This window comes from Oncorhynchus masou, chromosome 18, assembly GCF_036934945.1.
Source record: "Oncorhynchus masou masou isolate Uvic2021 chromosome 18, UVic_Omas_1.1, whole genome shotgun sequence".
NCBI lineage: Eukaryota > Metazoa > Chordata > Actinopteri > Salmoniformes > Salmonidae > Oncorhynchus > Oncorhynchus masou.
The window spans coordinates 61,400,147-61,470,751 of NC_088229.1; the positions used below are offsets into that span (position 1 = coordinate 61,400,147).

At 42.9% G+C, this 70,605-nt stretch overlaps 5 protein-coding genes across 7 annotated transcripts; 1 reads left to right on the forward strand and 4 right to left on the reverse strand.

The window, feature by feature from the left end:
• Positions 1-11,048: 11,048 nt before the first annotated feature.
• LOC135505056 (ADP-ribosylation factor 1-like) lies at positions 11,049-16,062 on the reverse strand. The gene is made up of 5 exons (XM_064924093.1): positions 15,979-16,062; positions 13,398-13,555; positions 13,189-13,299; positions 12,942-13,066; positions 11,049-12,732 (listed from the first exon to the last, which is right to left on the reverse strand). The coding sequence occupies exons 2-5, from the start codon at positions 13,543-13,545 to the stop codon at positions 12,571-12,573; spliced, it is 546 nt and encodes a 181-aa protein (XP_064780165.1). The 5' UTR covers positions 13,546-13,555; positions 15,979-16,062; the 3' UTR covers positions 11,049-12,570.
• Positions 16,063-16,563: 501 nt separating this feature from the next.
• On the reverse strand, positions 16,564-20,896 carry LOC135559403 (uncharacterized). The gene is made up of 11 exons (XM_064993560.1): positions 20,883-20,896; positions 19,763-20,720; positions 19,521-19,655; positions 19,094-19,352; positions 18,693-18,797; positions 18,423-18,589; positions 18,186-18,336; positions 17,489-18,010; positions 17,140-17,376; positions 16,943-17,043; positions 16,564-16,846 (listed from the first exon to the last, which is right to left on the reverse strand). Exons 1-11 carry the CDS (start codon positions 20,894-20,896, stop codon positions 16,682-16,684), a joined length of 2,814 nt encoding a protein of 937 aa, XP_064849632.1. The 3' UTR covers positions 16,564-16,681.
• Positions 20,897-25,221: 4,325 nt separating this feature from the next.
• Positions 25,222-37,222, reverse strand: LOC135505058 (progranulin-like). 2 transcript variants are annotated; one of them, XM_064924095.1, is made up of 15 exons: positions 37,025-37,222; positions 36,766-36,825; positions 35,757-35,897; positions 35,471-35,608; positions 35,176-35,289; positions 32,791-32,926; positions 32,465-32,574; positions 31,819-31,948; positions 30,147-30,244; positions 29,630-29,881; positions 29,081-29,317; positions 28,501-28,770; positions 27,457-27,690; positions 27,078-27,335; positions 25,222-26,699 (listed from the first exon to the last, which is right to left on the reverse strand). In XM_064924095.1, the coding sequence occupies exons 2-15, from the start codon at positions 36,766-36,768 to the stop codon at positions 26,550-26,552; spliced, it is 2,271 nt and encodes a 756-aa protein (XP_064780167.1). In that variant the 5' UTR covers positions 36,769-36,825; positions 37,025-37,222; the 3' UTR covers positions 25,222-26,549. The 2 variants fall into 2 exon arrangements, with proteins under 2 accessions (XP_064780167.1, XP_064780166.1); XM_064924094.1 differs by having other exon boundaries at positions 32,465-32,577.
• Positions 37,223-49,261: 12,039 nt separating this feature from the next.
• LOC135505061 (delta-1-pyrroline-5-carboxylate synthase-like) lies at positions 49,262-64,001 on the forward strand. 2 transcript variants are annotated; one of them, XM_064924099.1, is made up of 18 exons: positions 49,262-49,326; positions 49,513-49,647; positions 50,897-51,048; positions 51,220-51,369; positions 51,537-51,641; positions 51,747-51,899; positions 52,493-52,583; positions 53,149-53,273; positions 54,750-54,894; positions 55,697-55,770; positions 56,831-56,930; positions 57,175-57,395; positions 59,085-59,222; positions 59,556-59,751; positions 60,594-60,715; positions 61,696-61,882; positions 62,522-62,617; positions 62,710-64,001. In XM_064924099.1, the coding sequence occupies exons 1-18, from the start codon at positions 49,308-49,310 to the stop codon at positions 62,913-62,915; spliced, it is 2,415 nt and encodes an 804-aa protein (XP_064780171.1). In that variant the 5' UTR covers positions 49,262-49,307; the 3' UTR covers positions 62,916-64,001. The 2 variants fall into 2 exon arrangements, with proteins under 2 accessions (XP_064780171.1, XP_064780172.1); XM_064924100.1 differs by lacking the exons at positions 49,262-49,326; positions 49,513-49,647 and having other exon boundaries at positions 50,872-51,048; positions 51,747-51,905.
• Positions 64,002-65,678: 1,677 nt separating this feature from the next.
• Positions 65,679-66,908, reverse strand: LOC135505060 (gamma-crystallin M2-like). Its single transcript, XM_064924097.1, has 2 exons — positions 66,599-66,908; positions 65,679-66,267 (listed from the first exon to the last, which is right to left on the reverse strand). Exons 1-2 carry the CDS (start codon positions 66,773-66,775, stop codon positions 65,992-65,994), a joined length of 453 nt encoding a protein of 150 aa, XP_064780169.1. The 5' UTR covers positions 66,776-66,908; the 3' UTR covers positions 65,679-65,991.
• Between the last annotated feature and the right edge of the window lie 3,697 nt (positions 66,909-70,605).

Here is a 70,605-nt window from a genome sequence, read left to right on the forward strand (position 1 = left end):
AATGCATTGGCGAGGTCGAGGAAGACTACATGGAGGTCCCTTTTCTCCACCTTTGCCATTTGGATCTGGTGCCAGATCATGCTGGAATGTTCCAAGCAGCCAGAGAACCCTGATATTCCTGCCTTCTGTACAGACGTATCGACGTACGCATTCCTTTGCAGGTACTCGGCCATCCTCTGGGCAATGACCCTAAAGAAGATTTTACCCTCAACATTCAATAAGGAGATTGGGCGGAATTGGCTGATGTTCACTGCATCCTTCTCCTTAGGGATCAGGACCCCGCCTGCCCCACGCCACACTTTGGGTATTATCTTCTTCTGCCAAGCTGTTCTCATAAGCCTCCAGAGGAACCTCAGGACGTCTGGTGCGTTCTTATACACTTTGTACGGGACTCCATTTGGCCCCGGGGCTGATGCTGTTCTTGCCCGTCGAACTGTGTTTTCCACCTCTTTCCATGTCGGAGGGCTGATCTCAATATGATGTTCCGGGGGTTCAATGGGTGGGATATCTGATGGGATGGCCAGATGTTCATGTTGCTTTGAGTCAAAGTTTGTTGTTCTCAGGTGCTCCTCTAGGTCTTTCTTTGTTGTTTTTAAGAGCTCCACTTTTTTCCTTTGTGAAGAGACTTTTAAGGAACTTGAAGGGATCTTTGTAGAATCGAGTTCTAGTTTGTTCTTTCTTCCTTCTGCATTTCCGTAGGTTCTCTGCTCTACGGAGGGATGCCAACCGGGATTTGATGTCAGCCTGAAGTGCCTCTATGCCCTCCTTTTCCACTTCCGAGGCCTTCTTCCACTGTTTCTTAAGCTGCCGCCTTTCTTGAACGAGGCGCTTGATTTCTTGTTGCCTCCTGGAAACTGGTGGGGTTGGAACCTTTCTCCCACCTTTTGCCTCTTCCACTCCAAATCTTTCTGTCCCGTACTCATAGATGATGTCCCCCATCCTCTCCAACTTCTTCTCCACTGTGCCTCGAAGTCTCTCGAGGGTCAAGGTAAGGTCAGTATTCACTGTTTCCCACAACTTCTTGTCACTGGCGCCAGGCCACTTCACATACGGTCTGTGCCCTGGTAGTCTCCTCTCGACTTCAGGTCTGGGAGGCTGGGTGAGTTCCACTCCTGTTGTTGGTTCCACCTCAGTTGCTACTTCGGTGCTTGAGTTTACGTCCTCCATGACAGTGGTACTGATGCACTGCAAACTATGGTTTGCGTCCAGTTGCTGTGCTTCATTCGACTGATTTGATCGCTTTCGCAGAAAGTAATCAATGCGAGTTCTCTGTCTCTCTTTACCCAAACACCCCTTTTTCCCCTGGTGGATCCTCAGCCCATGGTGTGATGTAACTTTCCTCCAACCACAGACACATACCTGCATCTGTTTGTGGCCCACTGTTGCAGCAGAACTTGTGACAGTTGCTGTGGTGTTTTCTTGTGCTGTGCTCTCATTACTCGTAGTCGTTTCCAGTCCAGTCGTTACCATGTTGTCAGCCAATGAGTCATCTTCCGCCCCCGCTCTCGCAGACTCTAGGGGTATTCTCGTATGTTGACTTTCTGTAGCTAAAGCGGGTGTTTCCAACATACTGCGAAGCATGGGAAGCTACCCCATGACTGTCCCAGTGGGGTCTATTCCCTCAGGTCAGCCGTCTCTCCGTGCCGCCACAAGGGCTTTCCCCTGTTGTCAGCTGATCTTTCTCAGCAGTCACTGGACAAGTCCAGATATTCAGATTCCAAGAACACAGGATGAGATGTTACTATCCTTTGTGCAAGCACTTCCAAGAGTTAATGAACAGTGAGCGTGGTGAAATTTGGGGAGCGCATCGTCAGTAGTGTACCTTTGGTTCCTAGGGTGTTTCGGCCTTTCACACTATACACCCTCCCCAAAGGCGGCCAGCGACAGGGTGAGCAATCCTACGCTTGCGTCCCATTCCCAATTAGTCATAGGAGTTGCCTTGTTGTTGATAGCCAACATCCCATGGGACTATGCATGGCAGGGGCGTCCTCCTCCCTGAGTCATTGACCGCATACCTCCTGGCCCTCTCACTTCGGGGCCCAGCTGGGGTCTTTCCTCTTCATCCAGAGCCACTGACTGCTGCCTTCTGCCGCCTCTGATACAGCTTTGATTGCCGAACGCTGGCTCTGGCCCTTAATTCCCAGGTCTCTAAGCAGTCTGGTTGTAGATGTTGCCACAAAACTTCTGCAGCCCACCTCCACTGGTCGGACTTCTGTGTTCCAGCCATGATGCCGTGCTTCGGCAGCTAGATCAGCATAGCGCAGATGTTTTCGCTCATAAGCCTCATCTACTGAGTTTTCCCAGGGTACTGTGAGCTCAATGATGAAGACCTTATTGAGTGAACGGGACCAGAGCACCATGTCAGGTCTTAGGGTGGTGGTTGCGATCTCCGGAGGAAACACAAGTTGCCGGCCAATGTCAGCTAGCATTTTCCAGTCGCGGGCCAAGCGCAGCTGGTCTCGCTCTAATGGTGTAGAGCCGCTCTTCGGTGGTTTAACCCCTTCGCGGACAAAGTTTGTAGAGTACCTTACTATATTGAGTAGCAGAGTACCTTACTACATTGAGTAGCAGAGTACCTTACTACATTGAGTAGCAGAGTACCTTACTACATTGAGTAGCAGAGTACATTACTACATTGAGTAGCAGAGTACATTACTACACTGAGTAGCAGAGTAGTTTACGACATTGAGTAGCAGAGTACATTACTACGTTGAGTAGCAGAGGGCATTAGTACATTGAGTAGCATAGTACATTACTAGATTGAGTAGCAGAGTACCTTACAACATTGAGTAGCAGAGTGCATTAGTACATTGAGTAGCAGAGTACATTACTACATTGAGTAGCAGAGTGCATTACTACATTGAGTAGCAGAGATATTGCTACATTGAGTAGAAGAGTACCTTACTACATTGAGTAGCAGAGTGCATTAGTACATTGAGTAGCAGAGTACATTACTACATTGAGTAGCAGAGTACATTACTACATTGAGTAGCAGAGTACATTACTACATTGAGTAGCAGAGTGCTTTACGACATTGAGTAGCAGAGATATTACTACATTGAGTAGCAGAGTACCTTACTACATTGAGTAGCAGAGTGCATTAGTACATTGAGTAGCAGAGTACATTACAACATTGAGTAGCATAGTACATTACTAGATTCAGTAGCAGAGTACCTTACTACATTGAGTAGCAGAGTGCATTAGTACATTGAGTAGCAGAGTACATTACTACATTGAGTAGTAGAGTGCATTACTACATTGAGAAGCAGAGATATTACTACATTGAGTAGCAGAGTACATTACTACATTGAGTAGCAGAGTGCATTAGTACATTGAGGAGCAGAGTACATTACTACATTGAGTAGCAGAGTACATTACTATATTGAGTAGCAGAGTGCATTAGTACATTGAGTAGCAGAGTACATAACTACATTGAGTAGCAGAGAATATTACTACAGTGAGTAGCAGAGTACCTCACTACCTCACTATGTTGAGTAGCAGAGAACATTACTACATTGAGTAGCATAGTACATTACTACTTTGAGTAGCAGAGTACCTCACTACATTGAGTAGCAGAGTACATAACTACATTGAGTAGCAGAGAATATTACTACCTTGAGTAGCAGAGTACCTTACTACATTGAGTATAAGAGTTCCTTACTACGTTGAGTAGCAGAGTATATTACAACATTGAGTAGCAAAGTAGATTACTACACTGAGTAGCAGAGTACATGACTACATTGAGTAGCAGAGTATATTACAACATTGAGTAGCAAAGTAGATTACTACACTGAGTAGCAGAGTACATGACTACATTGAGTAGCAGAGTACCTTACTACATTGAGTAGCATAGTACCTTACTATATTGAGTAGCAGAGTGCATTAGTACATTGATAGCAGAGTAAATTACAACATTGAGTAGCAGAGTGCAATAGTACATTGAGTAGCAGAGTACATTACTACATTGAGTAGCAGAGTACATTACTACATTGAGTAGCAGAGTACATTACTACACTGAGTAGCAGAGTACCTTACGACATTGAGTAGCAGAGTACCTTACTACATTGAGTAGCAGAGTACATTACTACATTGTGTAGCAGAGTACCTTACTACACTGAGTAGCAGAGTACCTTACGACATTGAGTAGCAGAGTACATTACTACATTGAGTAGAATAGTACATTACTAGATTGAGTAGCAGAGTACCTTACAACATTGAGTAGCAGAGTGCAATAGTACATTGAGTAGCAGAGTACATTACTACATTGAGTAGCAGCGTACATTACTACATTGAGTAGCAGAGTACATTACTACACTGAGTAGCAGAGTACCTTACGACATTGAGTAGCAGAGTACCTTACTACATTGAGTAGCAGAGTGCATTACTACATTGAGTAGCAGAGTGCTTTACTACATTGAGTAGCAGAGTGCATTAGTACATTGAGTAGCAGAGTACATTACTACATTGAGTAGCAGAGTACATTACTACATTGAGTAGCATAGTACATTACTAGATTGAGTAGCAGAGTACCTTACTACATTGAGTAGCAGAGTGCATTACTACATTGAGTAGCAGAGTGCATTACTACATTGAGTAGCAGAGTACCTCACTATGTTGAGTAGCAGAGTATATTACTACATTGAGTAGCATGGTGCATTCGTACATTGAAATATCAGAGTACATTACTACATTGAGTAGCAGAGTACATTACTACATTGAGAAGCAGAGTACCTTACTACATTGAGTAGCAGAGTACCTTACTACATTGAGTAGCAGAGTACCCTACTATATTAAGTAGCAGAGTACATTACTACATTGAGCATCAGAGTACATTACTACATTGAGTAGCAGGGTAGATTATTACATTGAGTAGTAGCAGGGTAGATTATTACATTGAGTAGCAGAGTATATTACTAGCTTGAAATATACTTATTGTTACCATATGTAACGTTTTTCTATAGGTGAAGGAGAGTCGGACCAAAATGCGGCGTGGCTATTGAGATTCATGTTTAATGAAGAAACAAAGGAAACACGAATCAATACAAAACAATAAACGTAACGTGAAAACCGAAACAGCCTAAACTGGTGCAAACTAACACACAATAGGAACAGGAACAATCACCCACAAACACACCGTGAAACCCAGGCTACCTAAGTATGATTCTCAATCAGAGACAACTAATGACACCTGCCTCTGAGAACCATACTAGGCCGAAACATAGAAATACCCAACTCATAGAAAAACAAACATAGACTGCCCACCCCAACTCACGCCCTGACCATACTAAATAAAGACAAAACAAAGGAAATAAAGGTCAGAACGTGACACCATACCAGAGCTTATTGATTACTTTATATGCATAAGAAATGTATATGTTAGGGGTCAAGGAAGGGTCAAGAGAAACTTGGTGTGTGTGAAGTTACTGAGTGATATATAAAGTTACTGAGTGAGTAAAGGGGAAGCGCAGAAAGTTGACATTCTGTTCAAATATATTATTGTTGAATATAAATGTTCCTGAGGAGGAAGGCAAAGGCAACAGTCTAATTTCAATTCTTGATAAGGCAGGCCAGTTGGTGCGGAACAAGGACCATGAGGGATGTAGAACTCAACCCGAGACAAGGTCAACAGTTGACGAGAGAAGATACTGCCAGTGGGAGAGCCTGGGTATCTGCTGCCAAGAGTCAGTTAACAGATTTAGTGACAGACAAAATAATACTTTATTTATCTCCCTTGACACTTTACCCTCCCCTTGATCTTATCTGGTTCACTCTCTCTTTCCCCCTTTTATTCACAATATCTCTACCTTCCTCTGTCCCTACACCTACCTCCTTCCAGACAGGTCTGATGGGACTGGAACATGGCCTAGCCTGGGCTCCCAAGGCCGAAGAGGAGATCCAGGTTCAGGCTAAATTGAGGCCGATTGATGACTTGTGACACCCCCGACACACTGTCTCAGCCTACTCCAAAACCTGATAGAAAACTTAAACTGTTAATCAGCAAACACACAGACTTGTTCCGTAAGGGACAACAACAGGCCAGATGATGGATAAATGGATAAAGAGGCCAGATTATGGATAAATGGATAAAGAGGCCAGATTATGGATAAATGGATAAAGAGGCCAGATTATGGATAAATGGATAAAGAGGCCAGATTATGGATAAATGCTTGGAGCCTCGTGGGGGAAGTCTGCAAATTATTTCAGAGCAATGTATCAATATCCGCTAAATTCACCCGGTCAGCAAAAATAGTTCAGTGAAAGGTTGAAAATAAATTCCCTGATGTTTGCAGTAGGCAAAGGGCAATCTTAACAGACAATAGGTATGGAGATCAAAGGTAATTTCTGTGCTGTTTTCAAAAACTTGCTGGAGTGGAGCGAGGTGCATAGCTGCAGGAAGTAGTGGTGCTGAGGGTGCTGCAGCACCTGATGAAAATGTTGAATAATATATATATATATATATGTTTGGACACACCTACTCATTCACTTTATTTTACTATTTTCTACATTGTAGAATAATAGTGAAGACAAACTATGAAATAACACACATGAAATCATGTCGTAACCCAAAAAGTGTTTAATAAATCAAAATGTATTTTATATTTTAAATTCTTCAGCTTTGCACACTTTTAGCATGATCTCAACCTGCTTCACACTGAATGCTTTTCCAACAGATACACATGGGAAATATTGTCCATACAATGGCTCTTTGTATCCACTTAATGGGAACCCTACAACTCTGCCTCCTTGTCTAGTCTGCCTGCCTGATCCAGGCAATTTGTCCCTTTCGAAATGCTTGCAGCTTGCCAGCATTCTTCTGATCCTCGCAAGCCCTATGTCCTGCATAGCAACGCTAAGCAAAGGATATAGCTTGTGAATTTGTTGGAACACAATACAGTACTATGAATGAGAGAGCCCTTTTTATGAACAATTCCACATTTCCAGGGGTATTTGTTGTACCAGCATTGTGGTTGAGGATTCCATGGAGTTGGTAGCAGGTGTGATGTTTCCATTCTCAGCGGATGGTTCTGTGACCGGTACTGTGTCATGACACCGAAACCAAACAAGAAAGTGTTAGGACATCAATAATACATGTTGTGAAATGTGCCATGTACTCTGGAAATACTTGTTTCCTTGTTTTTCTAGGCACATGGCCCATTGGCTGTATCGCTGACGTAAAAATCTATTTTTAGTCACACGTCTGACTGAACTCCTTATGCATTTAAAATACTGCATGTGATTACTAAGATTCTTTCTTTCCTTCATAATTTTACTGAGCCAGATCATTTAATGGAGGACCAAGGGCAATGGCCGGAGGTCTTCGAGGGCTTTGACAGACAAGAGAACTCTGGTGTGGAGGATGATCTGCTGGGTAGCTCCACACTCACCTTGGCTCCTCTTGTGGCCAGCCCCTTCTCCCCCTGCCGTTCACCACTCCCAGCCCCTCATCATCCACAGAAGCAGGTAGCTGACATGATTTACACAAAGGCCTTGACTCAATAGCAATTGACACACGTTTTACGCTTGCCACCGGCTCAGCAGTCACTGAGTCATGTTCTGATATTGAGTCATGTCACATGTTGTTTTTGTAACCTTCATAAATAGACTTTATCCTAAAAAGAGAAACTTTTTTAATGGAAATGTATTGTGTAATTTATTGGTTATATTGTGTGAGAGAAAAAAAAAACGTTTTCCTTTGATATTTTGAAACATTGTATCCAGGCCTCATTTGCGACGCACGTTCCATTTTCTGTTATTTTATTTAGCAACATTTTCCAGAATGAAAAGCTGGAACTGTCCTCCTTTGTTCCTCTATGCCCAATCCCTTTCCAGAGATGTGCAGCTCCTCTCAATCCCCAATCGGCTCTCTTTCACCTCTAAAAAGTGCCACAAGTTTAAATTCAAGGGCTCAATTCAGTCAAGCCTTCATGATAATGTTATTATAATGTGATTGGCTGTGCAGTCTTCGGGGATATGGTTCTGAATTCATTTGATTGGGTGTCATATTGATATCAATAGCTAAATGACCATCCAATTTGGAAAGACTTTCATGCAAATGTTATATAATCTGCTAAATAAATTAAATTGTGTTTCCATCATACTGACTTTGTTGCTGGTAAAAGGCTGTGCGTGATTACGTTTGGCACAAACAAATGTGTGGTTTTGTTTTCATGTGTCGAATAAAAACAACTTTTGCGATAAATGGCAAATTTGCCCAATCAGATTTTCGCGTATGGTCTCCAGACAACATTTATCTGATAAAGTGGACACTGGACAAGTGTGGTTATGAAATTAGATGGAGAGGCGCAATATCATTTCTATTTGTTAATTGGCAGCTAAGCACGGATCATCATGTCCCTAGCGAAAGGCGCATCAAGCTCATCACTGTGCACTTTCGAGACTGCGTAGTCTCAACCGTGCACGCTTTTCCAAGTCGCGGTGGGAGGACCACACAACATAGCATTGTGTGACGGCATATTGACCTCGAAATGGTTATATATATAAATAATTGCGCAAGAATTATTTTCCACCTCAATTTGTCACATTATTCATTTTAACAACACAAAAAGTAGTCCACCATGTTGAACGAACAGATTGTCTGTCGACTTTTATAAAATTGTGCCGACACGTTCGTGTTACCAACACACTTGTCCTGTTTAAAAAAAAAAAAAAATTATATATGGAATGACTTGACTCGCATAAAAACTGTGGATGGGAAACGTGGTTACTGGAATACAGTGGAAGCTTGGGTCTGCAGAGGCCTCCAGAGGGGATATTACGGATTAATAATGTTATTGACTGTGACTGGCAGGGGTTAATTTGATAGGCAGAGGCCCATGAGTATGCTTGTGTGTATTTAATGCTAGGCAACAGACTGTCCCAATGCCATAGATGCTCCGTGGAAACAGACTGTGTCACATTGCCATATATGCTCCGTGGCATGACAACACTCACTCACAACATATAAGAGTGCAACACACATTTTGATACACATAAAAACACACTTTTTTCTCCAATATCTACAGTATCTTTACTTGGGGTACAGTAGCACAGACTAACTCCATAACATTGTGACACCATCCATCACCGTCTGTATTAATATAGCTGTATTCGTTTTGAAGGTCAGTAGCAGGGTATGTGAGCGGAGCTGAGCGGTCATTGCTCATGGAGGGCTCCACATCCTTTCCAACCACTCCGTTAAAAACCACTCGGCGCTTAAAGGATTAAAACAAACTGCAATCACAATTTAATCAACAACCATCTATTTTTCTGACTACCTGGACCTACCATTCTTTAAGTATTGAAACCAAACCTGATTTTTAGTTTAGAAATACTTTGATACAATGACACAGTTAGCTACCCACCTCGTTCCTATATTTTATCAAGTGCACGTTGTAAATACTCCATCATGCTTTCTGGTGTATTTTGAAATTCTACAATGATTCTTTAGTCGTGCACTCCATCTCTTGGTCCTCATCTTTGTAAGTCAAACCGTTTTTTCTTTAAGAAAATATTTAGCGAACTCCTTGACAGTAGCTAAAGCACTCCAGTCAAATTGGGCACGCTCGGCTCCTCGCCATAGCCGCAGGAAGTAGTTTGTGGGTGCTATGATTTTTTAAATTGTGCACACACTAGATGGCTATATAGGTCCGCTAATACAGGACTATTAAAGGCCCAGTGCACAAATTTGTTGACATCCCCATTAGTAAGCATTTCTCCTTTGCCAAGATAATCCACCCACCTGACAGGTGTTGCATATCAAGAAGCTGATTAAACAGCATGATCATTTCACAGGTGCACCTTGTGCGGGGGACAATAAAAGGCCACAAAAATGTGCAGTTTTGTCACACAACACAATGCCACGTCTCACGTGTTGAGGGAGCGTGCACTTGTCATGCTGACTGCAGGCATGTCCACCAGAACTGTTGCCAGAGAATTGAATGTTAATTTCTCTACCATAAGCCGCCTCCAACGTCATTTTAGAGATTTTGGCAGTACGTTCAACCGGACTCACATCCGCAGACCACATGTAACCACACCAGCCCAAGACCTCAACATCTGGCTTCTTCACCTGCAGGATCGTCTGAGACCAGCCACCTGGACAGCTAAGGAAATTCTGCACAAACTCTCAGTAACCGTCTCAGGCAGGCTAATCCGCATGCTCGTTGTCCTCACCTGGGTCTTGACCTTACTGCAGTTTGGCATCGTAACTGATTTCAGTGGCCAAATGCTCACCGGCATGCTGGAGAAGTGTGCTCTTCACGGCTGAATCTGGATTTCAACTGTACTGGGCAGATGGCAGACAGTGTACATGGCGATGTGTGAGCGAGCAGTTTGCTGATGTCAACGTTGTGAAGAGTGCCCCATGGTGGCGGTGGGGATATAGTATGGGCAGGCATAAGCTACAGACAACGAACACAATTGCAATTCATCTATCGCAATTTGAATGCAGATACCGTGATTAGATCCTGAGGCCCATTATTGTGCCATTCATCTGCCACCATCACCTCATGTTTCAGCATAATACATGGCCCCATGTCACAAGCATTTGCACAAAATTCCCATAAGCTGTAAATGTCCCAGTTCTTCCATGGCCCGAATACTCACCAGACATGTTACCCATGGTTGGGATTCTCTGGATCGGGGTGTACAGCAGGCTACATTCAACAGCCTGATCAACTATAAGAAGAGATGTGTCACGGTCACACCAGATAGTAACTGTTTCTGATCCACGCCCCTACTTTTTTTATTTAAAGGCATCTGTGACCAAGAGATGCATATCTGCATTCCCAGTCATGCAAAATTCATAGATGAGGGTATAATGAATGGATTTCAATTGACTGATTTCCTTACATGAACTGTAACTCCGTAGAATCGTTGAAATTGTTGCATTTCTATTTTTTGGTCAGTGTAGTATGATCCCTTACTCTAAACAGAATGGCACAACAAAAGCAGTTTGTGCATGAGAAGCTATCCATAAATGTTTAACAGCTAAATTATACCTTTGTTTGTTTACACTTTCAAATAGATCTCATTGAAAACACCAGATATTATGATTAAATCATATCATTTAATATGTTCAGGAAAACCCCACAGAAACAGTAGCGGGGAAAACGTACAGATTTCCAATCATTCTTAACAGATGTGTCAGCATAACATCCCTATGACCAGGTAGCCCCCTCCTGCCCTTACAGATCTGACAATAAAGGTACTAGTACTGACATCAATACCTTTTGTGTTAACTCAAGTATGTAGTTCAACATTGCTAAATGTAGCCAATGTTAGCGCTCATACCCTAGGCTTATTTCCTTCATTAGCCATAGCGTTACAGTTAAGAGCATTCATATTATTTGGTGCTTTTCCTTCGTCCAGGAAATTAGCAAGCAGCTGGGGTACAGCATGCCGAGGCCCTGCCAACCTCTGAGACAAGAATAATATTGTGAACATTTCCAGGTAGAAAACAAAAATGTAGAGTGTTGGCACCCTTGAGGGAACACTACATTTACTATACAAGATTTGTCATACTGCTCAATTGCATTTGGTTTAGCAGTTGTACAAAGATAAATGCTAGAACTAGAGAAAACAGACATGTAACATTTCTAGGAATAAAGTTTGAAGCTTCTGAATGTCCACCTTCGACCAGCCCAATGCAGCCCCTCAAAATAACCATGTATTGAAATGCCCAGTTGAATAAATAGGTGACATAAGATGAAAATTAAGGAGGAACTTTTACCATTAGAACATTTGCTTTCAATTCATTCAGTCAAAATGTCAAGTTTTCACAATTCGAAAAGTGACCAAGAAGAATAAATGTAACTAGTTTTTAAATTCAAAAGTTAATTTTAACATTTGAATATTTCCTTATGGTTATTAGGTTGTGCTTCATGGTTTCTCTTTCTCGCAGGAAAAAGGTAGTGTTCGCTGGAGAACCATTAAAAATGTGTTGGTAATATAATTCTACAAAAATAAAGAAAAGCATGGTTTTCAAATAACGAAGAATGTCCAACGGTGGAACGGGATCTTTTTCCATTTACTTCAACCTGATACAGGTTACAATGCAGTTTTATCACAGGTGGGGCTAGGTAAGGTTTCATAATGCACATCCTATCTTACAATCTCAACACTGGTAGTACAAATAAAGATATATATATCTACCAAGGAGAGAGAGGAGGACCGTTTACACCATTGCTCTTTATTTGCCTTGTGAAAACCATGCTTGGTGTGGGGAGGAGGGGATCGTGCATGACAGAGTGGGGCTGGGTGGGATGGCACTCGAGGAGCCAGACCACTATTTCCACAGCAGGTGTGTTAAAGGCACACCGGGGTTACTCCTAATCCCAGCTAGACACTTCACACCCGCACAACGCACGCGCTCACCTGACTGCAAACACACAGTACACACAGAAGCAGCACAAGTTACAGCCCCAGGAGTAAGGTTCGATACAGAAAAAGAGAGGTGGAGGATGAGGTTTTTGGAGAAAGACTGGGAGGGAGGAGTTCCAGGGGGTAAGGGGCTTGGAACCGGTGCTGCCATTGTGTTAGACAGAGGGAAAACTAAAATGGTGAAATAAATCATTTCTGGTTCTTGAGTTGGTTGGAGAGCCAGTCAAGGCCCTCGTAGAGGCCGTCCCCACTGGTAGCACAAGTGGCCTGGATGTACCAGCTGCGCTGGCGGAGAGCGTGGAGCCCCAGCTTGTCTGTGATCTCTGCAGCATTCATTGCATTGGGAAGGTCCTAAGAAACATCCAGGTTCAAATGATTAATTCTCTAACACACTGCAAGATCTTACTCAAGCCCAGTGATAGTGAAAGGGGTTGGCAATTCAAAAAATGATTAAGTATGCATGGTCAATGAGTATGGTCCACTCACAATTTTTAGCAGGATAAAAGAGCACTACAAGGAGTCAAGGCCATCAGAATTCAGATATGAGTACCCATGCGCACCTGTTTGTTTGCAAAAACGAGCAGCACAGCATCTCTTAGCTCATCCTCTGCGAGCATTCTCTGCAACTCCTCCCTCGCCTCGTTCACTCGCTCCCGGTCGTTGCTGTCCACCACAAAGATAAGACCTGCAAAGAAGTACATAGTTAGAAGACAATATGACACTAGTTCTCCGATAAGCAACTCTGATTCATGTAACCATCTATGGACCACCATTGCCAACGATCCTCAAAGCTCCTTTGGATCTTACCTTGAGTGTTCTGGAAGTAGTGGCGCCACAGCGGCCTGATTTTGTCTTGACCGCCAACGTCCCACACTGTGAAGCTGATGTTCTTGTATTCTACCGTTTCTACATTAAAACCTGGACAGAGAATGATGAAGGCACATATTCCATAAGTAGCCTAATTTAGAGAAGAAAATTAGGTATAGGCTAATGCATTCAAGGAAAATTGTCCTTACCAATTGTTGGAATGGTGGTAACAATCTCTCCTAGTTTGAGTTTGTACAGGATAGTCGTTTTTCCAGCCGCATCGAGTCCAACCATGAGAATCCTCATCTCCTTCTTGCCAAATAGGCCCTTGAACAGGCTTCCAAACATATTCCCCATGGTCACTTATCTGAAAAAGAGGAATGCAAGGTGAAGAAAAATCAGTAATGGTACACATTTAGACTTCTACAGGGATCATACACATTTTGACCAATTGAATTTCATGACTTTTCATCAAATTTCCATGACCAAACGAAAATGGCGTCTACGTAAGTATAAAAAAAGTGTTGTGGTATTGACACTGGGGGCTGCTCTCTGATCCCATGTTACATCTCCTGTCTTTGTGCAGGGCACTTAAACCCCACCAAGTAGAATACCTGTTAGGCAACTGTATAAATCACATGTGGTCAACCTTCAGTCTGGAGAGCTACTGGGTTAGCAGGCTTTTGATACAGCTCTGCTCAAACAGAGACAATTAATCAAGGTCCGGTTGAGCAGCTAATTCCTAAAAATGTGGTTTGTTAGAGGGGGACTGGAATAAAAGCCTGCGCACCCATTCGCTCTCCTGGAGGATGGTTGCCCACCCTCGATGTAAAATATATTGCAACATTACAACCAAACGCCTTTTAAATAATTCATTAATTTAATATACCAAAGATCAAATGGATACAAATATTTTTATTCAGCTGAAGCATCCCCACAAATTTTCTTCAGGAAACATACATGTTAGTTTAGTAATTTATCTTACAGTTTATTTTGCAGGTTGACTAGCATCTCATGTCCCATACATTGGATGCCCAAATCAACTTCTTAAAACCATATAATCCAAAAGTCTACAGCTAATATTTTTTCTTATAATTACTGTCCACGATTCAAATAATTATTTTGCTTCATATGCAATTCATCACAATTTAACCAATTCCCAACTAATAAAATGGCAAAGTAAATCATTTGTTCATTCAAAAAGAATTGTTTAAATTAATTAACCTACTTTGTATGGCCTTATTAGTGAGTGTGTGTTTTGGGGGACATGACATAATGGAAACAAACATTTTTCTAGGTAAGTGAGTTAACAACAAATTATTATTTACAATGACGGACTACCCCGCCAAACCCTAACCCGTATGACGCTGGGTCAATTGTGCGCCGCCCTATGGGACTCCCAATCACGACCGGTTGTGATACGGCCTGTAATCGAACCAGGGTCTGCAGTGACGCCTCTAGCACTGAGATGCAGTGCCTTAGACCGCTGCGCCACACCACTCGGGAGCCCAACACATGCTAATAAAAGCTACACAATTAACTACAGGGTACAATATAGATGTTTTGAGCGGACAACCTAGTTAGTCTGTTCTCTATCATATTTTATAGGCTATATGGGCCTACCTGCTGCTGGAATGTCCGAATGTCTGTCTTTCCTTTGAGTAATGGCCCACTCGTCTCGCACAATTGCAGGTTATGCGCGTAAACAGACGTGCTAAACTGCCATTCCGATCCTGGCTGATATGTTGACTTAACTGTGCCTAAATAAATTATTTTATCAGAAATTCAAATGAATTTCCATGACTTTTCCTGAACTTCCGGATTTAAATCACCCCAAAAACTTTTCCGGGCCGTAATGCCGGAATGGTATTAGCTAGCTATAGTATGTACATTCAAAGAGACATACGTTTGCAGGAATTAACCCCAAGCTACCATTATATTCCCCAAACCCAACGTCAGCATACTGCTATAGTTAGCTAGTTGTATGGCTGTGGATATATTCCGTTGCTTTAACGTCAGAAACGACTTAAAAAATGACAACAATTAATGCGATCCTGTCAGCTGACTCGCCACAGGTAGCTGCTTTTAGCATGTCAGGTTTATGATTTCGGTAGCGGGTGTTCTGTGACAAAAAAAATAAAACATAATATAGTATTTATTCAGCCAAGGTGGTGCTTGCTCCTAAGTCCTAACTTATAAACACTATGCAATTGTGAATAAATCTCCGTTCAAGTTAGCTAGGCCTGCCTTAACAGTGGCAAGGCTAACTAAGCAAGCCTGAATGTTTCCCCATCAGGATCTAGAAACTAAAATAAATCTCCGAATTTAATTGGCAACATGCGTACCCGGTAGATAGTGAACTTGAGGGCCGACAACATTCTTCAAACTAACGTTAGCTACGTACTATATCGTTAAAGCGAAAAGAAAAAGCTCTAACTAGTTAGCTAACCAGCTTGGGCGGATGCTTAGCATCATGCTCTTATTAACTAGCTCGTTAAGTTAGCGAACAAACTGGGGATCTCAGGCATTTAAAAGGTTTACCGAACATATCGTTTTACACGCATTTGCTACTCATCTTATGACAAAACTAGTCAGCCTGAAGGAAGAGACTGTGTTCGCTAACTTAGCATCACTAGCTAGCCATATATATGCCGCAACGTCAGATGTAGAGGAAATTGTGACGTCATTTGAAGAACGGGCAACGGGAAAACTGAGCGTTTTTGTCAGATTCTTGTTCACTCGAACATACATTATTATATGTTAAACATACGTGATGTATGATATATTCACCTTAGAAAGACTGCTTCTGGATCTTGCTTCTCTTTCAGTTACTCCAAAATGGCGTTTGCGCAACTCAGTAGACACCGGTGTGTGGACAGACACTTCCCACGGTTAATCTTATCCAATCATATCACCTATTGTACTTAAAGACCCCGCCTGTAATACCATTTCATCCAATCACGTGGCCGATATGATTTGACGACAACGAGGAAGTGAACGTACACATTTTAGCCAATTACTTTTGAATCACATTATTAATGCAACTCAAGCTATCAATGCAAGTGGCAGATAGTAGATTCGGATCAATGCAGTCAGTAGCAGAATATTCTGTGATTCAACTCATTGTGCACTGACTCTCTAGTGAGGTGATCAGGGTGTCTTCTTTCCCAAGCCCACAGAGCTTGTTGATTGAATCTTGGTTTTAACACAAGCTTTTCAGAACTATTCCAACTCAATAAACCAGATGTTGGTTTGTTCACGTGATTCATTTATTCTCAACATGGTGGATTGTTTAAAAAACAAACATGAATTTTAGGCCTATGCATCATCACACTGATATAAGCTAGAATTGTTGAGTAGCTATAATGAGTAGCGAGAGACCTACTATCATAGGCTAATAATTACAGAAAGAGAAAAATCATCACAATGTGAAAATGTTGTGCCTGAGTCTCAATTTAGAAAATAGCTGCATGTATACACCTTCAAAGTTGTTTCATTCCCGAATCTCAAGCTTTCCCTCTTTGATCCTCCAACTCCATCGTGGACAACAGTCTGGGGAAGGAATACAGCAAAGCCACAAGCCTGACTCCTGGATTTCCTGTTGGAAGGACACGGGCTTCCTGTCCAGAGTCTCCAAACTGAAGGCCTTCACTGTGATCTAAATGAGACACAGCACACTCTCATGTTATCTGTACATCAATTAGACAGGCTAATGGTATGTTCAACCTTACTCAGATCTACAGTGATCTCTTACCTGCTCGCTTATCCCTATGGCAACATGACCCACTTTGACCTGACGCTGTTCACGGATCCTCAAACACTCACCGCCAATGTTTTCAATCCATATCTCAACGCCTAGACCAGCAATGCACAGAGAACAGTGAGTTCATCCACAATCATACCCTTCTCCCCTAATGGTTACAGACAAGTCTATCCAGAGCCTTTTCTCACCTTCAAAGCAGTAAGATGGTGGCTGGTTGGTGGATACCACCAGCCATTCCAAGTTGAAGCTCTGTCCGTCTGTCTGGCTGTTGTAGGAGAAGACTCCAGAGCTGAGGTCATCAGACGAGCAATCAGAATCTTTGTCTGTATCCTCCTTCTGGGATGAACCAGTGCTGCTCATACAGGAGGGAGGGTGGTCCCTTGGCTCAGGGGAGGGGGTCTGGGCCAAAATGCCCACGGTAACACCTGGAGAGAGACAGATCGCCTTACTTTCCTGTCTCAAGAATATACACCTCACTGCATCTTTTAGATGTGCATAAAGCCTGACTGTCTGTGCAGCAGTAGCCACTTAACTCACCATCTCTTAAGTATTCCAATTCAGGCTCTGACCCCCAGGATTGCTCAATCTCCGGCTGGCCTTTCCGCAGGACGGGGAAGTGGGTGTGGAGAGCTTGGTAAAGTTCTGTGGAAGACTCCTCTTCCTCCCAATCGCCTTCATATTCCCAGTCACTTTTCCTCTCCAGATCTCCATCCTCCCCCAAGTAAATATCCACCTCGGAATCTGTCTCAGGTTCCCAATCTTCCACCACATGGCTCTCCTCCAAGGCATTTTGATAAGATTCCCAGTCCCTATCCTCCAGAGAGTATGTCACTGATTCAGAATCTCTCTCCAATTCCGATCCGCCCTCCTCAGAATCACTACTGTCCGCGCCAGCGGCCAACGCTCTCCAGGGGCTCACCCAATGCATTTTGGGTGCTGACTGTGTGGCTGCTGGCTTTGCAGGGGCAGAGGGAATGTAGGGTTTTTTATGATTCCCAGTCTTGCTGTTCACCAGTTTTTGACAATCACCTTGACCAGAACTGTGACAAAGTCCACCCACTGAAGAGAAAAAAGGGGCACTCTCATTATTCTAAAACATACACTCGCTCCATCTCACACACCAACACCCATGTACTGAGGGAACATCTTCACAAAATCACAATGATTGAATTCCGGCCATAGATACACACTTGTAAAAAGCTAATTCAAGTTTGTCAAATCATAGATAGATTACCTGCTCTTAGGGCCTTGGTTGTCATCTGCCTTAGCGCTGTGGCCGAGGCTCTACTGGTGGGGTCCTTCTGTAGTCCAGCTCTCAAGACCTCAGCAGTGTAGGGGTTACAGTTGGGGGGCACCTCCCTCAGAGGAGGTGGCTCATTGACAATCTGACCAGTGAAAGGAAATGTTTTAAACTACATGTTTGTAGCAAGGACTTTTCTCTGATCTTGGATAACATGGGTTGTTTTTTTACCTTGAAGCACAGCGGGTGGTTGTAGTAGCGGATCCAGGGGTGGCATCCGTTAAGCATGTGCAGTAGCATGCAGCAGCTACTCCACACGTCTGCCTTGGCACAGCGGAGGTCCCCTCGTGCCACCTCGGGCGCCATGTGGGTCTCTGTGCCAGCGGGCCACCCAGATTCTGAAATGTTAGGAAATAGTTGTGTGGGCATCGTTTTGTTTTTGTTTATCCCATTGAATACTAACTCAAAGATGTTTCATTGTATTCACACATATACACTGACGTCTAAAGGCTTTGGTGCTCTGTCCATTTGGGTCCAGCGTCTCAGAGAGACCAAAGTCACAGAGGAACGTGTCCCTCCCATCCTCAGACAGCAACACATTGTCAACTGCAACAAGAAAGGAAGAAAAGTGTAAACAAAATGTACAATTAGAAGGCTATCTGAGGAATAAGGAGTTAGAGACGAATAGGAAACTGCTTTCTGCCAGACATAACAGTACTATACATCCTGAAACTACAGGATGTGCTTTCTTATCTTCTGACACTAGAGGGAGTGCAACAACCACAAATAACTTTGCTTTTACAAAGTATCACTCTAGTAAACTACACTCAAGTTTACCTATGCTATTCTTTCAGATCTTACACATGTCTGGGGGGGAAGGGCAAAAGGGGTTGTTAACATGCCTTTAACATCCAGATGCAGGACGTGTCTGTGATGCAGGTGTTCCAATGCTCCCAGGAGCTGACAGAGGTAGCGCAAGGCCAGTTCCTCTGGTAAACTTCCCCTCTCCCTCAGTAGCTGGGCCAAACAACCTGTCTTCAGGTCCATGAAGAGTGTGACGTATGGACCCTCCCTCACAGCCCCAAAGAGCTTCACAATGCCAGGGGCGTTCAAAGCACTCCACGTGCTCACCTCCTCATAGTTGAAATGACTCAGTGGGATCTGGAATGCGTAAAACAAATTATTTTATGAGATTATAGACCAGGTTTACTAGGCGCTTGCATCAAGTGAAATGTTTGGGCCTATTGTTCTACAGAGGGAATTCAACTTTGAAGCTGCTGCTTACAGTAAATATGATCATCAGACAATTCTGTTGTACTTGGGACATACTTTTTTGGCAGCACACTCGAACCCGGTACTTCTGTCCTGAACACTGAACACATCACCGTACGATCCATTCTGAATGTGGTATAGAATGTGATATTCCTTTCCCTCCCTGTATTCAAACTTATTGGGCTGGAGTTGCTGAAAGATACACAGTACACATAAATGCACATTCGGGTTATTCATGCATTCTTTATAAAACAAGGACACTGAATATTGATGAGGAAATAAATTAACAGGATCCCTACCTTGTGGAATATGAGGCCTTCGTTGATCTGTGCGGTGACCTCTTTCATCTCATCCGAGACATCTTTGACCAGTGCTTTGAAAAAAGGTGAGACGAATCGCTGATGCTTCTGGGTAACTCTGCTGCGCAGTTCCTCCAACATTACCTCAGAGTTAGACAGTCCCCCAACGCTACACAACAATCCAGACACATCCCCTGGGATTTTAGACACACCCACCAGACTACAGAAGGAGTTGGACGTACTCTCCACACTGGAGGAGGATCCGGATTCCCATCCTCGGCTGCAGGTGGAGTCTGAGTCAGACACGCCCATCAGACTGCAAGCCGAGTCAGAGTCGGACACACTCTCTGGCGCCAGGACGTTGTCCGACACGCACATCACACTGGAGAGACAGTCCGACACGTCCACCAGGCTGCAGACTGAGTCCGACAGACCCCCATCCCCAAAACTAGAAGAGGCGTCTGACTCGCTCTCACGAGTATGAATGGATTCAGAATCAGATGTACTCTTCAGACTGGATGGAGACTCAGACATTCCTCCTATTTCACTAGAAATGTCGGACACACCTATGAGTTCATACGTGTCTGACAGGCCATCTGTACATTTTGACACACCTTCCAAGCTGCAGTGGGATACAATTTCAAACAAACCCTCCAAAATGCAGCCTCCGTGGCTATGAGGTACCCAGATAGAGTCTGTGTGTTTGTGGAGGTCCACAGGAAGTTGGTTTACCTCTGAGGCCCAGCTCATGTCCTTGTTGGTTGATTTAGACCAGTCGATCTCTTGCACCCATAAACCTTGGATGACTGGTGGCTCTTGTCCTTCCTCCCTCTGTCTTCCGTCCTGAGGCTTTTGCCGAAGCTTCCTTCGAATGTGGTGGTGTGGGACTGTGCGGGTAGTACCCACATAGTTCCCTTCGTCAGTATCACTCTCAGTTGTAGCTTTCTTGGCTAGGGACCTGCAAATTAAGTGACATTGAGTGAGTTGACGAGACTGCTAGGGGCGTCTGGGGGCATGTAACCCCTGAATAATATTTTTGGGGAAATGAACAGCTAATTGTAATGAGCCTAAAATGTACTAACTTTATTACGAACAATTTATTGTGCCTTGTTAAGGATACAGTGCAAACGCCATCTCACTGCAGTACAGTTTTCTAGTCCCAATTCAATTTAAAATTTGAGATTAAAGATGGTCATGCTCTGGTAAGTACCTGTGGCTTTTGAGCAGGTGAGATCTGGAGTAGACACATTCTGTGCTTGTAGGGCTGAACTCTTGGGAGCCTTCACCTGGGACACACAGATTTACTCTGGATCTAAGATGGCTCACTAAATGACATGGGCTTGTTGTTTCCTCCTTTATGCCCTAAACAATAGGGCAAATAAGGCCAGAACAGAGGGAACAACTTTCTAGAATATAACCTCCATCCCTCCTCCTGGCTGCATGCAGATGCAAAACTATTTCAGTGCTATTTAGCCATTTAGCAGCATACAACCCTACATCCCACTGCTGGCGTGCCTCAGAAGCTAAGCAGGGTTGGTCCCTGAAGTGGAGATGCTGATGGAAGTGGTGTTGGAGGGCCAGGAGGAGGAACTCTTTTCTCTGGTCTAAAAATAATATCCCAATCCCCCAGGGCAGTGATTGGGGACTTTTCCCTGTGTAGGGTGCCCTCTTTCGGACGCGAAGTTAAACGGGTGCTGACTCTCTGTGGTCACTAACATATCCCATGGCACTTATTGTAAGTGTAGGGGTGATAACCCCCGTGTCCTGGCTAAATTCAAAATCTGGCCTTCATACCATCATGGTGACCAAATCATCCCCAGCTTACAATTGGCTAATTCATTCAAAATGTTTCCCAAAAAATGTGTCACTGTGTAACTACTATGCATTTTGGAAAATAAGAGTTCTCCATTAGTTACTGGCTTACCCTCTGCCTGGGCGATGATGGAGACACATGGGACTTGGTAACTGTCATCATGCCCCCCTGTGCCCACCTGCTTGGCAGTGCCCTGCTCCATCACCAGACTCAGGGTTGGAAGGACGGTCCGCACCAACGGATCCTTGTTCTCTTCACCCTCCATGATGTTTTCCTTCCCCAAAGAGAACAACAGTGATGCCCCCTTCACATCAATGAATGGCGGGTTTGAGTTGAACATCCTGGGTATGGCCATTCCTCTTGCACTTGGCACCAGAGAAACTGAGATAAAATCAAAGACATGATAAATAAAAAGTAAAATGAGTGCTAACATGCTACTGGAGAGAAATGGGGTAAGTTTGCTTTTGGGAATAGTGAGAATGGTGACAAACTCTCTCCTCAAGGTCTTCTTCAATGAGATCTTTGTGGCAATAAGCACTGATGCTCAAGAGCTAAGGCTATATGGTAGTTAGTAGTAGAATTTCATTTGGAGAGCTCTAGGAAATGTAAAGGGATACCAAACACCGAACAAGAAGCATTATGTAAATTAACCAAATTGTCTTATAATATACGGCAAAATAATTCTCACCATGTCATAAGAGAGTTCTTGACCCCTAAGGGAAGGAAAATGTACATAACTCAACAGGCTTATTCACTGTGCGGATATGCTGGCGTTAGCTATGCATTTGGCAGGTATTTTAATGTGATGGCATTTGGTATGGTCGGTGTGAATGAACTGAGATGGCTAGTGATCCAGGCAAACATGTATAAATAGCATGCAGAGTTTCAGCACGCTCTGAACTAGTTACATGCCTTCCACTGGGCTGCTCAGCTGTCAAAGTCTCTCTTTCTTAGCGCCCACCATATTGACAGGGAAGCCGGGGATCAAAACAATCCTCTGTCAACTTACACACAGACAATGCTACACAGGTTATGTCTCCTTGTCCTCTCATAACTGCATTTGCAACTTGGACTAACTTATCCACTAACTTAACTTAGTTCAAGTATTTCCTATGTTTCTTAGTCCAAGTGTTTCCTATGTTTCATAGTCCATGTTTTGGGAAACAATAATAAGTAGTATTTCTAAAGGTTCTTCATTACATCTTTGTTCATTGTTATGTGTGTGTGTGTGTGTGTGTGTGTGGTTCCACTGCAAAGTTGTCGGAAATTTAGATCGCAATCCAGATCCTTGAACATGCACCACTGTAAAGTTCCCATTCCCTGTGAAGTTGGCATTCAACTAACACCCTCAACCCTCAAATCTTACTGTATGAGAACCTTTATATCTAAGTCTTCTGTTCACCTCAGGGAAAATAATGGCCCATCTTTCCCATTACTTCCTGTTATCTTCGTTGTCTGCCAACACCTACACTCACATCCCCTTCCTAGCCCTAGTAGAAATAAAACATTCAAACCAAGAAAATACATTGGTTTGAATGACAATAAAACATCAATAGGTAGTAATCCAACATACCGTAAAGGCGAAACAGTTGCTCCTTTTCTGTGAGAAGTTATCTTTGTATTAGTAGAAGTAGAGACAGAGTACTTCAGCCAGTTGGACTAAGCTACTTGCTTCAGTTCTGTCAATGTGTGTGGGTGTCTGTGTACGTCTGTATGTGCTGTCTCCAAGTGTAACCCACCGGCTTTCTGCTGACAGGCCGTGCTGATTGGTGGGCCATATGTGAGAGTTATGAGACATCTTTCACCCCCGACCCCCGGCACACATTACTGTTACTGAATCGAGACTCGGGTACTGTCTTGAGGCTATCCATTTTTTCCCCTTTCAATGTGTCTTTTGACTAACGATGTAGTCATTGTTAATTAAATAAACAAACACATACATCCACCTCCCCCCATGAAAATGTGCTCCCAGTCTCTGTCCTCATCTCATTCTTTTGTACAATCACCTTCAAACATATGTTCAAGTTTGTATTGATAGCCATGGCAGTCCTAGAGAATGAAATGCATTGGTATAACATGGATATCATGTCACTGAATAAGCAACAAAAGAAAGGTAAGAACCACAAGTACAAAGAAGTGTAACTCAATGTATGTAGAATATCAGTATTGAGACTGATTGACAAAAAAAGTGGAATTTAGTAACAGATTTAATCAAAGTGACGCTGGTAAAAGTTATTGTATGGCGTCAAGTCAAACTTTTCATACAAGTCTGGTAGTTGGCACTGGTTCAGTTATTCCTTCCCATTCAACACCTGTGTGCTGCCCTGTCCCAAATTCGGATCGGCAGAATTTGCACATTCCCATGGGAATTAGCAACATGCCAGAGGAGGGGGTGTCAGCAAAAAACACATACAACCCATGAGACATTTTCCCTGGCAACATCTGAATGGCGAAGGGACAAACCAATGGTGAGGCACTCAGCAGAAGTACACATAGGCAGGTCAGCGAGTTCCCTCCGTGTACTGGTCGGGTGCCCTGGGATCTATCTATACATAGTCTTGGAAAAGGTCCATTATCAGAACTCCGTCTCAGAGTGGTGCTCAAATTCAATTCTGTTTCTAACCATTCATGACAAAGTGGTACAGTTGTACTTTATCTAATTACGGTACAAAATGTATGAATCGTATTCTTCAATCATGAATTGCAATGACTGGAAACCTTGGACCCTTTTACAATCGTGTCCATTGGGCAAATACAACAGGGTTGTAAAAGCCAAAGGGGCCATGGGACAGAGCATTATAGTGCAGACGTGCCTCATTGGAGTTAAACCTCGTTCTCTCTTCCCGTGCTCTCCACTGAGGCTGATTAGTCCATGGCTCTTAGCTGCCAGCAGAGAGCACCAGAGCCAAGCCTGGCTGTGTCCACTGGTAACTGGGACACATCTCACCAGCTGTGATATGCCGGGGCAGGGTCAAGGCTTCTGTTACTCTTCATGCCTCTGCTTGCTACTCACACCTCTTGTTTTCATTGGTCGTCATAACAACTTCTAAGGGGAAAAGGGTAAGGGGGGAAGCAAATAAACATAATGCGTTTCTATGGGCTTATTTTGGACCTAAGCTTGTCACCTGCCTTTTCGCCTTCGGGACGATTCCCATTGTTAGAGGAGACATGAGCATCTTGTCATTATATACAGATCTCTGTGTAAAGGGAGAGGGGAGAAGTGCATAGGAAGTGAGGTGTCCTTGGGAATCTCTATGAACCGTACCCTCCAAGGTTCAAGCAAAAATATGACTCATACATTGAGTGTAGGTAGCCTCGCGGTTAAGTGCGTTGGGCCAGTAGCGAAAGGTCGATGTTTAAAATCCTTGAGCTGACTAGGTGAAAAATCATTTGATGTGCCCTTGAGCAAGGCACTTAACCCTAATTGCTCCTGTAAGTCACTCTGGATAAAGGCATCTGCTAAAGGACTAAAATGCAATTGTCCTACAGTACAGCTCAGGAAATATGACATGTCTAAATTCAAGCACACAAATGTAAAGAATGTCATATAATCCATTCACATATGACTGGAAAAGGACTAGTCCCCAATGGAGTTGTATATAGTACAAAATCACAATAATAAAAAAACACAAATAAACTAGGCATGTCAGTTAAGAACAAATTTTTATTTACAATGACGGCCTACACTGGCCAACGCTGGGCCAAATGTGCACCGCCCTACAATGCCACAAATACACCCAAAATTGTTGTTTTTTAAATGAAAATGATGAAATATATTCAAAGATATTTCACCTCAGTTTGCATACACTTATCAGTGATGTAAATTCACCCTCTCTTCAATGTCTTTTAGAAGGAATTTCTTTTTTTTATTAAAAAGAAATAACAGAATGTTTGGTGTAGATTTGTGTACATTTTGATATCAACTAACATTGTGCAAAACAATCATACATAATTCCTATGAACTAGACATACTATGAAATAGGGACGTCTATCACTTTTTAAAAGCACCACAAATTTCATGAGGAAATCATTTAACTAGGGTTTACCAGTAATTCCTATACTGAAAATCAAAAAAGGCACAACCAACAATAAGTATTATGACATCAAGATAAAATGACTGATTCAAAAGTTTTGCTTTAAATACATTGTATGCAACTGATTGTAATGTATTCCAACTATATGATTATAAAGATGTATATAGATCGATCGATGGAAATTACACATTTAAGAAAATGTCTATGACTTCATGGGTTTGAGTGACAGCATTCGAATTTTAAAATGACAGAAAACTGTCAGAGGTTGGACCATCCATCTCGATCCTCACTTCACAGAAAGTAAAGAACCAGCAGCCAAAACATACACAAAAATCGCAAAAAAATGTTTAAATTACATTAACACTGTCGGCTGATCAATGGCTATATAAGTACTTCCAGGCGATAAACTAACAGCCACTTACTAATGCTAGGTTGTGCCCTGCATCAACGAAACATAAAAATCAGCTTCCTTATACTATGTAGCTGTGTTCTTAAAAGAGTTTGTTATGCAAATTAATGTTTGATGCGTCTCAAAGCAGGCTTATTCTGGAGAGCGATAGTTCCAACAAGAGGCTACAATACATTCATGTTTCTCATATGCATAGAGAAAATGTCATGATCTGGGGCAGTAGTAACTAAAATGTAAATCTAAAAGACATTAAGGATAAACGGAGAAGCGAGCTGCATAAAAAAATAAAACACTTCTGGATGGACATTGGGTGGAGATGCTGAATTTTCAAAACATTTCTATTTCCTGGTTCTACCCCAATTGAAAACCAAATAAAAATCAGGTAAAAAAAAGAAAGAAAAGAAGATGGATAGAAAAATACAAAATCTTCAGTCCCTCGTCCATAAGGTCGTGTTCCTCCTATGGCATGTTCTGCAGGTAGGTAAGTGTGCTGGAGGGAGGAACATCAGATCAGTGCTGCTCCTGATTGGCTCAGAGTCCAAAAGGAACAAAGTCTCTCTTTTTGTTGTGAGTGAAGAAAATATCCCAGGTCAACTCAGCCTGCTGGGAGCAGCCTCCCTGCCCTAGGTTGCATGTGTATCCCATGGGGCAGCAGTGCTTGGCGTCTGCGCAGCATACTGCCTGTGAAGAGAAAGCGAGTTTAAAGGAGTAGTTCAAGATTTTTCAACTTGATGTTAGATGGTTCCTCACCCTGAAAGTAGTCTATGGGTCGGGAGAAACTGTAATCCATGGTAGGTTCTCTTTAAACAACCACCACAAACGTCAGCATACTTTATCCACAACAAGCTAACAATCAATGGAAGTGATGGGGGCATGTAAGCATGTAGTTTTTTTATGCATTTACCACCCACATATTGGAGGCCTATTCACTTGAATTGACGGGCATGTTACCGCCTAAATGGGCAGAACGTTGTATGAAAAGTTGAATGGCACTTTACGGTCAAAATCCAAAGTTACATATGTCAAGTTAATATTCAAAGACGCCATGTCGCTCGCTACCTTTGGTTCGGGGCAGCAGGACCATTCTGTGGGGGAGGTCTTGCAGCATGTCTGCAGTTTGGGACAGCTGTACTCTCCAGCACCGTCACACTTCACATCTATCCCCGTCTCCGCTGCTCTCTGCTGGGACTCTGCCACCTTTGTCTGGGGAATCGTATGGGGGAGAACACCCTCTACCGGTTTCTCACAGGTCCCAGTCTGCATGTTGCAGCTGTAGCCCTGTGGGCAGCAGTGCTCGTGGTCTGTACAGCAAACAGCCTGTGGATAGAGGGAAATAAAGAGAGAGAAAAAGAAAGAGAGAAGGAAAGTGTCCCAATTATACAAAGTGTGTGCACTATATAAATCCAACCATTATCACAGAAAGTCAATGGAGACGCACCTTGACCAGAGGACAGCAGCCCCATTCTTCTGTGGGCAGCTTGCAGCAGGTGGTCCCAGAGGCACAGCTGCTCTTGTTGTCACACTTGACGTCTTTCAACATGGCTTCCACAGTCAGGGCCTTCTCCTTGCGATACCAGGGGATGGTCAGGCGGCCCTTAGTGCAGCAGGTCTTTTGGTCGTCACAGCTGTAGCCGCTGGGGCAGCAGTGGTCTCCGTCGGCACAGCACACCGCCTGGGGAGGAGAAGAACCTTACACTGAGGTTATACAGAGATTATACAGAATCACCATTTTACCACATTATTTCAAATCAAACTTTGTCACATGTGCCGAATACAAGTGTAGACCTTAGCACGAAATGTTTACTTACAAGCCCGTAACCAACAGTGCAGTTCAAAAAAAGAGTTAAGAAAACATTTACCAAATAAACAAAAGTTTAAAATGATAAAAAGTAACAATAAAATAACAACGAGGCTATTTATAGGGGGTAGCGGTACAGAGTCAATGGGTACAGGTTAGTTGAGGTCATTTCTACATGTAGGTAGGGGTGAAGTGACGATGCATAGATAATAAAGTGAGTAGCAGCAGTGTAAAAACAAATGGGTGGCGGGGTCAATGTAAATAGTCCAGTGATCATTTGATTAATTGTTCAGCAGTCTTATGGCTTGGTAGTAAAAGCTGTTAAGGAGCATTTTGGTCCTAGACTTGATGCTCCGGTACCGCTTGCCATGCGGTAGCAGAGAAAACAGGTCATGACTTGGGTGACTGGAGTCTGACAATTTTGAGCTTTCCTCCTTTCCTCTAATATATAGGTCCTGGATGGCAGGAAGCTTGGCCCCAGTGATGTACTGGGCCGTACGCTCCACAAGAAGTAAAGATGAGTAAGTAACCCCAAATACTATTTTCATAACTTCAACTATGTGGTAATTTTCTGTTATGTAAAATAGCGACAACTTCCAACTGCCTTGTTCATCATAAAATAATAATATTTTGAAAAGGTTGCCGAGGTTGTCACAGGTAAAGGATCCATAGTAAACTCCTTACCTTGGGTAAGGGGCAGCACCCCCACTTGCCAGCCTTTTTCACAAAGCAGCAGGTGGTATCTTTGGGGCAGCTGGTGTGGGGGTCACACATGTTCTTGACTGGGTGGACGCAGGGGGCACTGGCCTGGGGAAGCCCTCTGTGCAGTGGCAGGCCTGGCAGCTTGGGGACCCAGGGCAGGCTGAGGAGCCCGGGCTTGTCACAGGTCTGTTCGGCCACGTTACATGTGTAGCCTTTAGGGCAGCAGTGCTCGTGGTCATCGCAGCACACCGCCTAAGGGGCAACAATAACATTATTGCAATGCGGAACTTCTACTTAAGAGCACCTTGTTTTGTAACCACAACAAATCTGCGCCGGTATTCATAAAGAATAGGCATGTTGAGACACTATGAATATTGGCCCTAATCTACAGTATCTTGTATCTTAAAGTGAGAAAACATAAGATATGGCAGCTTAGGACACTTCTGTAACACACACCCTGGGCCCGAAGTCGAAAAACAACGTTTCTCCAGAATTATACACAAGTCTTCAATTCATCTCAGTCTCTATGAAGGGAGTCAATGAATGGGAAAGTTAAACTCACACGAGGTAGAGGACAGCATGCCGACTGTCCTGAGTTCTGCCTGCAGCAGGTGGTGCCCCTGGGGCACATGGTCTGTTCGTCACACTTCTCAGTGGCCAGTGGTGTCTGGGTGGCGAGGGCTGGCACCTTGGCGACCCACGGCATGGTGAAGCCTGAGGGATCATCACAGGTACTGGCCTCCAGGTTACACACGGTGCCGTGGGGGCAGCAGTGGAGGTGGTCGTTGCAACACATCGCCTGAAGGACACAGAACGCACAGGCTTGTTATCACTGAGATAAGTTAGGCTAAAACGCGATGCTTATTTGCCTCTAATTTAATGAAATAACTTACTGAGAGGTCTGGAATAAAAAGAATACTCATGTACAGGGACAGTTGTGGTTTTCAATTAGAGTCGAGAAAATTCAACTTCATGTCTAGTTACTTCCAGAGTAGAATTTAACATTGACATCATTCAAATCAGATTCAACCTAAGGTAAAGTTGCCTAAAGGTTAGACCCTTAACTTAGCAAGGAACAAGTCAATGGGGGTATATGTGGAAATGGCCGTACATTGGGCAGGGGGCAGCAGGCCCAGTTTCCCGTGGTGGTCTTGCAGCACGTGGATTGGCCTGGACACGATGTGGACTCGTCACATTTGCTGTTGGGCAGCGGCTTCTCCTCCGACACGTAGCTGAAGGCGGGCACCTTGTCCAGCATGGGAACCAGGGCAGAGCCCGAGGAGGGGTCATCACATGTACTCTCTGCCAGGTTACAGATGGTCCCGTGGGGGCAGCAGTGGAGATGGTCATCACAACACACAGCCTATGGGGGAGCTCAAAGGAATCAGTGTGGGGTTCGCTGGTTCAGAAGAGTCCACAGTTTATATAGTGTTTGTTTGCATATCTTTAACGTTACAAGACAAATTTAACACCACCGACCGTAAAAGAATGGCAACACTTGCAACATGAATAAAGGGAATTACGCAAGATTTCATAATCACGTGAGTCTCAAGGGCTGAGCTCTACTGTCAAGTGTGATAGGAATTATAACGGAATGACTCTCTCACACACATATACACACACAGTACCTTGGGCAGGGGGCAGCAGACCCATTCTCCATCTAGTGATTTACAGCACGTACTCCCATCAGCACAGGCCACAGAGTCGTTGCAGGGCACAGCATTGACTGGAGGACACAGACCTTCACATGTTAACGTATGGATTTGACACCTCTGGCGAGACGCAGAATAGCAACAGATCTGCCCAAATATAAACTTTCCTTCCATTGGTCACTATGCAGCCGTCTATCTTGAATAGCCCGACTTTGATAGTCGGTTGCAAATTGATGTTAACATCACGTGCTAATGTTTGATTGATTGTGTTACGTTACAGCCTGTTGGATCGTTGTCCTGTTGGAAGGTGAACCTTTGCCCCAGTCTGAGGTCCTGAGCAGGTTTCCAGCAAGGATATCTCTGTACTTTGCTCCGTTCATCTTTCCCTCGATCCTGACTAATCTCCCAGTCCCTGCCACTGAAAAACATCCCCACAGCATGATGCTGCCACCACCACCATGCCTCACCGTAGGGATGGTGCCAGGTTTCCTCCAGACGTGACGCTTGGCTTTCAGGCAAACGAGTTCAATCTTGATTTCATCAGTCCAGAGAATCTTGTCTCTCATGGTCTGCGTCCTTTAAACTCCAACCGGGCTGTCATGTGCCTTTTACTTAGGAGTGGCTTCCGTCCGGCCACTCTACCATAAAGTCCTGATTGGTGGAGTGCTGCGGAGATGGTTGTCCTTTTGGAAGGTTCTCCCATCTGAACAGAGCAACTCTGAAGCTCTGTCAGTGTGACTATCAGGTTCTTAGTCACCTCCCTGACCAAGGCCGTTCTCCCCAGATTGCTCAGTTTGGCCGGGCGGCCGGCTCTAGGAAGAGTCTTGGTGGTTCCAAACTTCTTCCTTTTAAAAAATGATGCCACTGTGTTCTTGGGGACCTTCAACGCTGCATAAATGTTTTGAGTACCCTTCCCCAGATCTGTGCCGACACAATCCTGTCTCGGAGCTCTACGGACAATTCCTTCGCCCTCATGGCTTCATTTTTGCTCTGACATGCACTGTCAACAGTTAGACCTGTTGCCTGTGTGCCTTTCAAAATCATGTCCAATCAATTGAATTTACCACAGGTGGACTTCAATCAAGTTGTAGAAACATCAAGGACGATCAATGGAAACAGGATGCACCTGAGCTCAATTTCGAGTCTCATAAATGTTTTTATTTTACCTTTATTTATCTAGGCAAGTCAGTTAACAACAAATTCTTAGTTTCAATGACGGCCTAAGAACAGTGGGTTAACTGCCTGTTCAGGGGCAGAACGACAGATTTGAACTTGCAACCTTTCGGTTGCTAGTCCAACGCTCTAACCACTAGGCTACCCTGCCGCCCCTAACAAAGGGCCTGAATAATTATGTAAATAACGTATTTCTGTTTGTAATTTGTATTAAATTTGCCCCCAAAAAATTAAAAACCTATTTTCGCTTTTTCATTATGGGTTATTATTGTGTGTAGATTGACGAGGATTTTTTATTCAATCAATTTTAGAATGCTGTAACGTAACAAAATGTGGAAAAAGTGAAGGGGTCTGAATATTTTCCAAATGCACTGTAACCCCTCATTCCACTGGAAAGTTACACGCTTACACTACAAACTCAATTAGTAACATCTCAGGAGCCAGGGATTAGGGTGAGAAGTGGTTGGTGCCTCACCATCGTTGGGGATTGCAGGGATCTTCTTGGCCAATGGAGTCTGTGTATTGGGGGAAGTGCACATCTCATGCTCCAGGTCACAGGTTGTGTTGCCAGGGCAACAGTGGAGTTTGTCAAAACAGCACACAGCCTGTACAGAACACATGATTTAAGACAGTACATCAGTTTTGAAAAGTTCAATCTCTACATCTCCCTTTAGCTTCACTTTCCTCACATTGAAACACTTTTTCTTAGACTAAGACATATGTGACTGACAGTTACTACACATCCGCCTGTGTTTAACACACATTGTGCAACACACAGCTGAACAAAATGGCTTAAGATTGTGTGACCCAGGATCTACTATGAATTATAAACTGGGTGGTTTGAGCCCTGAATGCTGATTGGCTGACAGCCATCGTATATCAGAAAATTTATTTCTACTGCTCTAATTACATTGGTAACCAGTTTATACTAGCATTACGGCACTTTGGGGGTTTGTGGTATATCGCCAATATACCATGGCTAAGGGCTGTATCCAGGCACTCAGCGTTGCGTCGTGCGTAAGAACGAGCCTTAGCTGTGGTATATTACCATATTACCATATTCCACACCTCCTCATGCCTTATTGTTTAAATGACCCAGCACCAGCTCCAGCTCCACTCACCTCAGGGTAGGGGCAGCAGCCGAAGTCTCCACTGGCCAGCAGGCAACATGTGGTTCCGTCTGGGCACAAGCTCTTACCACCTGGGCAGGTCACTGTTCGTCCAACCACAGCTACTGAGACACCAGGAAGAGAACTGTGTTGTGTTCATTGGGCACCAAATTGAAGAAAACAGAAAAAGGAAGGGACTGTGGACTTTTCCCATTAAGAAACAAAATATAGATTTTTACATTTTCCTTTGTGTGCCCTAATGAACACAACCCTGGAACATAATTCAAAAACAACTTCCAGGTGATCTTGTAGTTTATTTCTGTCTGTCCCTTCAGTACCTGACTGCCTCTTTCTTGCAGGTACTTTCTCTCTCATTGGGAACGTGTCCAGGTTGGGCGACACACACTTGGAGTGGGCTAGGTCACATTTGGTGCTCTCTGGGCAGCAGTGCATCTTGTCCTCACAGCACACCGCCTTGTTTGAGAAGACAAGGTTTAGAATTTGTTCAGGTGGGCATTCACGCTTCAGCAAACAAAGGAAAGGAGCTTAACAATTACAAAAAGGGCTTGCCCTCACATCAAATTACTTCCAATAGGCTGGCAGTTTCCACCAACAGATTCGGGGTACAACGATGTGAATGTATTATGGTACACTGGAACGAGACCATATATATATATATTTTTTATTTTTTAAATTTTTAACCCTTTTTCTCCCCAATTTCGTGGTATCCAATTGTTGTAGTAGCTACTATCTTGTCTCAACGCTACAACTCCCGTACGGGCTTGGGAGAGACGAAGGTTGAAAGTCATGCGTCCTCCGATACACAACCCAACCAAGCCGCACTGCTTCTTAACACAGCGCGCATCCAACCCGGAAGCCAGCTGCACCAATGTGTCGGAGGAAACACTGTGCACCTGGCAACCTTGGTTAGCGCGCACTGCGCCCAGCCCGCCACAGGAGTCACTGGTGCGCGATGAGACAAGGATATCCCTACCGACCAAGCCCTCCCTAACCCGGACGACGCTAGGCCAATTGTGCGTCGCCCCACGGACCTCCCGGTTGCGGCCGGTTACGACAACGAGACCTTAACTTAACCCATATTTTCAGAACGTCGCCCTTTGGAAAAGATACATAGACGACATCCTACTGGTATGGAGCAGTACTGACGTTCTCCTTAATTTCTTATATCAACTTACCTGACCTCAACTTTAAATTTACAGCAGAGAGAAGAAGTCGGTAGAAAATAGACTTCTTGGATCTTACAATTCACAAAAATAAAGAAAACAAGTTGGAGTTTGCTTCTTGGGGGAGATGGTAGAGTAGGAATAAACTTTACATGCAACCAGTAACCATCCGGTACACCTTAAGTGGAACATAACGGTGGGTCAATTCCTAAGACTCCTACATAACTGTAGTAAAGACATAGATTTCGAGCACAAAGCTAATGTTATGCGCACCAAGTTCCTGCAACGCGTGTATGATAAGAGTGTCGTTGAAAAGACAAATACCCATGCTAGAGAGACTGAAAGTCAAAGCCCATTGACTGGCACTAATTGAAACAAGAACAAAACAGCCCCACATGTGGGTATGGAGTACAGACTATGTGCGGGTCACATCAAACCCATTGTATTGAAACACTGGAACATCCACAAAAAGTGATCCAGGGCTTGGGCCCCTCTCTCAGGCGAACCCATTCCAGGGCGCCCTGCCTCTGAAACGTGGGGGCAAGTTGACATAGGGTCACAAAACTGTGAACCGCTATATAAAAATTCTAAATAAAATGGGAGGAAAGTATTTTGAAATACAAAACACCATTCTCTGAAGCATCTTGTTCCAAATTACATGATGATTTTTTTTACAAGACCTTCAACTACATATGACTAAATACTCAAAAGTAATTCAAATACCTATTTCAAATACACGAAGCTAAAAGAAATAGGCCGACTGCCCATCTCTGTGTATATGCACACCCAAGTCAACTCAAATACACTTGCCAACTGGCACAAGCACGGTTTCAAAGTATTAATACCCTAGGCTGAAGTAGCATTTTGCCCCCTATTCTGGAGTGTTAACCATTACAATCAAATATTTACCAGCAAAATTCAGAGACCAAGGGAGTATTTCACAAGGCAAGGGTCAGTGTGCGCACGTTTGCAAATACTATATAAAAAGGAAGTAAAAAAACATATTCAATTTTCACGTATTGTAACCAGCTCCTTGCTTCTGATTAGTGAAAAACCCCTCCAGCCGTCAAGGGGACTAGCTTCATTAACTATGGCTAATCTGCTGCCTAGAAGTCAGGTCAAGTCACTTTCTAAACAAAGGCTTACTCTGTTAATAGCTGAAGCCAAGCTTACCATTTTTTATTATCATGCTCAAGAAGACCAGAGGAACTTAGAATGTGCGGATGAATCAATTATTTAAATAATGGTCCCTATGGTATTTTAGTGTGCAGTGTTGACAGTTGCAGAATCAACTGAAACATTGTTTCAACACATTAGTGGTTGTTCCAGGTGTATATTGTATGAACACAGGAAGAAAGAATGGTCCTGAGGCAGCAGTTAAACGCAAGGGACCTCATTTTGACAGCACTCAAATATGCAAAACACTACGGTATTATTCACCTACAGATTTTTGATCAATGCAATTTTATACTCTCAAAATGTCACCCAATGAGAACGTCCAAATATGGAATAGGCCTTATGGAAAAGTATGTAACGTACCTTGGCCAGGGGACAGCAGCCCCAGGAACCGCCTGGGAGTTCACAGCAGGTAGTGTCGTCTGGACACTCGGCCTCACCGTCGGGACAAATAACTGCCTTCACTCCCTCCAGCATCTAAAGGAGTGAAAGGCAACGCATATCAACGAGCGAGTTTGAAACATGTGTTACATTTATTCAGGCAACAAAGTTAATTACCATGAATGAATAGGCTTGATAAAATGAAGACAAAACAGACACAATAGATTATAATAGACAGAGATAAACAGATATATGGATATGGTTGTATTTCCTTTACCAGGGGGCCGATTAGGCGTTTGGCAGGAACTCTTCTGACCCACGGCAGAGAGACGGTTTTATTAAGGCACTTGGAGCGCACTAAATCACACACTGTCCCCTCATAACAGCAATGCAGGTGGTCCGAGCAGCACTCCGCCTGGAGACGGGATTTAAAACAGCGTCATGTTTCACACTATGGATACGATTCAAAGCGGGGTCTGCTGGACCGTCAATATGTCCTGCAGTGACCTCATTTCATCAAGCAATCACACAAACAAACTTTAGACCAGAGACTAGTCACTTACATTCGGTAGTGGACAGCAGCCATATCCACCGCTGGGTGTCTTGCAGCAGGTGTTCCCCTCTGCACACATCCCACCGTCAGGACAAATCAGGGCTGAGGTCAGGCCTAGCAGAGCCAGACACACCACCCCTATCTGCACAGTCTGAGGAGAGATTAAGAAAACCTGAGACTGTGTGCTTGTGTGTGTTTGAGACATGTTTCTTCATTTGTTTGATGATGCTATGTCAATAGGTGGGCGGGGTGAATAACGTTGAGCACAGGGTGATCAATGTTTCAGCTGTAAGCCTACTGGGTTCACCCACATTAGGAATGCAGAAGTCTGTGTTTAACTCCATACATTTGCTCTGAGGTTCATGTCCTTTCTAGGCAAATATTCGTGTGTGCTGGATCACACTAGAACATTTAAACTACAATATTTAAGTCTTTATCTACACAAAACCGCAATAGCTAGTATGTCATCTGGGGACTTATGAACCAGAAATGGACTACTTCACTCACTGTAGCCTAGTCAGCCATTTCGAGAAACATGATTGCTAAAATGTTATCAGAATGGACTTTTAGCACATCCAACTCATTCCAAATAAGTACTGTAGCTTGCTAACTAACTAAGCTACAATACTTATTTAATACTATGGTGCCCAGAGCGGGGTCTGCTGGACCGTCAATATGTCCTGCAGTAACCTCATTTAATCAAGAAATCACACATATGACATATTACCTCGACTAACCGGTGCCCCCCGCACATTGTCTCAGTACCGGTAATCCCCCCCCCCCCCCGTATATAGTCTCGCTATTGTTATTTTACTGCAGCTATTTAATTACTTGTTAAATTGATTTATTATTATTTTTTCATTTAAACTTAATTGTTGGTTAGGGGCTCGTAAGTAAGCATGTCACTAAGCATTTCACCTGTTGTATTCGGCGCACGTGAATAATAAAACGTTTGATTTTAATACTACTACAATGCTTTTAATTTAGTCTCAACAAAGTGTTAGAGGGGAATATCTTACCATTGCCAGAGAGTCTGAGAAGAGGGCTTATGAGGGAATATCGTCATATAAGTTAGCCTTCTAAAAGATGAAAGAAAACAAGAGTAACATTACGCCATTATCAGACGATCACAACAACAATGAATGACAGCGCTGACAGTTGTCGCTAGCGAACGTTAGATAGCTGGCAGTGTCTAGTAGCATATTAGCTAGCAAGTTATGCAAACTCAATTGGTCAGGCGTGACACCCGACAAAAAATGTATGAAATGTGTTATCTACCTTCGTGTGCGATGTACAAGTTCAGACTTGTTAAATTATTATTCATTCGAAGCGACGTTGGGAGTATTTTGCGATCTGGGGTGACTTCGGCTTTTTTCTGAAAACAAGATACGCGCACCGTGTGACCATGGGCCTGGTTCCAAACCGTTATCCGTCGCTCTGCTGGGGAGCGAGGCGACGCAGCAACCAACGTTGACTGTGTCATCGACTGACAAATGGCTACGACATATGATGTGGTTAGCTGATAGTTAAAATACCTATCCAGGCGTTGTAAGATCTGTTAGGCGTCAGCAACGTCAAAGCATCGGAACCGCCCATTAACTGTCATATTTTTCTCTCAAAGTTGGAGAATATGTAGCACTGACTTCTCAGCAAAGGAACTACATCAATATAATACATTATTGTTAAATGTATTGGTCAATACTGTAACTAACCAAGCGTTGATAAAACCCTACCACATTGGTACAGGAATAACACAGATAGAACAAAGAGACACGTTTCACCACATGTATAAATCAGAAGCATCAGTTTGGGATGTCCATTCCCCTCCAAATATAGTGAGGAGAGGAAGCCCAGTGACTGGCGGTGGGAGAGTTTGGAGCAAGATGGAACTGGGCCGACATTCTACAGATTTAATGTGACTTTTTAACCTCTGTCATATCATGGATTCAGAGCTATCTATCTAATAGAAAACAGAAGGTTTTATTTTATGGAAGCTTCTCTAATGTTAAACATGTAAAGTGTGGTGTATCGCAAGACAGCTCTCTTGGCCCTCTACTCTTTTCTATTTACCAATGACCTGCCACTGGCATTAAACAAGCCTGTGTGTCAAGGTATGCTGATGATTCAACCCTATACGTGCCAGCAACCACAGATTCAGATCAATTTTATTATTCCACCAGGGGGAAATTCATTGGGTAATGTGCTCAAAAAGACAGCACATAAACCATGAAAACACAGTAACTACACAACAGAATCCAATCAAAGTGCCACAGCTACACACTTAAAGTGAACGTGCATTATGGTGTATACACAAGGGACCAACAGACTATGTATTATACAGCCTAATGGCTGTTGAAATAAAAGAGTCCCCATATCTATCTGTTTTAATTGTCTTTTGAAGAAGTCTCTTTCCCCTTGTCCGGCTGCTGCTGTGACTGAGTTTTGAGTGCAGGGGTTGAGTACTGTCCTGTAAAATGCTTTAAGTTTTAGGAGGATGAGTTTTGTGTACATGTTGGTGTCTGATTCTTGATCTATACCAATTATCCTTCCAGTCGTCTTAATCAAGCGCTGAAGCTTGACTTGGTCTTGCACTCGCATGCTTCCAAACACGCATATCAGACCAAAGGACAGCACAATGGATAAATAAAAAATAAAATAAAAAGGAGCGCAAGGGCGAAATGAGCTATTGTGCAAGTGCACATCACAGAGGTGTTCCTTAACGGAAAAATAAATGCTAGAATGTGCCAATAGGATCTCCCTAGCTCATGCTTTGCTCTTCCCACCGCTTTTCTGCCCACTATGCTTCATTTGCTCCCATTGAAAACAAAATAGATTAACTATTTTGGGTTAGTTATGTGACAATCTTTCAAAACAGGGCTAAAATGAAGATGACCTGGAACGCGCCCAGTCTTTGCCTACAGCTGATTTCTGACCAATCACTGGTTAGGTGTATGGTTCGCTACTTCCGTTTCCGCTCCGCTATCGAAGCCCTCCTCTTTACCGGCAGAAAGAGAATCGAGAACACCTAAAATAGTTTTAAAAAGCTTCTAACAGCTCGCATTTCAATAAAATAAACCACTGAGCGTAACGTGTGTGTGTTGAGGCAGGCGGAATTTGCAAGAATTTGTTACGAATTCAGGTGATGAGTAAACGCACCTGTCTAGCCAATAGCTAGCTGGCTCGGTACAGTAGCTAGCTGCCGGCACAGAGACGTGACCCTTTGCCAAAGTTTCTTAAAATGGCGTTTACAAGGAGTGCAAGGGCGAAATGAGCTATTGCGCAAGTGCACTTCACAGAGAAGGCATTCCCTAGCGGAAATATACATGCTCGAATGCGCTAATAGGATTTCGCTAGCTCATGCTTGGCTCCGCCCACCTCCTTGCTTGTTCTACCCACCATGCTTTATTTTCATTTGCTTTCATTGAAAACGACATGGATTAACTATTTGGGGTCATGTATTTACTTGGTGATAACCTTTCGTGACAGGGCTAAATGAAGATGACCTGGAACGCGCCCATTCTTCGCCTACAGCTGATTTCCGTTTCCGCTCCGCTATTGAAGCCCTTCCCCCGTGCCGGCCAGAAAGAGAACCCAAAATAGTTTTACAAAGCTTCTAACAGCTGTTTAAACCGAGAATCCCCCAACACACAATGTCATGGTTTAATTCTCACTAGTCCCCGAGGTAACCCATACAAATGAATCGAAGAATGGAGGTAGTTTTGTGCCAACGAAAATAAAGAGTTAAATAATAAACCACACCTATTTATTGCTATTTGGTATTTCATTAGGATCCCGGTAGCTGTTGCAAAAGCAGCAGCTACTCTTCCTGGGATCCACACAAAACCTGAAACATGACATAATACAGAACATTAACAGACAAGAACAGCTCAAGGACAGAACTACATGCATTTTTTTAAAGGCACACATAGCCTCCATATAAATACATACACACAAACTGGTGAAAAAAGTAACCAATTGTCATACTTGAGTAAAAGTGGAGATACCGTAATAGAAAATTACTCAAGTAAAAGTGAAAGTCACTCAGTAAAATACTACTTGAGTAAAAGTATACAAGTATTTGGTTTTAAATATACTTTGAAATATAATAAATGTAATTGAAAAAATATACGTATGTAGTAGTGGTTAGAGCGTTGGGCCAGTAACCGAAAGGTTGCTGGATTGAATCCTGGAACTGACAAGGTAAACATCTGCCGTTCAGCCCCTGAATAAGACAAGTAACCCACTGTTCTCCTGTCATTGTAAATAAGAATTTGTTCTTAACTGACTTGCCTAGTTAAATAAAGGTTACGTATAAAAAATGTTGAAGTATAAATCATTTAAAATTCTTAATATTAAGCAAACCATTTTCTTGCCAGGGGCACACTTCAACACTCAAACATCATTTACAAAAGAAAGCATTTATGTTTAGTGACTCCGCCAGATTAGAGGCAGTAGGCATGACCAGGCATGTTGTTTTGACAAGTGTGTGAATCGAACCATTTTCCTGTCTTGCTAAACATTCAAAATGTAACGAGTACTTTCTGGTTGTCGGGAAAATGTAAAAAGTACATTATTTTCTTTAAGAATGTACTGAAGTAAAAGTAAACGTTGTGAAAAATATAAATAGTTGAAGTACAGATACCCCAAAAAACGACTTAAGTAGTACTTTACACCACTGCACACAAACTATCTAGGTCAATTAGGGGAGAGGTGCTGTGCCGTGAGGTGTTGCTTTATCTGTTTTTTGAAACAGGTTTGCTGTTTATTTGAGCAATATGAGATGGAACGGAGTTCCATGCAACAATAGCTCTATATACAGTGCCTTGCGAAAGTATTCGGCCCCCTTGAACTTTGCGACCCTTTGCCACATTTCAGGCTTCAAACATAAATATATAAACTGTATTTTTTTGTGAAGAATCAACAACAAGTGGGACACAATCATGAAGTGGAACGACATTTATTGGATATTTCAAACTTTTTTAACAAATCAAAAACTGAAAAATTGGGCGTGCAAAATTATTCAGCCCCCTTAAGTTAATACTTTGTAGCGCCACCTTTTGCTGCAATTACAGCTGTAAGTCGCTTGGGGTATGTCTCTATCAGTTTTGCACATCAAGAGACTGACATTTTTTCCCATTCCTCCTTGCAAAACAGCTCGAGCTCAGTGAGGTTGGATGGAGAGCATTTGTGAACAGCAGTTTTCAGTTCTTTCCACAGATTCTCGATTGGATTCAGGTCTGGACTTTGACTTGGCCATTCTAACACCTGGATATGTTTATTTTTGAACCATTCCATTGTAGATTTTGCTTTATGTTTTGGATCATTGTCTTGTTGGAAGACAAATCTCAGTCCCAGGTCTTTTGCAGACTCCATCAGGTTTTCTTCCAGAATGGTCCTGTATTTGGCTCCATCCATCTTCCCATCAATTTTAACCATCTTCCCTGTCCCTGCTGAAGAAAAGCAGGCCCAAACCATGATGCTGCCACCACCATGTTTGACAGTGGGTATGGTGTGGATAGGAATACCTAGGATAGGATAAGTAATCCTTCTCACCCCCCCCCCCCTTAATGATTTAGATGCACTATTGTAAAGTGGCTGTTCCACTGGATGTCAGAAGGTGAATTCACCAATTTGTAAGTCGCTCTGGATAAGAGCGTCTGCTAAATGACTTAAATGTAAATGTTAAATGTGTGTTCAGGGTGATGTGCTGTGTTGCTTTTACGCCAAACATAACGTTTTGCATTGTTGCCAAAAAGTTCAATTTTGGTTTCATCTGACCAGAGCACCTTCTTCCACATGTTTGGTGTGTCTCCCAGGTGGCTTTTGGCAAACTTTAAACGACACTTTTTATGGATATCTTTAAGAAATGGCTTTCTTCTTGCCACTCTTCCATAAAGGCCAGAGTTGTGCAATATACCGCTGATTGTTGTCCTATGGACAGAGTCTCCCACCTCAGCTGTAGATCTCTGCAGTTCATCCAGAGTGATCATGGGCCTCTTGGCTGCATCTCTGATCAGTCTTCTCCTTGTATGAGCTGAAAGTTTAGAGGGACGGCCAGGTCTTGGTAGATTTGCAGTGGTCTGATACTCCTTCCATTTAAATATTATCGCTTGCACAGTGCTCCTTGGGATGTTTAAAGCTTGGGAAATCTTTTTGTATCCAAATCCGGCTTTAAACTTCTTCACAACAGTATCTCGGACCTGCCTGGTGTGTTCCTTGTTCTTCATGATGCTCTCTGCGCTTTTAACGGACCTCTGAGACTATCACAGTGCAGGTGCATTTATACGGAGACTTGATTACACACAGGTGGATTGTATTTATCATCATTAGTCATTTAGGTCAACATTGGATCATTCAGAGATCCTCACTGAACTTCTGGAGAGAGTTTGCTGCACTGAAAGTATAGGGGCTGAATCATTTTGCACGCCCAATTTTTCAGTTTTTGATTTGTTAAAAAGTTTGAAATATCCAATAAATGTCGTTCCACTTCATGATTGTGTCCCACTTGTTGTTGATTCTTCACAAAAAAATACAGTTTTATATCTTTATGTTTGAAGCCTGAAATATGTCAAAAGGTCGCAAAGTTCAAGGGGGCCGAATACTTTCGCAAGGCACTGTAATACTGTACACTTTCTTGAATTTGGGGACTGTGAAAAGACCCCTGGTGGCATGTCTGGTGGGGTAAGTGTGTGTGTCAGAGCTGTGTGTAAGTTGACTATGCAAACAATTTGGGAATATTTCTTATAAAAAGAACAAGTGATGTAGTTAGTCTCTCCTCAACTCTTAGCCAAGAGAGACTGGCATACATAGTATTTCTATCAGCCATCTGATTACAATGAAGAGCAAGACATGTCTCTCTGTTCTGGGCCAGCTGAAGCTTAACTAGGTCTTTCCTTGCAGCACTCGACCACACGACTGGATAATAATCAAGATAAGACAAAACTAGAGCCTCTCAGAACTTGCTTTTTTGATTGTGGGGTCAAAAATCAGAACATCTCTTTATTACGGACAGACCTCTACCCATCTTTACAACCATTGAATCTAGATGTTTTGACCATGAGCGTTCTTAACCACTGCTCAAAAAAATAAAGATACACTAAAATAACACATCCTAGATCTGAATTAATGAAATATTCTTATTAAATACTTTTTTCTTTACATAGTTGAATGTGCTAACAACAAAATCACACAAAAATTATCAATGGAAATCAAATTTATCAACCCACGGAGGTCTGGATTTGGAGTCACACTCAAAATTAAAGTGGAAAACCATACTACAGGCTGATCCAACTTTGATGTAATGTCCTTAAAACAAGTCAAAATGAGGCTCAGTAGTGTGTGTGGCCTCCACGTGCCTGTATGACCTCCCTACAACGCCTGGGCATGCTCCTGATGAGGTGGCGGATGGTCTCCTTAGGGATCTCCTCCCAGACCTGGACTAAAGCATCCGCCAACTCCTGGAAAGTCTGTGGTGCAACGTGGCGTTGGTGGATGGAGCGAGACATGATGTCCCAGATGTGCTCAATTGGATTCAGGTCTGGGGAACGGGCGGGCCAGTCCATAGCATCAATGCCTTCCTCTTGCAGGAACTGATGACACACTTCAGCCACATGAGGTCTAGCATTGTCTTGCATTAGGAGGAACCCAGGGCCAACCGCACCAGCATATGGTCTCACAAGGGGTCTGAGGATCTCATCTCGGTACCTAATGGCAGTCAGGCTACCTCTGGCGAGCACATTGAGGGCTGTGCGGGCCCCAAAGAAATGCCACCCCACACCATGACTGACCCACCGCCAAACCGGTCATGCTGGAGGATGTTGCAGGCAGCAGAACGTTCTCCACGGCGTCTCCAGACTCTGTCACGTCTGTCACATGTGCTTAGTGTGAACCTGCTTTCATCTGTGAAGAGCACAGGGCGCCAGTGGCGAATTTGCCGATCTTGGTGTTCTCTGGCAAATGCCAAATGTCCTGCACGGTGTTAGGCTGAAAGCACAACCCCCACCTGTGGACGTCGGGCCCTCATACCACCCTCATGGAGTCTGTTTCTGACCGTTTGAGCAGACACATGCACATTTGTGGCCTGCTGGAGGTCATTTTGCAGGGCTCTGGCTGTGCTCCTCCTGCTCCTCCTTGCACAAAGGCGGAGGTAGCGATCCTGCTCTGGGCTGTTGCCCTCCTACGACCTCCTCCACGTCTCCTGATGTACTGGCCTGTCTCCTGGTAGTGCCTCCATGCTCTGGACACTACGCTGACAGACACAGCAAACCTTCTTGCCACAGCACGCATTGATGTGCCATCCTGGATGAGCTGCACTACCTGAGCCACTTGTGTGGGTTGTAGACTCCGTCTCATACTACCACTTGAGTGAAAGCACCGCCAGCATTCAAAAGTGACCAAAACATCAGCCAGGAAGCATAGGAACTGAGAAGTGGTCTGTGGTCACCACCTGCAGAACCACTCCTTTATTGGGGGTGTCTTGCTAATTGCCTATAATTTCCACCTGATGTCTAATCCATTTGCATAACAGCATGTGAAATTTATTGTCAATCAGTGTTGCTTCCTAAGTGGACAGTTTGATTTCACAGAAGTGTGATTGACTTGGAGTTACATTGTGTTGTTTAAGTGTTCCCTTTATTTTTTTGAGCAGTGTATATCCTAGATATAACACAGACAATTCAAAACCTTTTTCATTTTGATTGTCTTTTTTTCTCCATTATGAATGGGTTATTCAATGCGTTTCTATGGGCTAAATTGAAATATTATCCCAAAAAATGTATATACCTAAAGGAGTCCTACAATTCAAAATCAAATAGCTAAATGATCCAACCATCTTAAAATAATTTCATATGTTAGCTACACTCTAAAAATTAGGGGTTCAACTGGAGTTTTTCTAAGATCCTCAAAGATCCCCGAAGAACCTTAGGGTTCTTGGCAATGAAAAACAGACCCAAAAGGTTCTTCAAAGAACTTCTTAGGAGGTGGGGTTCACAGGTGGGGGCCTGTGCCAGGCCTTGGAATTGCAAGGCCTGGCACACTTCAGAATCATTTTGGTAGCTCATGTTGACCAGTAGTGTGTGCCACAAAGTTTTTGACTCAAAATTGAGGAAATTAGAAGGAGGGAGGATTTCGGCATGGCTATTTTCTTGCCTGCTGAACCCCAACCCCCCTCTATCTTGGAATTGCAGGGCCTGGCACACTTCAGAATAGTTTTTGGTGACCTATCATGCCCTCTGATGTGTGCCACAGGAGGTATTAGACTCTAATCACAAAAGGAAGTAGTTATTTCAGCAATAATCGTTTTCAGAGCCCTCTACTGTACTCTCTACCCATTCCTCAACCCTCCATCCCATCGTGCTTTTCCCTCTTATGGCTTTTCCTACATTTTTTTTTTTACTTCTTCTGATTTAGCTTTGAAGAATGTAGGTACATTAGTAATAATAACAATAATATTAACAGTAATAAATCCAAAAATGTGTACTCTGGGCGAAAAAGAAAGTTCAAATATATAAGTCAACATGAGTGCATATCCATAATCACAGAAAACTGTTATAATAATAGAAACAAAATAAGAAAAAAATGCATAATAATATAACAAACAAAACTATGAGTGAATGTGCTTCCATTAAGAATCCCCTCCCCAATAGGTCCCATCGCCCTCAATAGGACACCCCCATCAACCTCCCCCCGCCCCCACCCCCCACCCCTCAACCACAAAACACAATAATAATAATAATAGAAATTTAAATAAAAATAAAAATATATATACCAAGATATACATACACATACACACACATACAGTACATATACATAAACATATTCACAGGACACTCAACTTATCTCCTATCTCCTTTTCTACATCAGCTTTGCAGGTGACATTTCCACCTGGATGACAGCACATAATCAGCAACACGGAGATGCTCTTCATCTGAGGGAATGCCTGTCCATTCTCAGATGTTAGATAATCCGAGATGATCACATGTCATTTACATTCCAGCCCTTGTCAGCTCCAGATTTGACTACTTCAACTCACACCCTGCTGGAATCCCTGCATTCGCAGAAACGTCCCTTTTTCATGACCCTGTCTTTCAAAGATAATTCTTTAAAATCCTAATAACTTCACAGATCTTCACTGTAAAGGGTTTAAACACCGTTTCCCATGCTTGCTCAATGCACCACAAACAATTAATCAACATGCACCTGTGGAACGGTCGTTAAAACACTAACAGCTTACAGACGGTAGACAATTGAGGTCACAGTTTTGAAGACTTAGGACACTAAAGAAGCCTTTCTACTGACTCTGAAAAACACCAAAAGAAAGATGCCCAGGGTCCCTGTTCACCGATGTGAATGTTCCTTAGGCATGCTGCAAGGAGGCTTGAGGACTACAGATGTGGCCAGGGCAATAAATTGCCATTTCTCTACTGTGAGACGCCTAAGACAGCGGGCGCTACAGGGAGATAGGACAGACAGCTGATCATCCTCGCAGTGGCCGACCATGTGTAACAACACCTGCACAGGATCGGTACATCCGAACATCACACCTGCGGGACAGGTACAGGATGTCAACAATAACTGCCCCAGTTACACCAGGAATTCACAATCCCTCCCTCAGTGCTCAGACTGTCCGCAATAGGCTGAGAGAGGCTGGACTGAGGGCTTGCAGGCCTGTTGTAAGGCAGGTCCTCACTAGACATCACCGGCAACAACGTCGCCTATGGGCACAAACCTACCGTCGCTGGACCAGACAGGACTGGCAAAAAGTGATGGTCGGATTCGTGTTTATCGTCGAAGGAATGAGCGTTACACCGAGGCCTGTACTCTGGAGCGGGATCGATTTGGAGGTGGAGGGTCCATCATGGTCTGTGGCGGTCATTGTTGTCATTGCAGGCAATCTCAACGCTGTGCGTTACAGGGAAGACATCCTCCTCCCTCATGTGGTACCCTTCCTGCAGGCTCATCCTGACATGTCCCTCCAGCATGTCAATGCCACCAGCCATACTTCTCGTTGTGTGCATGATTTCCTGCAAGACAGGAATGTCAGTGTTCTGCCATGGACAGCGAAGAGCCCGGATCTCATTCCCATTGAGCACATCTGGGACCTGTTGGATCGGAGTGTGAGGGCTAAGGCCATTCCCCCCAGAAATGTCCGGGAACTTGCAGGTGCCTTGATGGAAGAGTGGGGTAACATCTGACAGCAAGAACTGGCAAATCTGGTGCAGTCCATGAGGAGAAGATGCACTGCCGTACTTAATGCAACTGGTAGCCACATCAGATACCGACTGTTACTTTTGATTGGGGTGTAGTATCTCCAGGTGGGCATGTGGTACCCTTCCTCACCCATGCCAACAAGATGTTACTTCTTGTGGGGTCTTTGCCTTGAAAGTAAGTATGAGAGTATAAGTAATGTACAATTAACCTACTGAAAGTATACTGACTAAAAGGCAAAACAGAACTGTAAAATTATATTATAGCTGTGTCGTTGTATACCTGCGAATTAGAATCTTAAGCGTAACATCATTTTGTTGGAGAAAACTGAAATGCCCATCAACTTTTTTTAATGTTCTGAAGGAGGAGTCGATAGTCTTTTCAAATACGGACAAAGATGTTAACATCATGAGAGAAGAAATAGCAATAACTCTCCTCCAAAACACTGGTATATTCAACTTCTAATTTAATATAATTGTAGATAAAAAACAAACATTTATATGGCTCTTTTAAAGGTTATCTTTGATCCAACTTCTGACTAGATGGCCACTAAAACACAAAATAATTAAAATGAAGCTGATAACATAAATAACATAAATAATTATGCTACAAGAAACCTATACTATTCCCTTGTTCCCTGTTTGCTGAGAAAAATACATGTAAAGATATTGACTACGTGACATTATGTTTTGCTGGATGACCTGAGCCAACTGTGCCACTTCTGTGGGGAGGTGGACAGTAATGAGGGTAATTGCTTGTTCACTTCTAAAGGAATCTTTAGGAGTACGAATTTGTATAAGCAGTAATAATTCTAGAGGTAGGATCATCCGCTTTGTCTGATAATGAAATAATTGTAATTCAAGAAAATGTATTTAATGTTTTAAATATATGAAACATTTTCATCATACATTTCAGGTTGGTTGTGACGATGTTTCCACCAGTCCTGTATGAAAACCATCCCATCAATAGAGGATTATTATCATGACACTGTCACGTTCTGACCTTAGTTCCTTTGTTATGTCGTTGTTTTAGTATGGTCAGGGTGTGAGTTGGGGTAGGTAGTCTGTTCTTTTTTCTATGTTGTGGTTTTGTGTTTGGCCTGGTATGGTATGGTTCTCAATCAGAGGCAGGTGTTGTTCGTTGTCTCTGATTGAGAATCATACTTAGGTTGCCTTTTCCCCCTGTGTTTTGTGGGTGATTGTTTTCTGTTTAGGTTGTTTCCCTGACAGAACTGTGTGCTTTCGTTTTCTCCGTTTGTCATTGTGTTTGAGTGTTTTTTTGTGAACATTAAATATGAAGAATTTCTACACTGCGCTTTGGTCCACACCTTCTCCCACTGACAGTCGTAACAGACACGAGACCCAGATGCAGACACAGGAGGCAGATGGTTGGAGTATTACAATGTTTATTCATCCAAAAAGGGGTAGGCAAGAGAGTGGTCGTGTAGAGGCAAAAGGTCAAAACCAGTTCAGAGTCCAATAGGAACTGAAGGGCAGGCAGATTCAAGGTCAGGGCAGGCAGGATGATAGGGCAGGTAGGAAAGTAGTCCAGAGTCAGGCAGGGGTCAGAACCAGGAGAACTAGCAAAAGAGAATAGAAAAGGAGTACGGGGAAAACCACGCTGGTTGACTTGACTAAACATACAAGACGAAGCGGCACAGAGAGACAGGAAACACAGGGATAAATACAGTCAGGAAAATAAGTGACACCTGGAGGGGGTGAAGACAATCACAGGGACAGGTGAAACAGATCAGGGCGTGACAATTATATCTGCTTTGCCTGTCAGTACCTAGGTTAGGCTTGAGTTCCAGGCGACGGTATCACCTGGAAAACTTTCCATAAAAAGTGGACTAAATGTTCAGTCGGGCTGTTGCAGCTTTCCAATGTATGTGTATGTTATTTATTGTCTTTTTTATTTGATTTATTGTCATTTTATATCTTATTATGGAAATATCTGAATTTGTATTTCTTATTTAATGTTTGCTAACAAACTGAACTTTCTGTGATGTTTTTCTGTTATTGTGTGATATTTGTATATTATCATTATTTTCTTAAACATTACAAACATTTTCTAAAAATATGTTTCTTTATTAGGGATAGCCCCCTTTTTAAAATGTTTTTTTTTTATCAAGAAAGGGCACGTAGTAATAAGTGATGCTGCAAGTAGGGACAGTTTCATCAGCTACCTCATATAAGCACACGAGGGGGAGGAGTTTCTGTGATTTAGGCCGGCTTCGACTCTGCCATTGGTTGAGGGCAGTTCTTGTTTTTACTGTCTGGAATGTTGGACAGTAGCCCACTTCAAAGGAGATGGGCTTGATAGACGTGGCTGGATAACAGACATAAACAGGACTTGGATGCTAAGCAGGTATCACCGTGAGTTTTTCTTTTCTTTATCCAAGTGCATAAAGACTATGTCACTCAATAAAACGTGGAATACTAACTTCTGTGACTTTTTTGAAGTGTTTAGCTGTGATGTGAATTCTGCAAGTTCAAGAAATGAAAAGAGAGAACATGGAAGAATTGAAAGTGATTTAATGTACCTCTCTCTCTCTCCTCTAGCTGTTGTAGCGGCTGAAAGTTCGGGTCAGTTAACCATGCTGTTACAGAGGCTGTCTCTTCGTGCCGGGCTCCCCCTGAGCCCCAGGACTCAACGCACCACCATCTTCCCTCGTCTAGCCAAAGCACTGACGCAAGGCAAGTGGGATGGGCAAACGTATACATACATTCACATACCCGCACACATAATATAGGCCTACGTGCACCAGTAATTGAAGAGATGTATAGATGTCTCTGTAGGATAACTGTTGAAAATACTAGGCTATTATTCCAGTGATTACAATTTCAATGATTTCAGTAGCTTGAGTTTTTTAGTAATAACATGATAATTTCCCCAAGCAAGAAGGATAGCCTAGTTCCCTAAATTCATCAAGTCCAGATCATTCAATGATATCATCTTGCGTACTTGTGTATACTTGTTTATCCTTCTGGACCACTCTTAACATGAGATTGATAGCTTTAAGATAATGGAGGCCTATCCATTTTTGTCCATCTCAATCTATCTCTCAGATTCTGTTATTACCCCTCACCCCTGCACCCTAGTCTTTTTCTGCTCCCACCTCAGTTTCTATCTCCCTCTCTCCCTATCTCGCTCATGCGGTTGGCTGCTCTTTAGTGGAGAGATGTGTGCAGTCAGCGCTGGCTTTTGGAGGTTGCCATGCTGATGTGGCAGTTTGCACCCTGTCATTTTCCATCTCCATGGATACCAGGGAATTTAGGAGGGGGGGTTCCTGGCTGCTCTTAGCCTAACACTTTCCATAATCAGTGATGGACCAAAACAGAACCCAGCACACAAACTTACTTGTAGGAGATGTACTGTTATGTGCTGGTTAGGCACAGTGTTTATGAACATTGTCTCAAGCTAACATGGTGTGTGTGCACAGCACAATGTAAGCATATGTGAAATGTGCATGAAGCTGATCATTTAGGTTTTGCTTTAATTCATCTTTCATCCAAATAAGGGAGGAGGCAATATACATGTATTAAAGCATTTGAACAGGGCTTCCGACTAGAGCTGGGACGATAAACCAGAAATGCTCGACAACGACCATACCAATCATTCATCGTAAGCATTCTGCTGATGTCGTTCATTGCGATAAGTAGCCTATACTAGAGAAATGTGACGTTTGAAAATGTAATACGTTTGCTGCGTGATTGTTAACGGGACAATTGATGGCTACAACCATCAAACTAGTAGTAGTAGTTTAAAGGATCATCAGAAAAACAACTGTGGTGCACATTCATGTTGTAAATGTGTCGTTCTATTTATCGTTAGTGCATCAATTCAGGTAATTTAGCGCAATATAGATTTTTGTCCATATCGCCATCGCCATCTCCACTTCAGACTCACACTATAAAGCACCAAATTGTGTATTCTTTCTCACAGTGGGTCTGATGCGTGCCAACAGTAACTCCTTCACCCACCGCGGGGAGCTCCGCAAGGCCAAGAGGATTGTGGTCAAGCTGGGCAGCGCCGTGGTCACCCGGGGTGATGAGTGCGGCCTGGCGCTGGGCAGGCTGGCCTCGGTAGTAGAGCAGGTGAGGAAGGTCTTAAGGCTGACAGGATAACAAGACCTCCACACAAGATGTCTTGAAGCTTGTGTTTTTAACAACTGTCTGCTTATTGTAGTTTATTCATTGTTGCAAGAATACTTAAAAGGCTGTCGATGTGGCTCAATGAGGTAGAAAGTGTTTTGTGTTGTGTTGCAGGTGGCCATGCTACAGAACCAGGGGAGAGAGATGATGATCGTCACCAGCGGAGCGGTGGCCTTCGGCAAGCAGAGACTGAGGCATGAGATCCTGCTGTCCCAGAGTGTCAGACAGGCCCTGCACTCTGGACAGAACAAGATCAAAGACATGGTGAGACAACAGTCCACTTCTTATAGAACCTTACCAGCGCAAAGACATGATGAGTCCAGGTCTTATACAACCTGCAAAAAAACCATGGTGATATCACTTATTATAAAATCAACTCAAAACATTCCTCCCTCTCTCAATCTTTCTCTCTCTCTCTCTGTCGGTTTCAGTCAGTACCAGTTTTGGAGGCGCGGGCCTGTGCGGCAGCCGGACAGAGTGGTCTGATGGCCCTGTATGAGGCCATGTTCACCCAGTACAGCACATGCACTGCACAGGTACCTACGCTATCTCTATGTATTTGAATTCACACTGTGTTACTCAGCACAATTACCTCTCAATAAAGTTTTATCGAAACATGATTTGCTCTGATGTAATCCCAGGTCCTGGTCACCAACCTGGACTTCCATGACGACCAGAAGCGGCGGAACCTGAACAGTACGCTGCAGGAGCTGCTCCGCATGAACATCGTACCCATTATCAACACCAACGATGCCGTGGTGCCCCCGCCCGAGCCCAACAGCGACCTCCAGGGGGTAAACGTGGGTAAAGGGCACGGGGGGAACGGAGTGGCAAGAACAGGGGCGAGAGGTGTGTATAGCGGAGTAGTGTTAGCTGCAGGCATACTAGCATACAGCTATTATGTTTCACCGCCTCACCTCGCTCTACCTGCCCGCTACCCCTCCTTTCCCCCCAAAAGATGTGCATGCAGGGATGGTTAGAGGAGATGGGAGGGGTGCATGCATAGCTTTAGTTCCCTTCTGGATGGTGGCGGACTGGGCCTAGAAGTGTGGCTGTCTGGGGGTGACTAATGGAGGTAGAAGCACATTTCTATACTCCGTTCTCAAGCCCAGGCTGAACTAACAAGTTCTTCTGCTGCTGAAAACGCACTACTACTAGTAATAAACGACTAAACATTGTAGTATCAGTGGCTTTGCTAAACCACACAGTAGACAAGCTAATATCAACGATAGCTTAACATGAAATGCTTCGATTTCGATGATGTATTTTCTTATACACTGACCTCAATTTCAACTGATAACAAACAAACAGTCTGGTCATTGACCCTTGACCCAATAAATTTCTATCTCTTGCTGTGAGACTAACTCCTTTTTTCCCTCCCCTGCAGGTCATCAGTATAAAGGACAATGACAGCCTGGCGGCACGCCTGGCTGTGGAGCTGAAGGCAGACCTCCTCATTGCTCTCTCTGACGTAGAAGGTACGCTGCTAACACAGCAACACATTTATTATTTTTTTAACATTTTATTTAACTTGGCAAGTCAGTTAAGAACAAATTCTTATTTACAATGACGGCCTAGAAACAGTGTGTTAACTGCCGTGGCAGAACAACAGGGGCAGAACAACAGATTTTTACCTTATCAGCTCGGGGATTCGATCTAGCAACCTTTTGGTTAATGGCCCAATGCTCTAACCACTAGGCTACCTGCCGTTAGGCAGCACACCATCTGCCAGCCCTCTGGGTCAAAACCACACACGCTCATTTAGGAGAATTCATGTAAGAGGGAGAACTTCAGGTATTTTGGGTTGTGTTTGTCAGGCACAGAATGGAAGAAAACAGACTGAAACAGGAAGTGACCACCAGGACTTGTTCAATAGGAAACACACATTTTCCATTGCAAAATGTTTTCAAACGTTTTCCGTTGCGTGCCCTAATTAACACAACCCTGGTTGTATTTGGAAATATCACTGATGGATTGGACTGCAAGGTAATCTTTGTGCAAGTAAACAATCACGTAACCATAGTTACCTCCCATCTCTCGTAGGACTGTACGACAGCCCTCCTGGAACGGATGACGCCAAACTCATTGACATCTTCTACCCTGGTGACCAGCTGTCGATCACCTACGGCACAAAATCCAGGGTGGGGATAGGAGGCATGGAGGCCAAGGTATGTACACAGATGTCAATGTTTAGATTTAGTCTAGTTATTCTCAAAATGATGAAAATAGTGGGCCATTTTAGTCAACTAAATACTCTGAACTATCCATTCTAACCACCAAAGAGAGGGCGGACAAACTCTCCAACAGAAACAAACTTTTAAACAGAGACCCCGACGACACACTGAGCGTAAATATATATATTGATTGCAATTGTTCCCGAATGAGTGAGCGTTCTTGTGCAAAGGATTAGCATTTCAATTGTTATTATCAACTGTGTGTAATCTTATCTCAGTCAACCCTCACTTCCCTTTTGTACACCAAGCCGCAATACCGGTTTATCCCACTGGGGAAACTCCGTTATCATTTCCTTGTAACTATCTACTGTTTGTTTATGCATTTCTGTGAATTACTTAGTTGGTAAATAAATGCTTTTAAGACAATTGATGTCTGGATGACTCATAGTGAAGACTGGGTTCGTGCAGATAACCAACAATTTACGACGTTTGGAATGAGACTAACGTGAGGTATCAAATCAAATGTATTTATATAGCCCTTCGTACATCAGCTGATATCTCAAAGTGCTGTACAGAAACCCAGCCTAAAACCCCAAACAGCAAGCAATGCAGGTGTAGAAGCACAGTAAAGAAGAATGAATTAATCAGAAGACTATTAATCAGATATGAAAATATCTGAAAAGTTATATTAGGAAAATTATAACTTTGTAATCTGAATATTTTCCTTGGTGCCCCGACTTCCTAGTTAATTACAGTTACATGATTAATCAGTTTAATTCGCGTAATAATAATTACAGAGAGTCATCCGAAAACTAAGTCTTTTAATTTAATGATAGTAAAGACACGACATCATATTTGTATTGCCTCTGTCACGGCTGTGAAACGGCTAGCTTAGTTAGCGGTGCGCGCTAAATAGCGTTTCAATCGGTGACGTCACTTGAAGTAGTAGTTCCCCTTGCTCTGCAAGGGCCGCGGCCATGACATATGGTTTACATCGTTTTCATGCTCATCAAACCATTCAGTGACCCCTCGTGCCCTGTGGATAGGGGCATTGATAGCCATGGTAGCCAAAATAGTGGCTTGCCCAGCATTTTGATACATTGCCCCTAAGCATGATGGGATGTCAATTGCTTAATTAACCCAGGGATCACACCTTTATGGAAGCACCTGTTTTCAATATACTTTGTATCCATCATTTACTAAAGTGTTACCATTATTTTTGCAGTTACCTGAAGATTAGAATAGGAAAGTGTGTCGATCAAAACCTGTAAGAGTGGAGGACTACAGAGTGTCTAGGTCGACATCTCTGTAATAAGGTTTTGTGAAAGTCTTCTGAACTCAATGTGTGTGAGATTTGGCTTCAACCCACTGTTAAGCAAGTCTTTACATTGGGGGCCAAATCTTTACTTAAGAAACAAGTGGGGAATAGAAAATTGTCAGTGTCCCCCCCCTCCCCCCCTCTACTTCCAGGTAAAGGCGGCCCTGTGGGCCCTACAGGGGGGCACGTCGGTAGTTATTGCCAACGGCACCCACCCCAAGGTGACGGGCCACGTCATCACTGACATCGTGGAGGGCAAGAAAGTGGGCACCTTCTTCTCCGAGGTCAAACCTGCCGGTGAGTTCACCCCGGGTCATCTCTGTGTGACAGACGCTGATGATGAAGGCTATTAGATTGATGATGATGATCACCATGACAACAATGAGCATAGTGATAATGGTGATAATTATGGTGAGGACCACAATGATGAGTATGGTGGTTCTTATGATGAAGTTGTTTGTTATTCTAAATAATGATGATAATTATGGTCACCGTAGCCTCATCGAGAACCAGGCTTCCCTAATCGGTAAAGCCTGGTGAAGTCTATGGCAGAAAGTAGCTACAAAGGGGTGGAAACCAGTGACGCCTCGCAACACGTTAAACCAATCAAATGCCTTGCTTGAGTGGAGCTCAAAAGTGTGTGAAGATGGCTGGGAAATCGCAGATTAAAACCCCATCGAAATATGTTGATATATGCCGGGTTTGTCGCGGCTTTTAATTTCAATAAATGGCAGACAGTCGGCCACACTTGATACTCTAAACATTTACCATATCCTGCAGGTAGATATGGGATAATGTCCGTTGAGTGATCAAGCAGAAGAGTTGCATTGCCTTCATCAACTCGGAAAACAGTGACGAACATAACACACGTGCTGCCCTTCTATGGGCATGTGCGGGGAGGGTTCTTGAAATTTAACAACCAATCAAAATGTAGCTGATCCTCTGGAATCCAGCTGACCGTTCTAGTCGTTTCGGCTAGCACGACATTATCCAGACTATGGCTACACGTGACTATGGTTATGATGATGCATGCGAATGTTGGTCCCTTTTGTTGTTGGTTTGTGTTGCCTGTGCTCATCACTGTAGTGTCTATCTCCAGGCCCCACTGTGGAGCAGCAGACTGAGATGGCCCGCAATTCTGGCAGGACCCTGGCAGCCCTTCATCCAGAACAGGTCAGACCCTTATACACAGTTCTACAGTGTACATTCAGACCCTCATACACAGTTCTACAGTATACAGTCAGACCCTCATACACAGTTCTACATTATACAGTCAGACCCTCATACACAGTTCTACATTATACAGTCAGACCCTCGTATACAGTCAGACCCTCATACACAGTTCTTCAGTATACAGTCAGACCCTCATACACAGTTCTACATTATACAGTCAGACCCTCATACACAGTTCTTCAGTATACAGTCAGACCCTCATACACAGTTCTTCAGTATACAGTCAGACCCTCATACACAGTTCTACATTATACAGTCAGACCCTCATACACAGTTCTACATTATACAGTCAGACCCTCATACACAGTTCTACATTATACATTCAGACCCTCATACACAGTTCTACATTATACATTCTGACCCTCATACACAGTTATACAGTATACATTCAGACCCTCATATACAGTCAGACCCTCATACACAGTTCTACGGTATACAGTCAGACCCTCATACACAGTTCTACATTATACATTCACACAGTTCTACAGTATACAGTCAGACCCTCATACACAGTTCTACATTATACATTCAGACCCTCGTACACAGTTCTACATTATACATTCAGACCCTCGTACACAGTTCTACAGTATACAGTCAGACCCTCGTACACAGTTCTTCAGTATAGTCAGACCCTCATACACAGTTCTACATTATACATTCAGACCCTCATACACAGTTATACAGTATACATTCTGACCCTCATACACAGTTATACAGTATACAGTCAGACCCTCATACACAGTTCTACATTATACATTCAGACCCTCATACACAGTTCTACATTATACATTCAGACCCTCATACACAGTTATACAGTATACATTCTGACCCTCATACACAGTTATACAGTATACAGTCAGACCCTCATACACAGTTCTACAGTATACAGTCAGACCCTCATACACAGTTCTACAGTATACAGTATACCTGATCCCAGGAGTGTCAGTAGCACTATTCTTACTGCGGTTTGTTTAATTTTATTGAATAATCTCCACCCCAGAGAGGTGAGATCATCTGTCACCTGGCAAACCTGCTGGTTGAGAAGAAGGAGGAGATCCTTGCTGCTAACAAGATGGACATGGACCTAGCAGTCAATGCAGGTAACTATTCCTATCTTGTCTATCTCTCTGAATGGGTTCCTGGTATTTGTCAAACCAGCTCATACTTGTAGGGACATTTACTTGTCAACATCCCATTGTGTGACTATGTGAGGATGTGGATAATTAGAGGGTGTGGTTGCATTTAAACGTTCTCTATATACGAGCTGCTCTAACTGAGTAGTCAAAGTGATCGTTCGGTGTTTTCTGCTGTATTGGATTCTTTGTGGTCTCCATCCCCTATCAGGTCAGTTGTCGTCAGCCTTGCTGAACCGTCTGAGCCTGTCCCCGGCCAAGCTGAATAGCCTGGCTATAGGCCTGAGACAGATAGCCCTGGCCTCTCAGGACAGTGTGGGCAGAGTGCTGCGTAGGACCAGAGTAGCCCACAACTTAGAGCTAGAGCAGATCACTGTGCCCATAGGAGTACTGCTGGTCATCTTCGAGGCCCGTCCCGACTGCTTGCCACAGGTAATTTGTGTGTGTTTCTGTGTGTTTGGGCTCGTCTGTGTTTGAGAGAGAGTTTGGGGTTCTGTTTGTGCACTGCTGATCCTTTTTTGGTAAGATGGGGTGTTCGTGCTGGGGATCATGCTATATGTTCAGTACCTGTGAAAGTGAACGTTTTTTACACACCTACTCATTCAAGGGTTTTTCTTTAGTTTTGCTATTTTCTACATTGTAGAATAATAGTGAAGATATCAAAACTATGAAATAACACTTGGAATCATGTAGTAACCAAACAAGTGTTAAACAAATCAAAATATATTTTAGATTCGTCGAAATAGCCACCCTTTGCCTTGATGACAGCTTTGCACACTCTTGGCATTCTCTCAACCAGCTTCACCTGAAATGCTTTTCCAACAGGCTTGAAGGAGTTCCGACATATGCTGAGCACGTGTTGGCTGCTTTTCCTTCACTCTGCGGTTCAACTCATCCCAAACCATCTCAATTGGGTTGAGGTCAGGTGATTGTGGAGGCCAGGTCATCTGATGCAGCACTCCATCACTCTCCTTCTTGGTCAAATAGCCCTTACACAGCCTGGAGGTGTGTTGGGTCATTGTCCTGTTGAAAAACAAATGATAGTCCCATTAAGAGCAAACCAGATCGGGTGCAGAATGCTGTGGTAGTAATGCTGGTCACCATCACACCTCCTCCATGTTTCACGGTGGGAACCACACATGCGGAGATCAAACGTTCACCTACTCTGCGGCTCACAAAGACACAGCGTTTGGAACCAAAAATATCACATTTGGACTCATCAGACCAAAGGACAGATTTCCACCAGTCTAATGTCTATTGCTCGTGTTTCTTGGCCCAAGCAAGTCTCTTATTATTATTGGTGTCCTTTAGTAGGGGTTTCTTTGCAGCAATTCAACCATGAAGCCTGATTCACACAGTCTCTTCTGAACAGTTGATGTTGAGATGTGTCTGTTACTTGAACACCTTGGAGCATTTATTTGGCCTGCAAATTCTGAGGCTGGTAATCTTGTCAATTTATCGTCTGCAGCAGAGGTAACTCTGGGACTTCCTTTCCTGTGACGGTCCTCATGAGAGCCAGTTTTATCATAGCGCTTGATGGTTTTTTGCGACTGCACTTGAAGAAACGTTTATAGTTCTTGACATTTTCCAGATTGACTGACCTTCATGTCTTAAAGTAATGATTGACTGCCATTTGTCTTTGCTTATTTGATATGTTCTTGCCATTATATGGACTTGGTCTTTTACCAAATAGGGCTATCTTCTGTATACCACCCCTACCTTGTCACAACACAACTGATTGGCTCAAACGCATTAAGAAGGAAATAAATTACACAAATTAACTTTTAACAAGGCACACCTGCTAATTGAAATGTATTCCAGGAGACTACCTCATGAAGCTGGTTGAGAGAATGCCAAGTGTGTGCAAAGCTGTCAACAAGGCAAAGGGTGGCTACTTTGAAGAATCTCAAATATAGAATACATTTTGATTTGTTTAACACTTTTTTGGTTACTACATGATTCCATGTGTGTTATTTCATAGTTTTGATGTCTTCGCTATTATTCTACAATGTTGAAAACCATACAAATAAAGAAAAACCCTTGAATGAGTAGGTGTGTCCAAACTTTTGACTGTTACTGTAATTCTGTGGCTAAAAGGCTGTTGTTCTCATTTGCGTGTAGGTATCAGCTCTAGCCATAGCCAGCGGCAATGCTCTGCTGGCGAAGGGGGGCAAGGAAGCAGCCAACACCAACCGCATCTTACATGAGCTGACCCAAGAAGCACTGGATATCCACTGGGTCAAAGAGGCTGTACAGCTGGTAAGTATCAGCTGGAAAAACATCCCATTTAAGAAAAACAGCATGGAAGTAATTTAAATAACATAAGTTATGCTGAAATCGGAGTAATTCTGCGTTACTCTGCCAGTAGTAAATACAGTCAGACACCATGCAAAAGCAACCTTTCATTCCTCATTTACTAAGGTGAGTGATTCAAATGTAGCACAGTGAATTTCCCTTATAGAAAAATACAAAATAAATCCGAGAATACAGGGGTTTATTTTGAGTCTGGATATGACAATCTGCTGCTAGTAATTGGAATGCATACACATTTTGTGTGTGTAACTGTGTGTACATATTCTATGTGTGTTCCAGGTGAGTACCCGTGAGGAGGTGGAGGACCTGTGCAGACTAGATGAGATGATAGACCTGATCATCCCGCGAGGCTCATCCCAGCTGGTCAAGAACATTCAGAGCGCAGCCAAGGGCATCCCAGTTCTGGGCCACAGTGAAGGCATCTGCCACGTCTACATCGACTCGGAGGCCGCCATCGACAAGGTCATCAAGATCGGTCAGTGGGACAACACACACAGACGCACATAGGCCAGACCTGGGTTCGAATACATGCTAATTTGATTATTTGTATTTTAAAAACGTATTTTGTGTATTTTAGTATTTTCAAATGAAGTAGCCAAATCAGCTACCACTTTGAAGTATTTAAAAAATACTATTTGAAACTGTTTCTGAGTATATTTCAAATTTCCCTATGACTAAACAGACCTGGTTCAAATGTATGGGAGTATTTAAATATTTGTATTAGAAAATATAATTGTTGTTAAGAGTCAATGTGCAGCAGGTGGGACGGAGTCAGGGGCAGGACACAGAGAATGAGTAAGAACGGACTTTACTCAACAAAACAGCAAAATATTCCACACAGGGAAAATATACCAGCTCACAAATATAAGCGACCGCTGAACACAGAACAAACACGCACAAAACCATGGGGGGAACCAGAGGGTTAAATAAGGAACGTAATTATGGGAATGGAAACCAGGTGTGTACAATGAAGAAAACAAATGGAAAATTAAAAGTGGATCGGTGGCGGCTAGAAAACCGGTGACGTCGACCACCGAATGCCGCCCAAACAAGGAGAGGGACCAACTTCGGCGGAAGTTGTGACACTTGTCTGTATTGTCAAAGAGATGCCAATACTTTTCCAAATATTCAACTACCTGATGTACTTTCTAAGAAAAAATATCTAAATACTTAATGTAATGCATTTGAAAGTAATTGAAATACCTTTTAACTGGTATTTGAACCCAGGTCTGACACAGACACGCCCACATAATTGAATGGTTGTTTTACAACCAATGAAGGAGAAGGAAGTGATTGATTGACATTTTCTCTCTCTAGTCAGAGACTCTAAATGTGACTATCCTGCGGCCTGCAATGCTATGGAAACACTGTTGGTTCACAGGGACATACTCAGGACTCCTCTGTTTGACCAGATCATAGACATGCTCCACACCGAACAGGTAAGACCACACACAAAACAAATACACAGGTACAGACACACTGACATAAAATGATATTATTCTCCTTTTCTCCAACTAAAATACAGGTTGAAAACACTCAAAGGCTTGGTTAAATGACTAACTGACTGGTTGTTTGGTGATGTGGTTTGTTACATTTTACTTATTATCAAATATTCCTTTTCTTTCCCTGGTGTTGGGGTGAGGTATATGGGTTTACATGTGTTAATTAACCACATTAATCATGTCTCATTGTTGATTTATGCTCCTCAAACCAAATTCACAAAAATGAACACTAACAGCTTACTATGCAGTTGATGATAACCATAATAAGAAGACAGACTACCAAGTATCACTAAAAGTTAGGTTGTGTTTCACAATAGCAGATCAATCTATTGCACTCTATGGAAACTTTGGTCATTTATACTTCAACTTTAAAGAAGAGAAAATATTTCCTATAAAAAAACCATCTAATCAACAATGACATAATTTGGAATTATTTCTGCAAATCTTCAACCTCCACTGTCTTTTTTTCACAACTGCCAGCAGTTTGGTGTAAAAACATTACCAGTTTGGTGTAAAAACATTACCAACAAAGACATATAGTAAAATAAATGCATGTGTGTAAAACAATATAAAGAACATTCCATGCTGAAACACTCATATTTCAGTTGATGGGCTATATTTAGGATGTTTAACAGCTATGTTATTCTATTTAGAAAAAAAATGTAATCTTATTTTATTAGTTTATATATTTTACATGTTAGGAAAATTCCATCAAATCCTTGACTGTTTCAAAACAATTCCAGCAGTTTACTGGTAAACTTTGAAAGTTACTGGTAATATACCCTCCCTTTGTAACCCTAGATCCAAGCAAGTTGTCTGACTCAACCAGTTTAGCAATCAGTCAATCTTAACTCCCCGATTAATTGACTGCTCGTTTTATGTAATGATGACCCCTCCCGTGTGTGACCCCCTTCTAGGTGAAGATTCACGCTGGCCCCAGGTTTGCCTCCAACCTGACCTTCAGCCCATCAGAGGTCAAGTCTCTGAGGACAGAGTACGGGGATCTGGAGTGCTGCATCGAGGTGGTGGACAGTATGCAGGAAGCTATAGACCATATCCACAGATATGGCAGCTCCCACACCGACGTCATTGTGACTGAAAACGGTAGGGCTGTCTGTCTGTAATTGTTGTGAGACGTTTCTGCTTTTCTTTTTCACATTTTTTTGTTTTATCACGTTGATTCACCCAGATTAGTCTGGGTGAGAGAGACCACATCTCTCTTTCAAGAGAGACCTGTCCTTCAATCTTCCTACCACTTCTTTCTCAAAGTGATGACAGCACTTTTTGCCTCAGTGTACAACCTCCCTATGAGACTACTTTGAAGGGGACAGAACTGATTTGAATGTAGAACAGGTTTTGCTAAGGGAACAGTGTTATTAATTTATATTTAGTTATATGATTTATCATCTTAAATGTTAATGTCCACTCAAGTTTGATAATTCATTTTGATTGAGTACTTTACTGACAATATCCAATACAGGTTGGATTATACATGTTTTTTTAGTCGGTTCCCTGCAGACAGAGCATTTCTGCCTCAGTTCTACCATCTAGTGGCCACAGATTGTACAACACGTAGAACCACATTGAATTCTCCATTTTGTGTAATAGAAGAAATATACTGTATATAGCTGAAGAGAGATGTTGATGTTTAATGATGATGACAGTGACAACCATGGTAGTTGACTATGAAGATGATGGTAGTTGTTGTGATGATGAGGATGATGATGATGATGATTCTTACAGAGGACACAGCGGAGCGGTTCCTGCAGCAGCTGGACAGTGCTTGTGTGTTCTGGAACGTCAGTTCGCGATTCGCAGACGGATACCGCTTCGGACTGGGTATGCATTCATTATTTACTTTTTTTATCACCTCACTTACTGTTCAACTACCCTACTCACTCACTCATTATCTGTCTCCCTCCTTCTTCTAGGTGCTGAGGTGGGCATCAGCACAGCTCGTATCCATGCCCGGGGCCCCGTGGGCCTGGAGGGTCTCCTCACCACTAAGTGGGTCCTGAGAGGAGACGGCCACACTGCTGCAGACTTCTCTGAACAGGGCACCATGGAGTACCTCCACGAGAATTTGCCAGTCACACAGCCACAGCCCAGACAGATAGCTGCCCAGAGTGAGGAATGACAGAGGACCTCCAACTAGAGACACACCTAAACACACTTAACCACTTCATGAGAGAAGTTTTCCCCTGGTACCAAAGAAACAATCCCATTGTCATATTCATTCGATCTGGATCAGAGTTTACATTAATTCTACATCAGCTCTCAAAAGTTTTATTGCCGTGATTACCTCACTCAGTATTCAGTGAATCAACTCATGATTGGTTACATTGACCCTATTAGACTGTAGAAGGTCTCACACCATTGGTCTAGACATTAATTGGTCTAGATCTTATGCGCTGTAGTGATGAGTTTGGTAAATATGCTCTCCAGGACCCACACTTAAAGGGAATTTTTGCTTAAGCTAGTTTACATCCGTGTTATTATCTCTATCAAGAGGCTCCCCTCTTGGTTTAAGTTCCTATTGATTGGGCTGTTGTGCTGTGCTCTATCAGATGAGACCCTTACCCTCAAAGTATTGGTTCGGTGAAATGACTGCACAACCAAACAGTGTTGATGCTAGGTTTAAAGCTCAACCTAAGTTAGGAAAGTTACTCATGTGTCATTTAAATTGGGCTTGAATTATAGGTCCTAAAGGCCACAAATTCTATGAATTGCTATTAACGTTAATACTACATTGTTTTTCAGTTCTACCAACACAATCCTTATATGCAGTTAAATGACCAGTGATGAACCATTGGATAAACAATATTTAATAACCTTAAATGTGTTTTGTCATAGATATGGATGAATAAAACCATTTATTGACCCAATCTTATTCATAAGCATTCAAGTTAGATTTAATTCTGTAAGAAAGCACGTCCTTTTTTTAAATTTCTCTCTTTTCCTCTAAACTTTTTATGTCCTTTTGAATGCAAATGCTTTATTCTCCTGCTTTTGCTTTTTTTCCCCACACTGTCTATTTACGTCGACTTTACAGTGCCCAGAGCCTCTGTCAGATACAAGAGCTGCTTTCCATCTCCTTCAGGGGACTACTGCCTTAAGATACAGCGCTGATGTTACGTTCCAGCTTATGAGCTTTATATCTGATGTCAAGCGACGCACACTACAGATCAGTTCTGTTTTTTTTTTTTTTGTAATTTGTAGACCATATTGTAGAATAAAAGTTTTTGGTGAATAACAATGGGATTTTCATTTTTCTCTGCTCCTTTGATTAGGAGATGAATAACTCAAGAATGCCAATGATTTTACATGTATGTTCGTCTCTGTCCTTCCACCACTCTTTTCTACTAACACAAATAACAAATTAGCACCAAAGATGGAATACTGATCTGAAAACAGACGTCAAAAAAGGGACTTTTTAATGGTTCTCATCTGGGAATAAGGCTTTTCCGTAAGTGGGACATGGAAGATGGAAGACAATACTACAGAGGTTTAATTATCCAGCTATCAGAAATGAAAAGAAAGAGGGAGAGAACTGAGACTAATAATGGAATCACAGAGTCGGCTCTTCTGTGGTTCTTCTCTCAGCTAAAGAATTCATCCTCCAAAACGCACTACTTACCCTTCAATCAGCCCTCCACAAGTCCAAAGGGTACATTGATGAAGAATAAATGATGAAAAGACAGGATATTGTCAGATCTCACTGTTTTGGTACTTCTATGGAAGAAGCTTAATATTTGTAATGGAAAGTATTGTATTAATGACTTGCAGAGGTAGAGAGTCTGATACATGGATATTTTGCTGTTCTAGAATAGTCTATTGATGAGGGATCATGCAGCTTTTGGCCGGCCAAGTCAGGCCTGTAGTATGCATGTTCTTTGCATGTAGAGTGTACAGAGGTAAACGTACTGAGACACACAAACATAACGTACATGGTTGATACTAGATTTGAATCATGTCAGGACCCCCTGCATTAACTTACATTTACGCTAGACGCCAAGCACCCTGTGAATCTTTTGTCGAACGTTTCCCCGTTTAGGCAGAGCCAGATCCCATGTTTCACCCTGTTGACGCACTGATGACCGTGGGGATTGGAGTCCACATATATCAGAGGACGCATGGCAAGTCACTGGACTTTTACAGCAAAGTCGACCGGTCTTTAATTGAACATTACTCAAGGCCAAAACTTATATTTCTTGTTTTGTTTGATCGAAAGAGACTCAAAAGTGTTCCCAGCTGGGCTTCAATTTTTTTAATCAATAATTAATTGTCAAAGTTATTTATTCATGTGTATCTTCACCAATTATGGGCGTCTAATTAACAATTTCAATAATTGATGTTTATTTCTGAAAGGGTTCCTTATCACACTGGCTGCTGAAAAATGCATGAGCAGGGAAGCAGACTTGGTTTAGTTTTTTTGTTCTGAGAGAGCTTGATGCTCGGGGCTAGTACCAGGACACATTGACTCTTCCCCTTTGAGTTGGCGCTAGCCCTGTGATGTGGGTCTAATACGGGCTTCTTTCATGGACCCTAAGCCCCTGCTCAGCACCATGTGATCTCATAAAGACTCCTACATGCCCATCCTCAGATACCCTTTTTTTGTTCTTTAATTACCGGCTTCAAATAATAATGTTTCCGTGTTCATTTTGCTTTGTGTATCGGGGGATGATGATGATGTCACAACAGTCTGCAGAGTTGGACCTTGATGTGTATGCCTCTATGGCTATCCAACTCCATGGCTTATGTTTAAAATGCCAAATAATGAACTTTAATAAAAGTATGCAAAACAAGACTGTTCCTGTAACCTATTTTGATAATGACAGTAGTTAATAAAAACAAAAGGCTCCTTGGTTGACTTTTCTCAACTTTTCATTTATTTTGGTTCCTATAGGACAGGGGGTTGGGGACTGGCAAAGCATATCATTTTGCTCTGCAGCAACCAAAGCTAGAGAGACCATCACCGTTGCCATACGAGCATCGCCTGAGCACCGAGGTCTACTTTCCCAGTCTAAGCAAAGCAGCGAAGACCCAACACCAAATGGAACAAAACCCCCAATCACATTAATGTGATTTCAGTGTCAGATGACCACAGTAGATACACAATAGTCAAACAGTGCTAGCAATAGAGGTTAGGGCTTCAATACAGAATTTAGAATTTGGCTGCATTAGGGGAGGAAGAGGGGGGTCTCGATTGACCTTCAGGGGGTCTCGGTGACACGTCTCAGGGAGCCGATGGTGGGGCTGGAGCTTCCCCACTCGTTGTGCCTCCTGTACTCGCCAGGGCGAAGGAAGTACTGACGACCCCTGTAGTGAGGGTGCTCGTGGAGGATCCAGTAACCCTCCATGACGTTGGCGGAGGAGATGTCGCGGCTGTGGAAGCTCTCGTGCAGGTCGGGGCAGTCCTCCATCATCTCCATGTTCTGACCCCTGAAGTCAGAGCGCTCGTAGATCTTCATCCTGTAGTTTCCTCGATACTGGGAAAGAAGAAGACAGACAAAATGGACAATGGATATATTAAATGATACGCAGACAGTATATAGGCGTTAATGTAAGTGTACTATAATGAGAATGAAATATAACCTGAACCATGACATTTGTGAAGAAGAAATTGACTGTGTTAAAAAAAGGTGTTGGTTGGCATTTGTGAATCTATTTGTCATAGCCTCAGCCAAATATCAGTAAGAATCTAGCCAAGTAATTACAATAAATGCTAAGAAAGAAAAAAAAAACAGTAGACACTGAAGCCCTCAGCTCAAGGGACTGAAAACAAAATGGGACTGAGGACACACGATGTGGTACACTCACAGGGGGCACCATACGGCAGGAGCGGATGCAGTCGTTGAAGCCAGCCCAGCGCTGGTAGTCAGGGTACTCGCCCTTGTTCAGCATGTACTGGTAGCCAGTGTAGTTGGGCTTCTCGTAGGCCACCCAACAGCCACTGTCCACCTTTATAGAGTTACAGCGGCTGAAGTGGTTGTGCATCTCAGCACAGTCGTTGCTGCACTCATAGTGGCGGCCCTGGAAGTTCTTGTCCTCGTAGAATATAATCTAGAAGAGAGAGATGGAAAGTTCAAATCAAAATGATATCAACACGATAAGCTAACGTAGAAAGACGTAAAAGAAACACCCGAGCAGAGTTTCCACATCCGGTTTCCAGCGGAAGAGGAAACTAGGTTGAATGAAACTGTATCCCTGAAAGCCAGATGCATCCTGTTGTTGGCAACACAGATAACACAGATAACACAGATAACACAGATAACACAGATATTGGGGAAATGTTTTGGCTGTCTTCTGAAAAATGTAAATAACCTAACACAGAATGAAAACACAATTACATTTTCATTATCAGGAACTGCAATCCAACGTACACCATTTATGATGTGGAATTGAAATAGGCCAAGCCTACCTATAATATATACTTTTAGTACATATGTCGAAGAAGAGAGTGTTATTGGAACAATAAGAAATTATCCACGGCTCATTTTCACATCCCAGAAATCGCACTGAGGTACATGCACATCCTTTAGGGCAGTGGTTCCTAAACCTTTTATAGTCCAGTACCCCGTTAAACATTCAATCCAGCTGCGTACCCCCTCTAGCACCAGGGTCAGCGCACTCTCAAATGTTGTTTTTTGGCATCATTGTAAGCCTGCCACACACACACTATATGATACATTTATTAAACATAAGAATGAGTGTGAGTTTTTGTCACAACCCGGCTCGTGGGAAGTGACAAAGAGCTCTTGTAGGACCAGGGCACAAATAATAATAATAATCAATAATTTTGCCCTCTATTTAACCATCTTACATATAAAACTTTATATGTTGATTAAAAATGGTGAACAACTCACTACTGGTTAATGAGAAGGGTGAGCTTGAAAGGATGCACATAACTCTGCAATGTTGGGTTGTATTGGAGAGAGTCTCAGTCTTAAATCATTTTACACACACAGACTATTCCTGTATTTAGTTTTCATGCTAGTGAGGGCCGAAAATCCACTCTCACATAGGTATGTGGTTGCAAAGGGCATCATTGTCTTAACAGCGCGATTTGCCAAGGCAGGATACTCAGAGCAGCCTAATTCAGAAATCTGGCAGTGGCTTCTGATTAAATGTAATTTTCACAGAACCGCTTGTTGCAATTTCGATGAGGCTCTCTTGTTCAGATATCGGTAAGTGGACTGGAGGCAGGGCATGAAAGGAATAACGAATCCAGTTATTTGTGTTATCTTTTTCGGGAAAGAACCTGCATATACCAGTAGCTGTGCCAGGCCCGCTACTTGTGGGGGACTTTTATTTAGTCTGTTTAATAATACAATCCTTTAGATTCCTCAAACCCAACTCACTCAAGTGCTTCGCTATATCACATTTGACATAGTCCGTAAGCTCGAGTTCATTTGCACACAAAGAAATCATACAATAATGGAAAGACCTGTGTGTTGTCCTTGTTGATGCATACAGAGAAGAGCTCCAACTTCTTAATCATAGCCTCAATCGTGTCCCGCACATTGAATATAGTTGCAGAGAGTCCCTGTAATCCTAGATTCAGATTAGTCAGGTGAGAAAAAACATCACCCAGATAGGCCAGTTGTGTGAGAAACTCGTCATCATGCAAGTGGTCAGACAAGTGAAAATGATGGTCAGTAAAGAAAACTTTAAGCTTGTCTCTCAATTTAAAAAAATGTGTCAATACTTTGCCCCTTGATAACCAGCGCACTTCTGTACGTTGTAAAAGAGTTACATGGTCGCTGCCCATATCATTGCATAATGCAGAAAATACATGAGAGTTCAGGGGCCTTGCTTTAACAAAGTTAACCATATTGACTGTAGTGTCCAAAACGTCTTTCTAGCTGTCAGGCATTCTCTTGGCAGCAAGTGCCTCTTGGAGGATGCTGCAGTGTACCCAAGTGGGGTCTGGAGCAACTGCTTGCACGCGTGTTACCACTCCACTATGTCTCCCTGTCATGGCTTTTGCGCCATCAGTACAGATACCAACACATCTTGACCATCAAAGTCCATTTGATGTCACAAAAATTGTCCAGTACTTTAAAAATATCCTCCTGTTGTCCTGGTTTCCAGTGGTTTGCAGAAGAGGATGTCTTCCTTAACAGACCCCGCATAAACGTAATGGACATATACCAGTAGCTGTGCCAGGCCCGCTACTTGTGGGGGACTTTTATTTAGTCTGTTTAATAATACAATCCTTTAGATTCCTCAAACTCAACTTGAGCTCGAGGCCAGTTCCACTGCATTTTTTAATTGTTCTCCTCTAATCAGGGACTGATTTAGACCTGGGACACCAGGTGTGTCCAATTAATTATAAGGTAGAATAGAAAACCAGCAGGCTCCAATGCCCCTGCTTTAGATAACAAATACATCCGTGTTGCTAAAAGAACATACCTTTGAGACTATGCATATGTGCTGCCCTCCTCTCCGTCCAGTCCATTCATACTTGCACATTAGCTTTGAGCCTTTAACACGTTCTATTCACCATCTCCTAAAATCCCCCTCCAATATCATTACTGGCCAATTATTTCTAGGTAAATTGCAAGCTATTCAGTTATTTATAATACTATCCAGTGAATCCAAATATGAAAGATGTATCACGGTTTATCACAGACAATAGTTAAATGAGCCTCTTTCCTGTATTTCCCCATGAAACGCATGGTGTGTTCATGCTTACCTTGCTCATTGTGACTGTGTTTAGTTCGGACCGGACCGGGTAGTGAGCGGTACTGGACCTCTTTATAGACCCTGCAGGGATCAGGCCTTTGTAAATGTGACACAAAGCTTTGTCGTGTCAGCACAATGTGCTCTACAGGCTACAGAAAACTATAGGGCTGGCCCACAGCAGCAGCTCTTTGTCACGGTCAAAAGCTCTCTATCTCTATGGGAAATACTGTACAACGGCACTTTCCAAAGTCACACAATAAGAGTTGCAACCTCTGCCTTTATTGGCATTGAGGCGAGCAATGTATAGACAGACTATCAGAGAGAGAGAAAAATACTAAGCCATCCTTAACAGCTTTATAATGAATTGAACTTGTTGCAATGAGTTTCTGATTTGCAGTTCATTCATTCAATCAGTTAGTTAATCAATAATATTCTTAATGTTAAGGCTGTGACATACCAGTATAGCAATATTTTTTCCTTGGCAAAAATGAAAACAGTCCTTTAAAAACCTGCTGTATGTATAATATTGTGTGCTATAGCTTGGAAAATAGATAAATGTGACTCTAGATGACAACATAATGATGTTTGTCTCCAACATTAGGGCTGTTTTACTGTTTTCCTTGCCACGAAACTAACAAGTATGGCGATACTGGTATCATCCCTGCCCAACTTAAAGGAAAACTCCACCCCAAAAATCTTTTTGCATTTTTTCATTAGTCCATTGTTGATATACTCCCCAAAAATGTGCATGTCAGCTATTACATTTTCAAGATATAAAAATCATTAAATGATAAATCATTAATGAGGGTGCAGACAACTTTTAGGGTTGATTATGGTATAGTATACATACTGTACACAGCAATTCTCATGTCTAATAACCATACACTAATGCCCCCGGGCGCCAAAGACGTGGATGTCGATTAAGGCAGCCCCCCGCACCACTCTAATTCAGAGGGCTTGGGTTAAATGCGGAAGACACATTTCAGTTGAAGGCATTCCGTTGTACAACTGACTAGGTATCCCCCTTTCCCTTTCCCTTAATTGCTTGAACTTAATTATTTACACAAAAGCTTTGCTATTGTTTTGCCATTGATTTGAGATGGGGGAAAACAATCACACAGAGAAGCCACATTTAAAAA

What these genes read in the sequence shown, in the direction of transcription:
- LOC135505056 (XM_064924093.1), bottom strand. Translation starts at nt 13,545, where the DNA reads ATGGGGAATATGTTTGGAAGCCTGTTCAAGGGCCTATTTGGCAAGAAG. An exon ending in TACCACCATTCCAACAATTG is followed by an intron (nt 13,300 to 13,397) that starts GTAAGGACAATT and finishes TTCTCTGTCCAG; the next exon opens with GTTTTAATGTAGAAACGGTA. An exon ending in CTACTTCCAGAACACTCAAG is followed by an intron (nt 13,067 to 13,188) that starts GTAAGATCCAAA and finishes ACTTCTTTGCAG; the next exon opens with GTCTTATCTTTGTGGTGGAC.
- LOC135505058 (XM_064924094.1), bottom strand. An exon ending in TGCAAGAAAGAGGCAGTCAG is followed by an intron (nt 32,578 to 32,790) that starts GTACTGAAGGGA and finishes CTGGTGTCTCAG; the next exon opens with TAGCTGTGGTTGGACGAACA. An exon ending in CCTGCTGCCCCCTGCCCAAT is followed by an intron (nt 29,318 to 29,629) that starts GTACGGCCATTT and finishes TGTGTCCTTCAG; the next exon opens with GCGATGTGTTGCAACGACCA.
- LOC135505060 (XM_064924097.1), bottom strand. Translation starts at nt 66,775, where the DNA reads ATGCACAACCACTTCAGCCGCTGTAACTCTATAAAGGTGGACAGTGGC. An exon ending in CCTGCCGTATGGTGCCCCCT is followed by an intron (nt 66,268 to 66,598) that starts GTGAGTGTACCA and finishes CTTCTTTCCCAG; the next exon opens with TATCGAGGAAACTACAGGAT.
- LOC135559403 (XM_064993560.1), bottom strand. An exon ending in CCTGCATCTGGATGTTAAAG is followed by an intron (nt 18,798 to 19,093) that starts GCATGTTAACAA and finishes TTCTTGTTGCAG; the next exon opens with TTGACAATGTGTTGCTGTCT. An exon ending in GAGCACCAAAGCCTTTAGAC is followed by an intron (nt 18,590 to 18,692) that starts GTCAGTGTATAT and finishes CTAACATTTCAG; the next exon opens with AATCTGGGTGGCCCGCTGGC.
- LOC135505061 (XM_064924099.1), top strand. An exon ending in AGAACAAGATCAAAGACATG is followed by an intron (nt 51,370 to 51,536) that starts GTGAGACAACAG and finishes TGTCGGTTTCAG; the next exon opens with TCAGTACCAGTTTTGGAGGC. An exon ending in GGACCTAGCAGTCAATGCAG is followed by an intron (nt 56,931 to 57,174) that starts GTAACTATTCCT and finishes ATCCCCTATCAG; the next exon opens with GTCAGTTGTCGTCAGCCTTG.